The sequence below is a fragment of the Amblyomma americanum genome, chromosome 1 (genome assembly GCF_052857255.1).
Source record: "Amblyomma americanum isolate KBUSLIRL-KWMA chromosome 1, ASM5285725v1, whole genome shotgun sequence".
Taxonomy (NCBI): domain Eukaryota; kingdom Metazoa; phylum Arthropoda; class Arachnida; order Ixodida; family Ixodidae; genus Amblyomma; species Amblyomma americanum.
The window spans coordinates 435,098,500-435,165,623 of NC_135497.1; the positions used below are offsets into that span (position 1 = coordinate 435,098,500).

The 67,124-nt window shown below is 47.2% G+C and overlaps 2 protein-coding genes across 2 annotated transcripts; both read right to left on the minus strand.

Moving 5' to 3' along the window:
• Positions 1-15,280: 15,280 nt before the first annotated feature.
• On the minus strand, positions 15,281-19,720 carry LOC144125209 (uncharacterized). The gene is made up of 4 exons (XM_077658422.1): positions 19,651-19,720; positions 18,680-18,877; positions 17,055-17,276; positions 15,281-15,300 (listed from the first exon to the last, which is right to left on the minus strand). The coding sequence occupies exons 1-4, from the start codon at positions 19,718-19,720 to the stop codon at positions 15,281-15,283; spliced, it is 510 nt and encodes a 169-aa protein (XP_077514548.1).
• A 10,585-nt stretch (positions 19,721-30,305) lies between these two features.
• On the minus strand, positions 30,306-38,497 carry LOC144125219 (uncharacterized). Its single transcript, XM_077658433.1, has 4 exons — positions 37,747-38,497; positions 33,977-37,071; positions 30,804-30,986; positions 30,306-30,368 (listed from the first exon to the last, which is right to left on the minus strand). The coding sequence occupies exons 1-4, from the start codon at positions 38,495-38,497 to the stop codon at positions 30,306-30,308; spliced, it is 4,092 nt and encodes a 1,363-aa protein (XP_077514559.1).
• Between the last annotated feature and the right edge of the window lie 28,627 nt (positions 38,498-67,124).

Consider the following 67,124-nt stretch of genomic DNA (forward strand, 5'->3'; position numbering starts at 1 on the left):
TGGCCACATGTCAGTCCAGGTTTTTGTCTTTTTGCCTGAAGAAGAAACTCGTTCCTCTGCAAGTCCTTCATCTTTTTGGTTACATCGGTCCGTCGTGGGCACATGCCAGGAGGGTTTGCAAGCTCATGAAGTCTGAAGCTTGGCGACAAGTGCGGCTCTTGCGAGACTGGATGAAGTGTCTTCTTGAAGAAGAAAGCGATCCCCCGACGCTGTCCGTGCGGTACTTTGAACACCTCAAAATGGCAGCACGGTCCACAGAATTCCTGTGGAGGCAGGTTATGTTGAAGCTGACCGCCACTCCTCGTCCGGCAGATACGTCAAGCTCGGTCACAGTTTTAGGAGGAGCCAGCATCCCAAAGGATATCGAGACCATCCTGGACAAAGGCCCCAAGTACTGCTTCGAACCACCCTGCTCCAGGCCAAGCCTTCTCGGGTTAGTCCACGGTATCGGCGAGAGAGTGACCGAACAAGAAAAGGAGAGACTCATCGGAGAGGGTGTGGAGTGCGCCTACCGCCATGCGAGTAACAGGACAACTTCTAAGCCACCTGTCAAGAAGGTTGTCAATTTTCTTAAAGAAAATGGCTTAACGGTCATCCAGTCGGACAAGGAAGGGGGTTTTGTAGTCTTACCGCAAGGCTTGTTCCAGAGCAAGGCGATTGATGCAGTTACAAAGAACTTCACGCCAGTCAAGCACGATCCGAAGAAAAGAAAGCGAGAAGCCGTGAGACTTTTAAAGGATTTGAAGTTGGAGCATTTGATGAAGGCCGTGAAAAACGAGGATGCCGGAACCCATGAAGTGTTTTTCACTGGAAAAACGCATAAAATTGGTTGCCCCTTTCGACTAATCGTGTCGGACAGGAACTGCTGGCAGAGGAAGCTTGGGAACTTCCTGCAGATACATTTGAATGTGTTATTAGGCAATGACCCGTTCCTCGTTAGAAGCTCCAAAGAAGTCGTTGAGCTGATGAGAAAAGGGCTACCAACTTCCACGACGGCTTTTTCCGTCGACATCGAGGACATGTATTATTCCATTCCGCACGAAGGACTGTTCGCTGCCATCAGAGAATGCGTGGAGCTTCACGGAGAGACGAAGTTCCGGAACTCAGTTGGCCTCAACACTGGCAACTTCTTGGAACTTATAGATTTCTATCTAAAGTCTTCCGTCATCCACTTCAATGAGAGTTATCATATTCAAAAAGCAGGCATTTGTATAGGTTCGAGCATAGCTCCAGCCTTAAGCGACATTTTTCTGTCATCCTTTGACCGACGTCTTCAAGAAAAACTGCGAGGGATGGCTGTCACCCGCGTGTGCAGGTACGTCGATGACTACCTGGTCTTCCTGACCCCACCGGAGGACGGCAATCTTCAGGATTTGGCCTCAAAGATCCTCTCGGCATTTTCATCTGAATCTTTTGGGCTCCGGTTTACAAGTGAGCTACCGCTTGATGGTCATCTTCAGTTCCTGGATTTAGATCTGCACTTTGAGAAACAGCGTTTGTGCTGGTCCTTCAAACCCAGGTCCAAAAAGGCTTTGCTTCCCTACACTAGTGCCCATTCGAAGTTGGTCAAGCGAGGCATCATTTCCCTATGTGTTGAGTCGGCCCTGAAAAAGACTTGTGACCACAAAGTCCAAGAGAGCTTCCAATACCAGCTTCAGCGTTTGCAAGCAGCTAGATACCCTCCGCACGTCATTTCGAGTGTGTGTGAAAATGTGCTTCAAAAAATTAAGAGAAAACGCAAAGATAAAGAAGACGCCGAGCAAAAGAAGGCCCATGTGATTCCATACATCCACAAATTCTCGCACAACATCAAGAAAGTGGCGAGAAAAGGAGGCGTCAACGTTGTCTTCTCGGCTCCATGCAGACTGTCCAAGGTGTGCGTGATGATGAAGAACACTAAGAAGACCCCTTGCAAAATCAAACATCTAAGGAAGTTCAAAGATTGCGTTTCCGGCGTTGTTTACCGCATTCCCCTTAGTTGCGGAAAAGTCTACATAGGCCAAACCGGCAGATGCTTTAATGAAAGAGCAAGGGAGCACCGGTTGAGCGTGGCAAACAACGATGGAGGGTTTTTGGCTAAGCATTGTGCGGACTGCACAAAAATGAAGCAACGGGACTGTGTACCATGGTTCGAAAAGACGGATTTTCTGGCCAGATTGAATGACAAATGGGAGCGTCTCGTCGTCGAAACATTTTACATCGGCACTACGGACAACTGCGTTAGCAAGGCTTCCATTTCCTTATCATCCAAAGAATTTTCTTTTTTGCGGGGGCATGTGTAGCCTAGTGGCCTGTTTGTGCCCTGGTGATTGAGCAGTGCCTCCTGATTGCGTTGATGCTTTCGTTGTTCATTTGATTAGCGATCTCAGTTTTGTTTCGGTTCTGTCATGGTTTGAGATGTTTTCCTACGCTTTGGATTTCATTCACCCCCCTTTTTTAAAACCGTTGTTGTCTTAAACTGTTGTCCCGTCGTTCATCTTTTTGTTTTTTTAAATGACTCGGTGCCTATTTTCACTGTTTTTGTGACGTAGCTACTAGAGCTGATTCATGAATTTTTGTTTTTTACCTTTTTGACCTGGTGCCTTTTTTCACTGTTTTTTTGTTTTTGACGATGACCGATGTGGTTGTTTTTGTTTCCCGTTTCGTTTGCTTTCAAAAGGGGGAGTGCTTCGTCTCTTGGTTTTGGTGTCAGCCCCTGCGCTTGTAAGCGGTTCGAGCTTCAGTGGTATCAGTTGGCTACAATGGTGTGGTTTTTGTTATGAATTTCCTTACTTTGCAGAACGCGTAATTCTCAAGCGTGCACTGTCGCTAAGCGTTCCTTTGCTTTTTGTTTTCATAGAAAGGGCCGGCCCGGTATAAGATTATCTTGTAAGCGGTTGGTTCTTGTGTGGTCTGTTTATCGCCTGGGCAGATTGTCACGAGCCATATTGATCAGATTTGAAGTGCGTTGGGGATCGCTATATATATTTGCCCTGTATTTCTTCCTTTAGTAAAGTTGTAAGTCTGCGTTAGTGTGTGTCTGCCTCCCTTTCGTCCGTGTTCTTGTTGCGCAGTTCGTCTTTTTTGCATTCTGTGCTCGGTCCGCTTCTTTTCGTTATTTACATTAACGACCTACCCTCCTGCATTTCATCTCACATTCACCTATTTGCCGACGACTGCGTAATATTCAGGGAAATAAAATGCGATAGCGACATACTAATGCTACAATCCGACCTCGATTCCATCTCAACCTGGTGCAAATCTTGGCTGATGGACCTTAATGTTAACAAGTGCAAATTCATGCGTGTTTCTCGAGTAACAAATAACTTGTCCTCTTATTACCTTAACGGTTTGCCTCTAGACTCGGTACACTGTTATAAATACCTCGGTGTTCACATTACTAATGACCTTACCTGGACTGCTCATGTCACACATGTCACACGGCCAACAAAAAGCTTGGATACCTTCGTCGTAACTTTGCTAAAGCACCATAATCACTGAAGCTTTTACTATACAAAACACTAGTGTTACTTAAACTCGAATACGCAGCATGGATACGGGGTCCTTATCACCAGAACTTAACGCACTCACTTGAGATGGTCCAAAATACAGCTGCTCGATTAATTCTAATTACAACAGAACTGCAAGCATAACCAGCATGAAATCTAGTCCCGGTCTGCCATTCCTTGCGTCCCGTCGTCGAGCACTTCGTCTTCGCCTTTTTCATAAACTTTTTACCTACGCGAAGAACTTATTTCACCCCCACAGTACGTGTCATCACGCATGGATCACGCCCACAAGGTTGGAATACCATTCTGCAGAAAGAAAACCTACTTTCATTCATTTTTACCCCGGACATCCGACGAGTGGAATCACCTTCCCGCACCACTGGCACTAATCGACGGTCATCGTTTATTTCTGGATGCATTAGCTAACACTGTATAACTAGCAACCTTCTGTAGTATTGTGCTCACATTTCTGTATTGTTACATTGTATAACCACTCCCCTCTATAATGCTGTATGGCCCTGAGGGTATTTCAAATAAATATTAATAAATAAAGATATGATATGACTGCAAAGAAGAATATCTCAAGCGCGAAGCTCGAAATTTTCACTACAAAAAGTGTAATTGCCAACCAGCTTCTTAACATTCCTGTATGTGCACAGTGGAAGCCAAAGCAATCCAGCGTGATGTTAGCATTTGTACATGTTAAGATGCCATTGAGCTTTTTTGAACTAAGAAGTTTACTGAAAGGGAAACCCTGAAACTGCCTGAGAAGTACACAATTTTTTTTAAGTGTTATTGGTTTATTCGGTGTAATGTCCCAAATCTACTCAAGCTGTGAGGGATGCTTTTTCGAAAAGTAAATGAATTTTCACACTCCTCACCATGCATGAAGAAATTTCTTTTATAATTGATCTACGACTTGTATCACATAGTAGCCGCCGAAGCATTCTAGGACTTTCAGGATGCAATAAAGATTGCTTTGCTTTCATTATGCTCAGCAGAAACAGCATGTGAGAGCCCGTGGTGGTTGAATGTTGTTTTTCCTGTGAATTTCTTTCTTCCGTGGAGAACTGTGCCATGCCGGATAATTGTAGGGCGGCTGTTCTTTTTTAAAACCTTTTTGTATTGCCTTTCAGTCATCAATTTCTCTGCAAACTGCTCGTTCCATTACCAACTGAAAACGCGACTGCAGCCTTCTGTAAAATCTAAACCAGCATAAACCTCATCTTAGTAGTTTTTCTTCAGTAAATCAACATCAACCCTTTAAACATTTTTTGATTTCATTGTGTTGCACGGGACTCCATCGATGGCACTTTTTTGAAAGATTTCCTGTTTTCTGTGATTGAAAAGTGCGAAGCGGCTGGGTGTCACGTGGATACTGTGATTTTTTACAAGGGGCCCAGCAACAAGGCACTCTGGAAGAGATGTGGGATCTCTGCAACTCGCTCAGTCAAGCCCGTGGTGTCGTACAGGCATCCGTGTGCGGCAAACAGTGGTCGACAGCTGTACTTCTTGGCTGATGCTCCACATGTTCTAAAAAAACAAAAGAGGTCACCTATTGAGGGGCCAGTCATTCTTTCTGCCCACTGCCATCGTGACCAAGTACGAGCTTCCAACTGACGAGGTGGGTGCCAGCACAGATTCCATACATTGTATGCCCATACGGTCAGGGTAGTCAGGCATGCACTCTGTTTTGAGGAACCTACTTCTGTAATGCTGGACTTAGTGGGCATGATTGAATGCCACATTAACTTGCATTTTACTTCAAACGTCAGTTTTATTCAAATCACACTTAACAGTGCAGTGTAAAAGGGATATTGCGACATTGCTTGAGAGAGGTCTTTTAAAATACTGTAAGGTTTAAACCATTTTCAAATCTGTTTTGTGCTTCTCGCAGTTGTCTATGAAGCACATCAGGGAACTTTATTTAATTGACGCAGAACGGGACCTTAAGTTGCCCCCTCACCTGAAGCCTGTAAACCTGGACCCTGACCATTTTGCCAAAATGAATGTGGCATCTGCGATTGCAGTTCTAAACCACAGTGTTGGTGCTGCTATGCGTACTCTGGTGAGGCTTCGGCTCCTGCAATCTCAGGCTCTAACCACAGCTTGGCTTCTAGAACGTGTGTTCAGGTGGTTTACACTAATGACATCATGGTATATCGACACTGCAATGACCCTTTTCAAGCAGGATGCGCATGATGAGGCAGTGGCTTTTCTCAAGGAATTCATGGAAATTTTCGCACATGATTCCATAAAATCCAGCAACGCGAAGGAAATGTTCAAGCCTGTCCAAGCTGGTGTGCTCATCACAACGTCTGGTGCACTCCACATTCTAAGTGTGCGCATGTTTAAGTTTGTGTTCTGCAGGCTGACACAGGATGCCCTGGAGAACCTCTTCTTCTTCATTCGCTTGAGACACCCAGTGCCGAGGCCACTAGAGTTTAAACTGATGCTGAGGCTCATAATGTTGAGCCAGTTCTTTAAACCAAGCACCAAGGGAAACTATGACACCGATGACTCAGTATACCTTATTGAGTTTGTTGAAATAAAAAGGCAGCTTTGAAGACCGGTGTGAAAGCAGCAGGAGATGAGCTCTTGAACGACAGCCTTCTTGATGATTATGCTCCCCCCCCCTTGATGAGGTGCAAATGGAGTTGCTGGTCTATGTGTCCGAGTACATCACCCATAGCGTGACAAAGAAGTACAAGCTATGCAACACATGCAAGGGGAGTCTTGAAGAAGAGCGTGTAGAGCAAAACGACCAGCTTTTAAAGCTGAAGTCGTATCTGTCGCAGTTGCAACCAAGCCCCCTCACTCGTCCTTCACGTCACGTTGTGAGCCTGCTGCAGCATGCCGATAAGGTCTTCCGTGACCACGAGCATGAGGCCTTAACTGTTTCTCTCTCCTCGCTTACGAATGTTACCTTGCACACGTGCAAACTCGCATACAGCTTTCCACATTGCCATGATCTCCAAAGGCGCCTATTCCAAGCTTTCTTCATGCTGCGGCTACGAATTGCACTACGGAAGCTCAGCAGCAAGGCAAAGACCGCAAAGACGAAATGTGGATACAAAAGTGTCGGGGTGAGAGCGGCTTTGTCTCAAATTCGTTAAAATGTTAAATGACTGCAGTGCACAGAAGTAAGAGCAAACAAAAGGCATTCCACAATGAGCGGCCTGAGATTAATTTAGGCCGCCTTGAGACGTTTAACATATGCCGAAATTTCGTCCACGTGGGTGCTTATGTTTCTTGCCTCCATCTGAATGTGAGCGTGAGCTGGTTCCCTGGAGCAGCGCTCATGCAGAAGAGAGCGATGAAGGAGTACACGTAGGATCGGCAGATAAAGAATATTTTAGGCTTCATTTTTGTCGGCCTCACATCTTCAAACATGGCGCAGCCATTTAGGGACGTGGAACGAAGCCCCGTTTATGACCTCCGGAACAAAATAAAGGACGAGCACCGCAGCGGTGGCCAAGCGGTTGAGCATCCGCCTCGTATGCGGGAGGTGCGGGGTTCGATCCCCAGTGTCGCCGGGTACCCACCGGTGATACAATGGGTACAAGCTTTCCCCTGGTCTGGTGCTCGGCTTATTTAGGGTGAAATGCTTGGGAACTGGGTCTCTGACCCCACCTTGAGAAGAAGAAAAAATACCTTGTGACATCGCGCTCTTTGGCCATAGCTGCCCTTGCGCCATAAAAATCCATAATCATCATCATCAAAATAAAGGACATCAGGGTGCAGCTGCACACGTTACTGCAGGCATTGAACGTGAGCAACGATCACAGACGAGATCAACAAGCAGATGGAGCACTACATGTCCCACGACTACTGCTTTAAGAGTCCGGCAAGAAAACAAGCGGCGACTGCGGCCCTAGCTGCACACGTAAGGCTTGACTCCTCCCATGTAGAGACGAAGACAGCGGGACACGTCCCTATTCTTCAACTGGCATCATCGGTGCGATTGCAGAAATGCCATGCCAACTCGCCAAAGCTCAAGCTCTGCAACAGAACACACATCCACTTCAAATGCATTCGTCTGGAGACACGGCAACAGCAATTCGCACCTTTGAAGGTACCATGCAAGAGAGCCTGGCGTTTCCTCCCTCGCGAACTGGATGGAACGTATCACGATGCTGAACGCCATCACTTGACTTCGCGGTGCAGCACTTGACTGGCACAAGTCCTAGAGAACTCACATACATGATTGGAGCGCCTCGATACAAGCAATCGCTAAGCGATTCAATTGCAAGACGACCTAGTGACGCAAGGTGACAAAGTGGATGTTATTGAAAAGGCCGTATTTGTGAGGCTGTTTGCGACGATTGTGTTTTCAAAAAGGAAGTAAGTGACCATGACCTTCCGTGACTACAAAAATCCATGGAACCAATTGCGGACTAGTGCGAGCGCTGGAGTATGGACACTAGGCAAGAGAAAACTGAATTGTTACAAATCACAAAGAAAGGGCCCAGGCTTCATAGTTACACACTTCGCAACTGTCCTATTTTGTAGGTAGAGAGCTATAAATACCTCGGAGTAACCCTCACTAACAAAGTTACTTGGTCCTTTCATATCGATGACTTCAGCACATCAGCATGAAGAAAATTATGGTTTATTAAAAAACTTTGAAACTCTCCATCAGCATCATAATCACTGCGTACCTGACTTGTGTGAGGTCTCGACGAAAAATTACAGAAGAAACTTTGTCGAGACTAAAGTGTGAAACGGCGGAGGCATGACACCATTGTCAATGGCAATTTGTTGCGTCGGAAACACTATGGAGGCACAAAACTCGGACGCGCGTTGCCGCCCTGATGCATGCGACCGTATAAGCTCAGCCTCTCTTGAGCGCTGCTTTCGTTCAGCGGCTGCCGCACATCGCGTGTTGGGAGGCACTGGTTTGGCGAGACGAGGCATCCTTCCCCCACGATACCGCAAAGTAAGCTGGCGCCACCGCCGCCGCCACACCACACCCAAGCAGACGGTCGCCACGCGCGCCTCGCGACAGTGACGTCAGGCCACACAGTGCCCAGTCGGGAGGCCACCTCAAGCAGTGACGTCACGATACAGAGGAGACCAATCAGGAGGCCGGAAAGCTGTGACAATTTCTGCTAACAGCAGATGACCTTGACAATGAGCCATAAATGCTTCCGCCTTAATATGCCGCAGCAGTGTGGGATGCCCATAATAAACAGGACATGGCACAAGTGGAGTGCACACAGCAAAAAATATTGGACAGATTCTCCTAGTGCATTAATTGAAAAGAGTAATTGACAGCCTCTAGCAATAGGAAGAAAAGTTAGCTTTCCCATACAGCTTCACAGTTACATCTCTAGCAATTTGAAAGCAGATATTTCTAATTGGTATCGAATTGGCCTTTACTAGAAAAACACATGCACGCGAGCATTTATTAGCCCCAATTTTGCATGAGCCAATGGGCTTAAGTGCAGTTCTTTTCTGGAACTGTCACGGAGTGGAATAGCTTTTCTTCGGGTTTATGCTGGTCTGAATATTTTGTGAAGATGTTGGAGGATTTGTTTTGCGCCACCTATAATTGTTCTGAAGTCGGTTGACCTGGTCTATATTATGACTTGGCTGTTGTGGCTGATTGTTTTTATGGATTTTACATTTTAGTTGAATGGCACTCTTTTTCGTTGCAGTCATATTCTTGAAAGGCCTGTTTTAATAGATCAGCAGCATGATGTGACTTCAGCCATGTGTTTACATATTTTCAAATGTAACATGGGCTTTTTAATGTGTATATGTGCCCGCACAAAATTTTTCCGTGTGTTACCTTGGCAGTGCATGTACTGATATGCTCCCAAACGCCTGGTCATTTTGTGTGTGCGTGCGTGTGCGTGTGTGTGTGTGCGTGCGTGTACACGCACACAAGTCATATCGCAAAGATGTCTTCCAATCATTTTTTTCTTTTGTCATGCAAAAGTATAAAATTGCTTTTGTCTTTCCATGCAGAAGTTTGATTACATTTGCTGCCATTTTAGCTTCTGTTGTCTCGAGGCATATGAAGCATTTGTGGCGTAGCAGCTGCAGTGTTCTTTAAAGGCTTGCACTTAGAGTTCATACTGTCATTTGTCCATATTATTTATAACACGGTTTCATCTGCCGCCATTTTAGTTCCTCTTATCTCCACGCATATGAGGCATTTCTTGTGTAGCAGCTGCAGTTTTCTCAAAAGACTTGCACTTTGCTAATGCTGTCATTTGTCCACATTGTTTTTAACACTGACTGAATTTGCATTTAATATAAGGTGGTATCTCGTGAATAAAATTATTATTCTGTTGAGATGGTGACTTGGTAGCACTGCTTTCACGTGTTGAGTGCTTTTGGCTCCTGATAATGATTATTTCTTATAGAGTCGAGTCTCAGTAAATGAAAACTGCTTAATTAAATGCAGTGAACAGTGTCTTGGGTTTTTGGTCATGTTACAAACCATGTTTGGCGTTACAAACCAGAAAAAGTATCCAAGCTAGACTCAAACTAAATAGAACATCATAGCTTACATCGTTATTATGAAATAGTATAAAGCACTTTATTTACAGTATTCCTAAGTGGAATAGAGGTACTCCAGCCACTAGATGTTAGGGTTTCCCATAATTTCCTTGCGGTTCTTTTAATCAATGTGGAATGAAATACGTGCATGGATACTGCCCAGAACCACTATCAGTGAAGCATGCACTTTAAAATTCGCTGTCTCTTTCTCCCTAAAAATAAAATCCAAAGCATGTGACTGGTCCAGCCCATGCTGAGCTGTGTTCCTTTTCGTGTTTTCAATAAGCAATTTTTCACCAAATTTGAAAGCATTTGCGGTCGGGTGGCAAGGTTTTTTTCAAGTTATGACAAGCAGAAGCGGCTGTGGGCTTCCCGAATATCAGCCGACGAGCAGCTGCGTGCACGAAGACCTACGCTGAAACTCGAATGCCTGCGTTAGTGTATCGCAAGATTATGCTATTCCCTGTAACCAGCCCCCCTCCCTCCCCAGTTTCACGGAATTATAATGATTACTGTACTCCGGAAGCGTGCTGACCATCGAGTTACACCGGCTACAAGTTGCGAAAACGCGTGCAGACGACTCGCTGCCGCTCGCTAGCAGATTAAGCCGCTGTTTGAAGCAGTGGCCAGTGCACCGAGCGTTATTTTACCTCCAGCGGGGCTACCCTTTTCTTAATCACCGTGAATTGCTCAGCCGGAGCGCTCGTATATTTCTGCTGTAAAAGTTTGGAGTAACCGCGAAGATACCCGTAGTAGCATTGTACTCGACCGCTGCCTACAATGAGCCATTAGCAATACTCCCGCGGTGTTGACACATTAGCTCGTACAAAATAAAAGCAAGTTTAAAAGGCAATGCATGACTGTTATAGGAACAGCCTCTACTGAGGATTCGATCGCCTAACGCAATATATAATAAAGCATACCAAAAGCGCAACGCCGACTGTGCAGAGTCAAGGAAAATTTGCCCAGAATAATCAAAAACAACCTGGAATATTTAAGTTCATAATTCAAGGAGTGTCCCCCACGACGAAAGCATACACTGATGGTGACGGCTGTACCCTTTGCATCTGAGCGGTTCCAAGCCGCACGATTCCCGCCGCAGCGTCAGGGTGGCTAGCAGCGTTGTTTACGAAATGGTCGGGCCAAAGTTAGCGGCGAGGTCGCAGAAGCGGCAACCTGACAACAATGATAAACACCAAAATGGCCGCCCCTGCTTACCGCCGAGCTACAGTGTCGGTTTTTCTTTAGTGACCAGTCGCCGCCATGTTTGTCACCGCGGAATTTTTCCGGCGGCGCAAATCGGTTCCGCACCAATCGACCTCCCAGTGCCGCTTTCCGCCTTCGTCGGCATCAGAAGCGGCCGAATCTGGCGGAATCCGCATGGCTCGCCAGATTTTTGGAAAAGTGTGAACGCGCCTTACGGCAGAAACTTGATTAAGAATAGGACAGATGTTGAACGACGTCTGCTTGAAGCTGTCTGCGCAAGACTGCGTGGCGACAACAGCCGATACCGGTTCGACTCATCCCCGAAACGCCACGGGGGTTACAGCTCACGGGGTAAGTAAGCCCTCTTTGCACTCAAAGCAAACAGTTGCGAAAACACGCCGTAACTCTCGAAAAACAATCGTGGCGGGTATTTCTTTTTAGATCGATCCCAACTCACTCTTTCGGCAGTCAGATGTGCTGGCCTGCAGAAGGTTTCCTGGGAGCCACAATTACGACCGAGTCGTAGAAATGCTTGAAGTCATCAGAAACACTTTTTTTGCCATTTCTACTCAGAAAATTGTAGGCATGGCCACCAACAACGCTTGCAATTCTGTTAATGCCTCAAGGAGTTTGACTAGTGCTCAAATATCAACAACGAGGGCAAGGGGTGCCAAGAAAACCCTTTCGTTTTTTTTCTTTTATTGTACTTATCCTCAAAGCCGTGAGGTGTTACCGAGGATAGGGGCAAAAAATTTCATGAAATAAAAAAATTGCATTGGTACCAAAAACGATTGCTATACAAAAACACGAGAACTTTACGAAAGAAAATACAGAGCGTAGATAGAGAAGTGCTGTAATATTATACGATACAATGTTTGTTAAAACAAGGTGCTGCTTGTACAGGGTAGGATAGCGCGTCGCAGAACCGGTGGTGAAGTTGAATATCTGCTCTATGGCCAGGAAGCTGCGCCCAGTCTAACGAAATCCTTGGCTTAAATGGCTAAAATCAAGCCTTTGTACGACGTGAAAGCACGCCTACTTCAAGACGATAGTTTGTGCGCGTGCAAACGCATGATGGCGGAAGAATTAGTTAAGGGAACACAAGGAGTGTAAAAATAATACTTTATGAAAGAAGCATAGGCGAAAAAAATGGCCACGAGCAGCAATAGTAGGTATCTGAGGAATACTTCATAGATGTTATGCAGCGATGTGGTCATAATAAAGAAAATAAATAAATAAATAAATTTTTTTAAGAAGAATTGAAAGTGATTTGATGGAGGATGTTATTGCTTGAATTCGAACCTGAGGTAGCGTACTCGATCTGAGTTCAGTATGCACAGTAGTTTTATACATTCCCATAAACACTGCATCATCACATCTTAGCCCCGAACGCAGAAATGTAACTTGGCTCGAACTTAACTTCCATTGGTCTCAAATGAGCTCCATCGTGTTTCATAAAACAAACTCGGCTTGAAGTGCGACTTGCAACCGGCTTGGCTCGATCCTAGTTCGGTCCAACTTCAAGTCGGCTGAGGAGCTTGCTTGAAGCTGACTTCGTTGTATTTTCCAACATGGCCACCTACCGATCGGACGCCGCGCGGAGGGTAGCTGCGTTCGAGTTCGCTTGCCACGCCATGGACGTAGTATTTTCTGAGGCCCATTCGTTGCCGAATATTCCACGGCCAGCTTGCTGATTGCCAAGAACCTGCGCGCGATGCTGGTGCAGTTTCCAGCCGTCTCGCAGTTTGAAAAGCTGATGCGGGACTTTTATGAGATCGGTGAATTCCCTGGTGTGACCGGCTGCATAGATTGCACGCATGTCCGCATCAACAGCCCGGGTGGTGCAGATGCAGAAGTCTACCGAAACCGCAAAGGCTATTTCTCCATCAATGTGCAGGTGAGCAATGAAAATTGAAATTCTCTGAACAGTTACCACTGTTCAGCTCATTCGTATTCGTTCGCGTCGTGTACGTGCTGTCATTTTATTTATTTCCCCGCGGTGCTACGAACGTACAGTCACAAGATTACTTGCCCGAAAGACGCGGGTTCGATCCCAGCCGCGGCGTTCACATTTCGATGGAGGCGAAATGCTGGAGGCCTGTGTACTGTGCGACGTTGTTGCACGCTGAAGAACGCCAGGTGGTAGAAATTTCCGGAGCCTTTCACTACGGCGTCCCACATAGCGAAATGTTTCTATTCGGAATATGCGATCGAGGCCCAGCATTTTGTTTTAGTACTGCTTTATAATGTAGCTTTGTACTCCATGAAGAGTGTAGCTTCGTTCTCCATGCTCCATGAAGAGTAGCACTACATTCTAGGCGCTATATTACCACGCAATCACTGTGCAAATTCACCGCAAGGAAGGTTAGTTAATGTTTCCAATGACAGTGCATGACAAAGTTGACAAAGCTTGACCACACTTTCGAGCTGTGGCATTAAATCAACGCAGTATTCCTTTATACGTGCAGGTACCAAAAAGCCCACATAAAGACACGGAATGTGGTCGAAAGGACATTCGGTGTCTGGAAGCGCCGCTTCCCTTGTCTGGATATGGGGCTCCAGCACAAGCCGAAACAAGCTGCAGTGATCATCACAGCGTGTGCAGCCCTGCAGAACTTTGCATGTTTGATGAAGGAGCCACAGCCTCCTATTGAAAGCGCTCCCATCCAGGACGCTCCATCGGCTCGCACCAGCACGACAGCAGCGAGGTGGCCAGAGCACCTGCCACCTGTTGATGCTGTCAGCGACAGCTTGTCGGGAATGCAGGCACGACGGGTGCTCATCCAGAAGAGCTTCACATAGGTAAGAAATGCACAGTCCTCAACACTGTCCCATGCATTTTTAATAAAGCATGTTTATAATGCGCACTTGCTCATGCTACCCGCATCCCAACTTTTGTGCAGGAACTAAAGAAATGTTAGAGCAATGGGAACGACTAGCAGCAGTTCAAGCGGCGGGACGAAGAGGTCGACGAAGTGCAGCTGGGGATCCTGAGTGACTCCTGAGAGTGTGCTCATCATGACGCTCTCTGATCTACGACCGCAGACCTTCACTGCGAATGCACCCCTTTACACTAGAATTTTTTCTCAGCTTCGGAAGCTTTTAAGTTGCGAGCTTGTTGCATTAACAAACTGCTACTCTTCCACTTCTAGGTTTTGCATTTCTTGCTGTAGTGTTCTATTTCAAATGCTATTTTTCAAGAACGCTGTATTGATCTTGCAGGAGGCGAATACCAGAAAAGCTCTTGTTGACCCTGCTGCTGAGGGTCTAATTGGCGCTCAGTTCATTTGTTTAAGAGCTGCTGCCTTGGCGGTTTTGCTTACACGTATGTGAAAAATTACCAGATTTGGTAAAGTACAACAGTTAGGCCTTAGGTGGAGCAGTCGCAGGGCTTGTGCACCTTTCCACAGAGCAAACATTTGTGTGGCTGCTTTGGTAGCGGCATGGAATTCAGGTTCCTCACAGCAAGTAGTTCTGCTACTTCGTCTTTTCTACTTTCACCCGGCTTGCACTTCAAGCTTGGGCTCTTGCATGTCTTCCATGTGTTGAGTATAAATTTGTTTTTATGTCACAATTGTAATGACAAAGAAGTGCCCATGTGGCAGCGGGACTGCTCTCGGCAAGCGCGTGCTTCGGGTTGGTGCTGCTGGAACCGTTGACTGTCTGTGAACGCTGTTCTGCGCTTTCTACTTTCTGCCCGGAAAACCCATTGCACAATCATTAATTTCAAATATCCCTTTTACAACAAAACGAGACGTTCCCAATTGCCTACAATGATGAAATTCCAGATCACTGCGAAGTTTTGTTTTCTGGCTTGCCAACAGAGGTGTGTTATGAATCAGTTATTAAATTTTTCACTTTTTTTGGCTGTATTGAGGTAAAAAAAAACGTGAGTATTCTTTTGATTTGGTTTGCTTTCAAGATGGTGTAGAACGGTCGAACCTTCAGCTGTCACACTGGAGCCTTCTTTTCAAGGAACGATGCTCGAGTGGTTTGTTGTGCATTGTCGCTCTCTCTCGTCTCTGTTCAAAGTGGGAGTTGGTTATTGTCATAGTATGGGGCAAAAGGTCGATTCTTTAGGTCTGAAATGGGTTTCCTGACATGATCCACATGCCTCGTCCAGCTCAATCTCTTACAACAAAGTTGCATAACGGGCAGTAACTGGCACAGAGAAAGAAGCGAAAGAAGCAGCATATGTGCGGAGAGGATTCCAGGCATTGTTGTGTCATGGTGAAACATACCAACCTACAGTGTGTGACCTGTGAGCATTTTTAATTTCCAAGTGTAAAGGTCATGGTCGTACATAGAACTCCTGTAACTGTTGCTAAGGCTACACAATCTGTCTGCGAGCAGTTGCACTCAATATTCATTGTTCTCGAGCCAAATGCACCTGGTGTTTGTTAGGTGCCTTGCTTTGCATGGCTGAATACAAACCCTAGATCATAAAGTGAGTCGTCATGAGCCAACACCAACAGTTAGTCGAGATCATTGTGTGCGGGCACTACTGATGTTTGGGAACGCCTTGCTGCCGCAGTCATGGTGGACCACTGAAAGATAATTTATGACCCCAGTAGTGTTTGCAACTTTTTGTTTTGTGGGTTCAATGAATAGTTTGTGATATGACTAGGTAGCTACTTCTAGCTCGCAAGTGTTGTAGTGAAATCTTTTACATGCAAACACTTGGACTAGCGGTTCTTTTGATTTGTACATGCAGGTACTGGTTGGCTGTCACAGCTTAAATCTGGCTTTGCATTTGAGCCGGCCTTCTTGGAACTGTGCTGATTCCACTCATCGAGAACTGGCATGTTTTGAAATTGTTACATGGTTTGGCAGGGTTCGAAATAGCAGAACGTGGGTGCCATCAGCAAGTGTTTTTTTGATGCATGCTTCTTTAGTCTTTTTTTGTCATGCCTAGTGCGGCTTGTCACAGGAATGTGGTGGCCATATTTTTGAAGCAATAGATTACTTCAGCAAAGCGGGAGGCTGTGGCATTGTATTGACTCAAGCTATGGGCCCACCTTGTAGACAGCATAGGAGGAATCGCATTCTTTAAGGGTTTCGGTTCTTGAGTAGGAGGCACTAGCTGCGAGGGTTTAGGTTAGATGAGACAGCAAAGATAATGGAAGGAGTAGAGAGCGGTGTTGGCCTTTGAGCATTTATGTGGTGTTGACTTGCGTGAGCCAATATTGTTGACTTTTTATACATGGAAACTTTAACAATGTGGCCTGCAATTTTCTCTACTGGTTGGTTTTGCAAGCAATGCCAGGGGAGGTTTTTCCTTCCTAGAGCAGCCATATTTGTAGCATACAGCAATGCGCATTTCTATGAGTAAATTGCTGTTTGCATCCAAAGATCCATATAGCCATAGCAGCATAAGTACCACGCAACCATCCTACCTGCCTCCTGCTATGCGATAGCTTGTCAGACTTGCATGCAAGGTGGTGACGGGGCTGTATGTCTGTTCCCACCGAGTCATGTGCTTAAAACAGTACATGTGCAAATGAAGTGTAGTTATGTGGATTTGCCACATAATATTTGTGCAAGCATTCACACAGCATTCCAGTTTCATTCAGTCATAGGCACCGTTTATTCTGGTGCCTCTCGCAGCCTACGAAGCTGTTCAGTTTGATTTGTTTTTCAATTTCTAAGATTTCCAATTTCAATTTTTTTTCTGGATATCAAGGAGTTTTTTCTCCTGCCGCTCTTGCAGAATACTGTTGTGGTCCTCTCGCATCAGCTGCAGACGCAGTCCATGCTCTTCGCGCAGTAAGGCCGCTCTATAGTCGTTCTCATCTGCCAGAGACCTTTCTAAAAGGGCCATCCGCCCTCTTGGAGCCCTGCCAGCGTCACCGGTGGCCACTGCTTCAGCAGTAGTGGGACCAGCGGCAGCTCCAGAAGCAACTGTAGCATTGCTGCAGCCTGCTGCAGCTGTGCTGGAAGCATCAGCAGGTTGCACAGCAGGAAAAAAGAGATTGCTCTCCTGCTCAATTGCTTCTGGAGTTGCCCCACTCTTACCAACAGCAGCCGCTGGTGACTGCGGCTCATCCACGAGCGGAGGTTCCCAGTCGTCTTCTGTAATAAAGAAAAGGTAAAAATTAGTTGGGCAAATCTAAGCTTACAACACATTAGCTGTCTGCCTCAACAGCAAAGATTGTTGGGTCAATTGGTGAAGAGACATTATAACGAAAGCTTTATAATGTTCTTATATAAGGCACCACTTGCCCTTCTCTACGCCAAATAGCTGCCGTTGTTTCTGGGGGCCCCAGTTTAGTCATTCTGTTTTGTTCTGCCATATTCCTCACCTTTCACTCTGAATTATGCCTGATGACCTCACTTTATTTTTTTTCTGCTGATACAGTAGTGATAGTCACGCAGGCCCCGAGTTTTTCACATGTGGTTATCCTCTAACTCTGCACCTGCAGCTTTTTTGCTCATTCAATGGGTTTCTTTTCAATTTTAGTATATTTGCTAGTTTGTACTCATGCGTGTCCTCTGGCCCAGGGAGCCAGTTATACGCCCTTCCTTTCTTCAAAATCATCAGTGTCTAGAACTTTGTCAATGCCAATGAACGCCGACAGCTTTCACTTTGTATATCCTGGAGTAGCTGAGCTAATCAACTTTCATTTTTTTTTGCAAAGGTTTCCTTGTAATGCCTGCCTGCTTGCTTCGCCGCATATATGCGACACCAATGCCAAGGTGAGGCATACAAGAAAGGTGACAAATACTGCAGCCTGAGCCTGAGAGCTACAGAAAACATGCGCTTCGAGTGAAACCTCTGCATTGCAAAACTAACAATTTCCTTGAAACTAGCAGCCAAATTCGAAAAGGCTTTGAGCATTACACATAGGCAAGCTGCACCATTATTCACAACAAGAATGTTGTTACCTTATCCCTGGAGCACCATCATGTACAAGTACACAGAAATATGAAAATTTATGTGAAGGAGTGCATGCATAATGAAACTGCATTAAAGTTGGCATTCGTTTAAAGTGAGGCAGGAATGGCAAACAAGACTCAAAAACATCATCAGGAGAGAATGTCATAATGAATGCAGTTCAGGTTGCAGCACTGAATGCTTGCTCCCTCTGTGTCCGACGGTTAACCAACTCCTCGCCTTCCGCTACAGGAACACAGCATACCACTCACATGAATATAAGCCGTCAAGTCAAAATGCCTTCAGAGTGCTGTCCAACAACATGCAGCTTGGAGCACGTCATCCTTTCGCACTGTCAACCAATGCAGCCTTTATCTGCACAAACATTCAGCCAACGACATGTAGAACAGCTTTCCACAGTGTTGTATTAAATGAGATTTTTATGATTTGTTGTAGATGAACTGTACAGTCCCCATAGCAGGCTCAAGGCAATAAAAAACATTGAAACAGCGTCAATTGACAGTACACGCTGCCGTTGTCATAAAAGGAATATAAAGAGAGGAGTGCTGTTTTTCTACAACATGCAAAGTGCTTTCTTTACCTGCATAATGGAATTCTTCATTGCCTGCTCCATCCACCATTGGCTGCAACAATCTTATAACAGGCAAACTTGCCACTGGTGGCAGGTCGATGCCTCCATCAGAGTCAGTCTGGTTGCCTACCCTGGTCATTATGTGGCTGGCAACAGCAATGACTTGCTCACTTTGAGCGCTCACAGTGCATTGAGCTGACCCTCCTCCTGAAAAGAAAAAAGACACCGCACACAGTGAAGCTACTCTTAATTTATAGACAATGCGCCATTAAAATATTTTGTTCATGAAGTGCCACACAAAAGCAACCAAAGGCACACCAATGCATGCAACTGTGTGTTGTTTTCGCTACGTTTTTGTGCCACCCGTCCCAGCAGTGCCAGGAATGAGTAAAGGTAAGTAGCTGTATGTACAGCCTTCCGGATATTCAATAGTACCAAGCAACTGTCAATAGCGCGGCAAGTTTCCTCATAAACATGAAGGTCGCCAGTGTAGACACCGTCTGGTCTATGGTGCACCCAATTTGGCTTCGCGGCGCGATAGTATGCGAATGGTACCAACTCCGAGCAAAATCGTCCGTTGTCAGTTCGCTGCTGGCCAGGCGCGAGCCCTCCGTCCCACTGCACTGCCCGCTCATCATAGTCTTCTAGGCAGCAGAAATCGGATGCCTTCGTACTGACTTGAATGTAGCAAACATTCTCTGTAGCTTTTAAAAATTACGGAGGCTGTACAGGATACTGCTTGGGCATTATTTACACGATTAACGCAGGCTGCATTCATCTGCGTTTGTAAATAAAGCAGAGTACACTGCACCGAAACGTTATTACGTGCCCATTTACGTGTTATCACACTGTTCCTAAAAAACTATGCATTCCAGTACACGTTGCTTACGCCGACTGAAGTAGAATAATCATGCCCTTATCCATGGCATACAAAGCATGCAGGAACAAACATTTGTAAACGGCCTGCAAGCCGCGCTCACCTGTCTTGTGGCGATCTCTCTTTTTCCTCGCGTCCACTTCCTTGGACTTTTGTTTAGGTTGGCCCAGCATTTCTTGAGCTGATTGGGGTCACGTCGGGTCACCCCGTGATTGCTGTTAAACAGCCCGGCAATTTCCTTCCAAGTGGCGTTTTTTTTTTTGCCAGCGACGACAAATCGGTTTTTTTTGCACTCTAATATATGCCGACGTGCGTTAACAAAACACAATAACAATTCCTTTTCCTCGAACGTGAACTGAGGCGCTGGTCTCCGCTGGGAGCAGGAAAAGCATGGGAAAAACTGTCTATGGCTCAACTAGGATTGGCTCAATGTGGAGCACGTTGCCAGCCAAAAACGCCAATCAAGTGGAAGCAGCGGGTAGCACTGAAATGTAGTTTTTATTGTTAGCAATTTTATGCAGGTCACTCACACCTAGTGCCTGTTTATGACTGCTGAACGAGATGCGTTGTTTTATAGGAGCAAAATGGGCATTATTATAATAGATTGTTCAATACTCTCATCCCCAGACGAGCAATGCGCCCTCGCTTTCAAGCACGCGCTTAACTTGATTAAGCAAGTCAGGTTGAGCATCTATGAAACACGAAACCCAACTTGGCCGTTCTGAAGCCGCCTTGGTGCTTCGACTCGACTTGCCGAAGTTGAGTCGAAGCGCGAGCAAGTTACATTTCTGCATTCGGGGGTTAGTGTAGATGACCTAGACGAAATGTTGAAAACCTATAACAAATATACGCCGAGTCGTTCCTCAGTCTTGAGGGATGGTACGAGAACACCACAAGGTTTTGTATGGCAAAAGTTGCAGAGAAGCCGAAGGAAGCTGAATAAAGCCTAGGGAAATTTTCGCAGGTACCCAACGGCCGATACGCTATAAGCTTTAAAAAGACGCAAGCAGCAGCACGAGATACCCGTCGTAATGCGGAGAAAATTTCAAAGCAAAGCTTTGTATCATCCATGAAGAGCTCCATTAGATCCCACCAAAAAAAAAAGAAACTGTTGGAGCAAGTCCATAAATTGAATGGCAGCTTATCCCCTTTAACAATTACAATTCTTTTACTTACAGACACTGCTACACAAACAAGAGCACAGGAACAGACATCTTAGGTGAACATTTCTCAAGTGTTTTCAGTTCTTCGCACTAGACAAAATCATTTTTAAAATAGAAAACACAGCTGAGAAACATGGACTCCCAACAAGTGGTCGAACGAACGAACCATGCAATAGCTTAATGACAATTCTTGAAATAAACAGAGTTCTATATGCTGGCAAGCGGACTGCACCCGGCCCTGATCAGATACTTTATGAAATTCTGGCACATCTTTCTGAGCTCTCTGTAGAAACACTTTTAATGTTTCTTTAGAAAAAAACTGATGTCAGGAAAAATTCCTGAACACTGGAACCCATTATTGTACCATGCTTGAAACAGGAAAATCCACTAACTTCCCATAGCAGTTATAGGCCCATAGCCCTTGCAAGCTGTCTCGCTAAATATACCTAAATTGTGTTGCAAATTAGACTAAGGTTTGCTCTTGAGGCTCGTGAACATCTGGATATCTACCGATGTGGACTCTAGAAAGCATGTTCACCAACTGACCATCTCGTCCGCCTTGAAAACACAGTACCAGAAGCGTTCATACTCAAACAACACAATCTGGCAGTCTTCTTTGATGTGGAGTAGGCTTAAGGTACCACCTGGAGGTTTGGGATTCTCTGCGACCTAGCAGACCAAGGTATCCGTGGCAGGATGCGGAACTGCTTCAAAGATTTTCTGTCTGCTGGGTTCAACACTGTCCAAAAAAATCGCACAGCAGAATGAGTACCTCAGTATTGTATTTTAAGTACTACGCGGTCTGCTGGAAAAATAAAATCCGTAACAAAATAATTCCAAATTCTATGATGTATCCAATACATGTGGACGACCTTCAAATCGCATGCACAACATCCAATTTATCGACCTTTGCGAGACAGATACAACTCACATTAAAAAGACTAGCGATTTTGGCAGAAAGAAATGGGTTTACGCTTCCCTTACAAAACACTGTAGCAGCTCTTTTCTCGCTCAAAAAACTTGCAGAATGACATCACTTGACAATTAAAAGAAACCATGCTATTATTGGTACTATGGTTTAAACAACAAGAGCATAAATATTAAAGGCGTGGAATTCGATAAAAACCCACAATCCTACTACACTTAAACGCACTAAAAAAAGAAAGCCTCGCTATCTCTAAACATACTCACTATGCTCTCAAAGAAGCATTGGGCGCATGAGAGAACATATTTTCTACGCATCTATCGCTCTTTGGTACGTTCCTCCTTATATTAAGAGCCGCCGCGGTGGCTGAGTGGTTACGGCGCTCGGCTGCTGTCCCGAAAGACGCGCGTTCGATCCTGGCCGCGGCGGTCGAATTTCGATGGAGGCTAAATTCTAGAGGCCCGTGTACTGTGCGATGTCTGTGCACGTTAAGAACCCCAGGCGGTCGAAATTTCCGGAGCCCTCCAGTACGGCGTCCCTCATAGCCTGAGTCGCTTTGGGACGTTAAACCTTCATAAACCAAACCATATATTAAGGGTGCATTGTGTACGGTTTAGCGAGAACGTCATGCCTAAAAAAACTGGATTTCGTACACAACTCAGGCCTGCGCCTATCGTGTGGCGCATACAGGACATCTCCCGTAGTCAGCCCCTACGCAGAAACAAATGAACCTGCACTTGAAATCAAAAGAACTGCTCTAACTTGTGCCTATGTCCTTAAATTAAGATCTCTACCAAAACACACCTGCTGTCCACTTGTAACGAAGTGTCCTTCTAGAATGACATTCACCAACAAACCTTAAGCAAAAAGGACTTTTTCTTGCGGTTTGAAGAGATGTGCCAGCACCTTGGCCTAATGGACACATTACCTGGCATTGCGTGAAGACGACATTCTTTACTTCCATGATGCAGTTTTCCTGGAATCTGCGATTTCGCCCTTGCACATTTCTACAAAAAACAAACTCCACAACATCATGTCATACAAGGATTTCTTGCGCTGAAGGAAACATACGGTGGCTTTACGGATTTTTATACTGATGCTTCGAAAACGAATGATTACATTTGGAGTGCAGTGACACGAAAGAACTGGGAGGAAGCAGTGCGACTTCTACAGTGTCCATCCATTTTCACTGCCAAATCTTACACCATTTGTGTGTGTGTAGATAATATAGTAAACGAGCGCGTCGCTAACGCTATCATGTACATGAACTCACTAAGTGTGCTAGCCACCGCGGTGGCTCGATGGTTATGGCGCTCCGCTGGTGACCCGGAAGACGCTGCTTTGATCCCGGCCACGGCGGTCGAATTTCGATTGAGGCGCAATTCTAGAGGCCCGTGTACTGTGCGACGTCAGTGCAAGTTAAATAACTCCAGGTGGTCGAAATTTCCGGAGCCTTTCACTACGGCGTCCTTCCTAGCCTGAGTCGCTTTGGACGTTAAACCTTCATAACCATAAACCATCACTTAGCCTCCTCACAGCCCTTCACGCTTTAAACGCAATCACTTCGGTACTTGGCGTCATACATATAACAACAGCTATAGGTCAGGGGCACAACATAAAACTCTGCTGTGTAACGAGTCATGTCGAAATAAATGGGAATGAAAGCGCGGATTTGTGCGCTGCTCAAGCTTGTGGCAAGCAAATTAAAAAGTAAACATCCCCTAAAAATGGCATGAACTTACTGCATCGTAAATTAAGAAAAAGAAGGCCGTTCGCTTGAAACAACAAAGCAAATAACAAACTACGCTTAGTAAAGCCAGTTTTAGGTGAATGAAAGTCATGTGTGCACCAGGAACGTTTCAAGGAACTCACTGTCTGCCGTGTCTGCATAGGCCACGCAGAACTTTCTGCTGACGAAACGAAAGAAACCAGTTGTTGAAAAAGATATGCAGATGGACTTCCAGTAACTAAAATTTTATTTTGATACTCGGAACACGAAAAGCTAAGAAAAAAGTGCCTTTCTTCATTTTATAACCAATGCATTCCTTTTCAGCCAACGCTGCTCTTATGTGATAATGCAATTGTGGACACGTCTTGTGCTTTCGGATTTTTAAGCGAAGCAGGATTTCCTCGAAAAATATAAATCGTGACCCAGTGCTTCGCCTGATACACCTCATCCATTTCTCATTGCTGAAGAAAGGTCTGAGCACAAGGCAAAGATCCAGCCCTAGGGGAGGAAGTGCAGGTGATCGCCACCTTGAGGTCCCTTATGAACGCCATGCGTGTGATGCTGTCTAGTCTTCACTTGCCAGCAGCACGGAATGCATTGCAGGTACTGGACGCGCTAAATCCAGTCCTTGCAGCTCTCCAGTAGCAGACAGGATGGCTCTCCTAGCATTACCATTTGAAACCCAAGTCAGAGAAGCATCATTTTTTCAGTGGTGTGTCAGTGGACTCAATTACCGCTTTTCGAACATTCGCGAATACGGCTATAAATACAGATTTCCAATCCTTCTGATTTCGGAGCGCTGTTTACAAAAGCCCATCTGAATTTCTGGCTATGAAGCGTTTGCATCCTCCGCGCACAGGGGCAACAGCAAGGTCATCGTCTACATTCGAAAGGAGCTTACTTATGTGCACCATACGATTCTCCCTCACAATCGTAACCAGTACGTCTGTATAACGGTGAGAACACGCTCCCTTACGTTAACGCTTGTGGGCGCGTACTTATCTCCAACCACACGATTCCACGCCGACAGACTGACGGACATGCTGGCTGCAACACTACGGCCTTGGATCGTCTATGGTGGCTTTAATGTGCGCCACTCCATGTGGGGAGGAATCCGCATGAATTCCAAGAGACGTCTTGTGTGATTTGGCTCTGACCACGACCTACGATGCCTTAACGACGGTTCTTCAACGTACATTCGTGGCCATTCTTACAGCAGCTGTCTGGGCTTGGCGTTTGTGTCTCTGTGCCTTGCGAGACGGGTCCGGTAGTTTGTCGACGTAGAAACGCATGTAAATGACCACATCTCCACATATATTATTGTTCCTCGTCTCGCTGGATGCAGCTATGCCAAAGGTTTGCAATGCATAGACTGGTCTATGTTTAAAAACCCTTAATAATATGCCTGCTGAGGAGACATTACAACACGCGTGGAAGAGCCCAACAAGGAGGCTATCGAAAATGCGAGATGCTTCTTCACTCCAATGCCAAAGTTCACACATTTCGATGTGGAGAGACAGCGCCCCTGATCACTTCGAGAAAGAGCAGAGAGAAGATACAGGCACACAAAGTCGCTGCGACGCAAGGCGCACGCAAAAGAAGATCCAGCGCAGAATTCAAATCTTGCAGGCTGAACGTTGGAAGGCATTCTGTGAATCGCTGAATCCTCGAAAGCCTCTCTCACGCATCTGGAGTGCGGTGCGTGGTCTACGAACATCTCCTTAGCAGCTCCAACCATTCAAGTCTCTCGTACTTCACCAAGGACGTAGCGAAGCAGAGAGTGGTGAATACTTTTTCGCAAGAATAGGAGGTCCCAGGAACCGATCTACGACTCTGAATTGCTGTGGCGTGCCTAGAGCTAGAGATTTGCGAATAGACCTTCTTTTCTGCATTGAAGTACTAGACGCCGCCATGGCCGGTTGCAGACGCTCTTCATCGCCGGGGCCCGATAGAATAGCATACTCTGCACTTGCAGCCCTTGGTCAGGAGGCTCGACTTGTTCTTTTAGACCACTTCAACACATCATGGTGTGCAGGTACAGTTCCGGACGAGTGGAAAGCAAGTCTTCTGGTTCCAGTCCTTAAACCCGCATAATCACCGCTTGACTTAGCATTGTACCGTCCAATCGCATTGGCTAGTTGCGTGGGCAAACTCATGGAAAGGATGGCACTTGCAGGAATCGAGCGGTATCTGGAGCACTACCAAATATACGCAGATGTAATGTCCGGGTTTTGGAGTGGACGTTCGTCTATTGATAGCCTGACTGGCCTGGTGTCATCAGTTCAACATGAGAATCATCTGAAGCGCTTTATTGCGGCGTTGTTTCTGGATGTTAAACGGGCGTATCATAACGTCACTCACCAAGCTATTTTGGACTCTTTGGAAGCTGCAGAACTTGGTGGTTGCATGTTCTGCTGGATACGCAGTTATCTATTCAACAGATCACTATTTATGCAGACTGAGGACGGAGGACCAACACCTTCACATTTCACTTCCAGTGGGGTCCAACAAGGTGGAATACTTATCGCAGCGCTTTTCAATCTTGCGCTTGTCATCCTTATAGATGTACTACTAAAGTCGGCACGAGTCTCAGTTTATGCGGACAATATTTGTATCTGGGCATCAGGAGTTACGCGACGAAAATTTCGAGCAATGCTTCAAAAGTCGGCAAGCATTCTTACGGGCTTCCTCCTCCGCGTGCAAGGCCTAGAGATTTCTACTGAAAAATGTTTTCTGTTGCCTTTACACGCAAGAGCATGTCCCATTACGCCGTAAGCATAAATGGATCAACAATACCCTTCGATAGGAGCCATCGCTTCCTTGGAGTAATCATCGATTGAAATCTAACATAGAGTCCACATGTCTCGTACATGAAAAGGCGACTGACATTGATCGTTCACCTTCTCTCCTTTCTCGGAGGAAAGTCGTGGGGAGCATCAGTGCAGTCGATGCTCCAACTGTACACTGCATTATTCATGGGATTCCTTCGATACAGTATCCTTGCGCTAGAAAACTTGAGGAAAACAAACCTACGGTGTCTACAAAGTGTTCAGGCTCGAGCTCTCCGGACGTCCCTGGGACTGCTAAAATGTGCGTCTACAGTTGCAATATTACTCATCGCTCAGGACGATCCAGTGACTGCCTATGCAACAATCGAAGCCTTGAGAGAGCCTATTCGTCACCTCTCTTGAATTTCTGCACAACATCTGGCCAGTCTTCCTGCTAACCGGCCGAGTATATCGTTTCTGAAAATTATTGATGCCCATCGCGACTTTCTACCAGCCCATTTACACCAGTCTCCAGACCGTCTTCTTCATCATGGAGTCTGCCCCGACCTCGTGTGCTTCTTTCCGTACCAGGGATCAAAAAAGGCTCATTTATCGTGGAGAGCATTAAAACAGACCAATGTACGATATATACATAAGAAACACGGACACCGACTGCACGTATACACCGACATCTCAGTGGCCCCTTCCAGTTCCTCGGGCTCCGTGGTCATCCCCGTAGCGACCGTAGTTAAGAAAGTGAAAACATCACACCGGACTTCGACTGGTAAAGAACTTACTGCTATTTATGTCGCCATTAAGCATATCGGTGAAAAAACACCCACACAATTGTCTCTTTTCAAAGGCAAACGAGTTCAAAGGCAGCTCTCCAAGCTTTACAATCCGCTCTTCGTAATGGGTTTCATGAACAACTGGTCGCGGAAATTCGAGAGCTCCACCACACCTCCATCAATAAAGGGCACGATATTATTTACCAATGGCTGCCAGGACACATCGGCATTGCAGGCAACCACCGCACGGACAGGGCAGCCCGAACTGCTCACCATGAGGGTGATTGTGCGCCCATCCCTATCTCGAGAGCCGACGCAGCGGGTACACTTAGACCACTGGCGCGGGACATCACGCTTGCCGCGTGAATTCAGGCCAATTTCCCAGTTCACGTTTAAAAACCTTGGGCCCAGATCTGAGGCTTTGGCTTCCATCCGGCCTACCACGACGTGAAGGAACTTTGCTGTGTCGCCTGTGGCTTGGTGTAGCTTTCACCAAGCATTCATCATCATCATCATCATCATCATCATCATCAGCCTTTCTACACCCACTGCAGGACAAAGGCCTCTCCCATGTCTCCAATTAACCCTATTCTTTGCCAGCTGCATCCACCCTTTGCCTGCAAACTTCTTAATCTCATCCGCCCACCTAACCTTCTGCCGCCCCCTGCTACGCTTACTTTCTCTTGGAATCCACTCCGTTACCCTTAAGGACCAGCGGTTATCTTGCCTTCGCATTACATGCCCTGCCCAAGCCCATTTCTTTCTCTTGATTTCGACTAGGATGTCATTAACCCGTGTTTGTTCCCTCACCCACTCTGCCCGCTTCCGATCTTCTAACGTTACACCTATCATTTTTCTTTCCATGGCTCGCTGCGTTGTCCTTAACTTAAGCTGAACTCTTCGTTAGCCTCCACGTTTCTGCCCCGTAGGTGAGTACCGGTAAGATTATGCTGTTGTACACTTTCCTCTTGAGGGAAATTGGTAAACTGCCACTCATGATATGCGAGAATTTGCCATATGCGCTCCACCCCATTCTTATCCTTCTAGTTATCTCCCTCTCATGATCCGGATCAGCTGTCACTACCTGCCCTAAGTAGCCGTATTCCGTCACAATTTCTAGGCTCTCGCTGCCAATTGTGAACTGTTGTTCCCTTGCTAGGCTGTTGGACATTACCTTGGTTTTCTGCATGTTAATTTTTAGACCCATCGATCTGCTCTGCCTGTCTAACTCATTGATCATGATTTGCAGTTCACCTCCTGAGTGACTCAGCAAGGCAATGTTATCAGCAAATCGCAGATTATTTAGGTATTCTCCATTTATTCTTATTCCCAACTGTTCCCAATTCAGGCCTCGAAATACCTCCTGTAAACATGCGGTGAACAGCATTGGCGAGATCGTGTCTCCTTGCCTGACGCCCTTCCTAATTGGAATTTTATTGCTGACTTTTTGGAAGACTATAGTAGCTGTGCAGTTGCTATATATATCTTCCAGTATTTTGACATAAGGCTCTTCTACCCCCTGATTACGCAATGCCTGTATGACTGCTGAGGTTTCCACTGAGTCGAATGCTTTCTCGTAATCAATGAAAGCTATATATAGAGGTTGGTTATATTCTGCGCATTTCTCTATCACCTGATTGATAGTGTGAATATGATCTATTGTGGAATATCCTTTACGAAAGCCTGCCTGATCATTTGGTTGATTAAAGTCTAACGTTGCCCTCACTCTATTAGCGATTACCTTAGTAAATACTCTGTAGGCAACGGATAATAAGCTGATTGGCCTGTAATTTTTCAAGTCCTTGGCGTCTCCCTTCTTATGAATTAAGATAATGTTTGCATTCTTCCAAGCTTCTGGTACAGTCGTGGTCATAAGGCATTGCGTATACAGGGTGGCTAGTTTTTCTAGCACGATGTCCTCTCCATCCTTCAAAAGATCTGCTGTTACCTGATCATCCCCCTGATCCTCTTCACCAAGCATTACTCTTTCTTAATTGGTTTGGCTGATAGCCCTGCATGTGCCATATGCGGGTGTGATGAGACTTTAGTCCACATTCTTTGTGACTGCCCTTCCTACAGCGCCGAAGGGCAGTCGCTCTGCCATGCACTGGAGCGTCTAGATCCGCGCCAACTAACGCAAATGGCTGAGGCTTTAAAGGGACACTGAGGAGAAATTGAAGTTGGCTTGTATCGATAGAATAGCAGCTCCTGATCGCAAAAACGTCACTCTTACTGAAAACAAATCTCTTGTAATGTAGAAAATAGCAAGAACCAAAATACAGGTGTCGCCGCCACAGGCCAATCTCGCAGATACAAGCGTGATGACTTCCTAGGACAAGAGGCGCCACCTTGGAGGAATTTTCCTTACTTCATGGAAGCCACGATTCTCTGAGGCTGGCAAAGGAAGGTTGCGCACCGCACCGCTAGCCGTCAGAAATCACGGAGTCTGCGTTTACGTCACGTATCACGTCACTCCGTTCTGTGACGTCATAAGAGTTCTCCGTGTCGTCATAAGAGTTCTCGAGTTTGAATCAGAGCGGCGGGAAAAACTTTCTCAACTTCGAATCCAAATTTCTTTGAAATAAATGAATCTTTCGCGCCCGGACAAGCGGCAACAAATCCATGAAAAGCCGAAGTATCAGATTTTGCTAACAAAAAAAATGATAGAGTTCTCCTCAGTGTCCCTTTAAGAAACGCTGTGACTTTGCATAGTGACTTCAAGTTCCTGCTACTCTTTACTCCTTCATCTTTTCATCCCATCACCCCTTTCCTCTGTCCAGAGTAGCAAACCGGCTATTCGTCCGGTCAACCTCCCTGCCTTTCCTCCTCCTCCTCCCAGAGGTCTGTGAAAAGTTGACCTCTGGGACTTGGAATGTTGGTGAAGCCAGAGGATACTTGGTGAGGGGTCGATGTGGGCGCGCATCAGCGATGCTGTATTGTATGCCCACGGCGACGATAAGCCGCCCGGCCCCCCGGCGCGCTGGGTCAGTGTAGGATCTTTCGATGAGAATCGAGAGCTTCTTTCTGGCTTCCGAGAATTTGATGTTTTCTGTGACTTTCATTTTTGTTGTTTTTTTTTCATTCTGAAAAGACTGACATGTTCGCGAATAAGCGGCATGTGGTCCGTGGCAGTTTGGACATTATACTTGAGCAGCACTGAAGTTATAAGTTGGGTGCCCATGGGCACCGCACTTTGCATATGTGAGTTTTCCGCGACCCGTTTTCGATCCATGTCCATACTTATGACACTTCAAACATCTTCTTGGGTTGGGGATATATGGATGGACTTTGCAATGGATAAATTCTGCTTTCACAGCATTTGCAAGACGGGAGCGTTCAAATGTCAAGACGATGTGGGGTGTCACCCCCTCTTCATCGTTCCGCCTTATGGTGATGCGGCGAAGGGCAATGACACCTTGATCTCTGAAGCCTTCAAGGAGGTCTGAATCTGTTTCACGGATGAGGTCACATTCTGATATAACATCTTGTACTGTTTTTAGACTGCGGTGAGGAGAGATGGTTACCAGGAGGTCAGCGAACTTTTTTTGCTTGAGAAGGGTGTCCGAGCGATCTTTCTGCGACACTTCGACAAGAAGGTCACCGGATGAGAGTTTTTTTTGCTTTGTAGATTTTACCTATCATTTTGTCGAGACTCCTACCAATGACAAAGACAGAGGTTGCAGAAACTCGGTCATCATCTATAAGCGAGTGGATGATCCAGAAGCGAGAAAAGTGAACTGAATCGATTAGGTTCTGTTGAAGTTTTCATTGGAGCGGTTCCTTTTCAACGACCGATCAGGTTTTCTGGAGGAAGAATTACTCATACGATATGGGTGTGCTGACGGTTCCTAAAATGTCGACTGTGGTTCACCCTCTTACTCACAGGAAAGTCCCGGAGCCCCCCGACTGGTAAACAGGCGGGGAGCCCGTCGGCCGCAGCTTGACCATTGCTACCACCGCCACCGTTCATAGTTTCTACCTTTCCGTTTAAAACGTATCGCCACGGTGCGGATGACAGCTTTGGTATGAGGGCGTCATGCACCATCTCCTTGAGACTCAAGGTGCCCTTGCGGGATATAAACAATTCACAAAATCGCAATTCATGTGCCTTGACGCAGTTCCTCTTTCGTTTTAGCGCATAATGGGGACTAGTTACGTTAACATGAGGTGGCCTAATTGTGGGAACGGTGTCAGGGAAACAGCAACGTTCTTTGCTTTAAAAAGTACCAAAGCATGCGAGTAAAAATCACTTGCAAATGCTACAAACCGACTTGATCGCACTGTTGCAAGCAGTATCCAACCCGCTGGAAGAAAAGCGCGATTATTTCACTGGACTCGCCGTGAAGCCATCAAAATCCAAAGGACCGGAAACTCTCCATTATCTCTTCAACCGAAAACTCGCCCACGTCGGCGTTGCTAACGTTGTAGCTCGCATCATCGCAGACGATTCAAGCGCATGAAACCACGCCACACGTGTGTCATCAGCACGAAATATGGCATCACAAAAGCTGGAAAGGCGTAATGCATAGGGCGGATCCCTCGATACAACTCCCGCGACGCCACCCATCTGTTTTCTTTGGACGGGGATGGACTCCATAGCTTCGCGCTGCATCATGGAACGTAGCGGAAATCTTCAGAAGGCATGAACGTCCAGCGCTCAATTCGATGCCCACTGGAAAAAAAAATAGGACGCGGTCTAGGAACATAACGGACAAGAATAGGCACAACGACAGCAGCCGGATCTCCAGAAGACGGGTGCAGCCTAGCGGAGCCGTGGTGACGGATCGCCGTAGAGCAATGCGCGCGTCCGGTGTCTTTGTCCAAAGCCACAGAGGCGGGGTGCTCACAAAGAACCAACTGCAGTTTCCCTGCTGCCAACGCAGCGAAGCCGTCGCGCTTTCTGGGCAGGCCACAATGAATGCAGGTCGCCATTTCCGCACTCGCACGTGGTGTGAGCGCCACAAAACACTGTCCGGATGCTTCCAGGGCGAGCTCTGCACCGCGTTCGTAGGAAACGACGTGGAGTTTATTCGTTGGCGGTCACGAACGGGCGTCGCCTGCGCATGCCGATTCGTGTGGAAGGGTTAGCGGGCTGAGCTGGTGCCCGCCACTTGTCACTTCATGCTCGGAAAGCGCTCATCCTAGGAGCGCAACTAGCGAGCAGTCAATATGTGGCTTGTGTGTGCGGCGTCAAAATGGCCGTTCCTAGCTGATGTAAAAAGTAAACCTTCCCCTTGACAATTCTTCACATTAGAACGGTGAGAAAACGAGGGAATGGGCCTGTCTGCCGTTTGCCCTTGCAGTGGACGTCGGAATGCATTCACGCACGTTCCGGCGTGCACGCGGTTTCCAGCCTTCTTTGTCGGACGAACGAGCGGAGCAGCTTTAGGGGTTGTTCTAGGGGACTCGCTCGTGACGATGTTCCCTGAGATACAGCAGCGCCGCGCCGTTCGAGACGACCGATGCTTCCTGTTTCGTCACTAATGGTTTAGCTGCTGCTCGGGCGTGTGCCACGGGGGGGGGGGGGGCTCGCTTTGGAGCACGCGGCGGTGTTCTGCGCCACTTCCGCGGAGCCAGCGAGCCCTGACCAGCATAGCTTAAAGGAGCGCGATGTGACCCGTATACTCCATAGAAAAAGTTCCGCGCTCCGAAAACTGCGGCAGGTTGCACCCGAAGGGGCTCGAACCGACCTGACCGGACAGCGTCGTCGGACCGCCATCACCTGCGTAGTGGACAGTAATCCAGTTATCTGCAATTTGTTCAACTTCCTATCCTATAGCGTTTGTTTTGTTGTGGCAGAAAGAACTTCAAATTGTCTACCGCTTAAGCAGGATAGCATTTTAGAGTAGCCGGCAAACCTTCAAAAGGGAGCTGTGATCGCCATCTGGTGCTTGCTCTAGCTGTCTGTGTTTCGTTTGCGGCAGCCCATTTGTGAAACTGAAAAGTATCAACCGCCTGTCTTGAGCTGGCTCTCTTGGAAGCATAATCACTAGTCTGGAAACTTTCCACTTTTTATTTTTTGCAAGAGCGTACTTACATTAAAAGTGCCTCGCTGAAAGTCTTTTCCCTCCAATAAAGAGACCGATGAAACTGATGAAAATAGATTATCTCTATTGGTGCAAAGGCGTTCGAGGCGAAAGAAAACCAAACATGCGACCAGTGCAAGACTACTTGCCCTTCGGCTAAAAACTGAGGAGCAACTCGGTAGCCCTTGTTTAGGTACTCTTTTTAACGGGCTCAGAGGTGCAGTCATGCTATTCCGTGCCCGCCAAGTCCGATATGGTGCTAAGCAAGGCTCCCACGATAGGCATTGTTTTTCTGTTCGGGTGAAAGCGCATAAAACCGCGTATGAGTGTCGCGTTTTCGATGACAATTTTTGCCGTCACCGCCACCATATTTGAAGAGATGAGGCGGCTGCACCGTTGAGTGCCAAAAGCAAGAAAGCAGGTTCATTCCCTAGGGCGAGCGAAAGGAAGTATATACAGAAAGGAAAACAATAATCTGCGAAGTGCTGCACGTGCGTTTGATGGCTCAGCCGCACCACCCATAAGCTACATTCAGTCCACAAAATAACTGTTGCCTCTCGCACTGATATCCTATTACGTCTGTCTAGAGCCATAGTATAGACCACCCTATCCCCAAACGCAGTTCCCGATTTAATCTCACAACCTACCTCCTACGGTATCCTGCTGCGTTTCTCTTCCCTTGGCACATACTTTGTTGGCCTAAAACGCCGCCAGCTAACCTATTTTGCGCATTATCTTGGACGAGTCCGTTTCGTTCTCGCGACTGCAGATGTGATGTTAAACTCGCGTTTTTCCGGTAAGAAACAGCAGGGCAAAGGTGCTCCGGTTCATTTGGCTCTGTGTAAACGTGTGTAAGTGGGCGGGAATTCAGTACAGCTTCCACTTCGGTCAGCGTAGTTGTCATTTCCTCAAGTGTAAGGTAGCCTCTTCCGAGAGTCTTCTTCTTCGTCAGTCCGACAAGACGCTCGTAGAAGCCACCCCACCAGGGTCCGCGTTCTACAATAAATTTCCACTGAACCCGAGCGCTTACAATGTACTCTTGCACCTGGCCACTTCGCATCACATCCCAGAGACGTCCCAAATCCTTGTTCACTTTCTTGAATGTGAGAGCATTATCACTGTAGATGGTGCTCGGAAGTCCTCGTCTGGCGGTGAATCTTCGAAATGCGAGAAGGAATGAGCCCGCTGACATATCGCTGACCAGTTCCAGATGGATGGCTCGAGTGACTGCGCAGGTGAACAGCGCTATATAGCACTTGGTTGGAGAGGTCCCCTTGACAACGAGTGGCCCGGCAAAATCAACACCGGTCACCTGAAAGGGTTGGGCCTCGGTTATGCGGTCTTTAGGCAGTGGAGCAGTCACTTGATTTGCTGGTTGTGCGTTGAACCGTTGGCATGTTACACATTCTTTTAGAGTCCTCTTCACCAGCTGCCTCGCTCCGATCACCCAATACCTTTCCCTGAGCTGCGTTAAGGTGCAACGTATCCCTCCGTGCAGCACTTTGCGGTGACAGTAAAGAGCAAGCAGCTTCGATAGGTGGCTCTGCTTAGGTATCACGACGGGATGCTTAGCGTCATAGTCCAGGTGACTACGTTGTAGCCGTCCATCAATTCTCAGGATTCCCTTGTCGTCCACCATAAGAGAAGCATTTCTGAGTGGAGAGTCGACGGGGAAAGCTTGCTGGTTATGAACGCTTTTTAGCTCTCTGTGAAAGCCTTCCCTCTGCTCGTTGCGGATCCAAAATATTTCAGCCTGATTGAGTTCTTCGGCGGTAAGAGCTCCGACTTCATCGTTGCGTCGTCTCATCCTTGAGACGAATCGAAGCACCCAAGCTGTGACTCTGATCAGTCTGATGAAGGAGCTGTAGCGCTGAATGTCCATTAATGAAGGGGGTGGCACTTGGGAAGACATGGCCGGCAGCGCCTTCGTTGGCTGTTTTAGCTCCAGTTCCGCATCAGAGAACGCGTTCTGCACTAGACCCTGTGGCCACTCGCCATCAGGTTTGCGGAGCCACTGGGGCCCTGTCCACCACACGTCGCTGGCCGCAAGGTGAGAAACGGAAACGCCGCGCGTCAGGAGGTCCGCAGGATTTTTTTTTCCTGGGCAGTGCCTCCATTCATAGCCGCCGGTGACGTGCTGAATCTCGCATACACGGTTTCGCACAAACTGCTGCCAGCGTCTCGCATCTCCTCGTATCCAGTGGAGCGCGATCGCAGAGTCGGTCCACAAAATAACTCGACCAGGGTGCAGTCCGATAGTGCTTAGGATGTAGCTGCATAGTCGAGCAGCGAGCAAACATGCCATGAGTTCCAGCCTCGCGAGAATGAGTTCTTTCAGGGGGGCCACTCTCGATTTGCTCATCACGACCGTCGAATTCAGGCCGTCCTCCGAGGCGATGGTAAGGTATGCGACCGCCCCATAAGCCACGGGACTGGCGTCTGCAAAGATGTGTAGATCCGTCTTTGTTGCCTGCCTGCTTACGTCCGCCCCATAGTACAGCGGCACCTGTACTTCAGAGAGGTGTTTTAATTCACCGTGCCATGTAAGCCAGCTTTCGGCTACATCACTTGGTAGGGGATCATCCCACTCCACGTTTCGTCGCCACAGATTCTGAAACAAGATCTTGGCCCGCACGATAATGGGTGACAGCCATCCCAGCGGGTCGTAAATCCGTGCCGTAGTTTGTAGCATGGATCGTTTGGTGTCTGGTTTACCAGTGTCGTCTGTGACGCAAGAAGCAAAGGTCAGGCGATCTGTAGTGGGGTCCCATGCCAGTCCTAATACCTTGAGTACACCAGACACAAATCCTAGAGGCTTGGTTTCGTTACAGTCTTGCCCAAATAGCTGGCGCAGCCTCTCGTTGTTCGACGACCACTTGTGCAGCATCATCGAGGCGGCGTGCAAGATTGCATTGGCCTCGGTGTATAGCTTCACTGCCTCCTCTTCGTCATCTGCACCAGTTAGTAGCTCATCTACATAAAGGCCTTGCTGCAGCTGGCTCGCGGTGTGGGGAAAACCTTCCACGCACGATTTCAGGTGGTGCTGAAGAGTAGCGGAGAGTAAGAATGAGCTCGCGGTGGTTCCAAACGAAACTCGCTTCATGCGCCACGTTTCAATGGGAGGCAACGGAGAACCGGGCTGAGGGGTCTCTCGGAACCAAAAAAATCGAAAGGCGTCTCTGTCTGGTTCTCGGATTCCGATTTGCAGAAAGGCCTGTTGGATGTCAGCGACAAGTGCAACTCGGTACTTGCGGAAATTAAGAAGGAGCCCCACGAGGTCCGCAGTTAGATTGGGTCCAGTCTCTAAGTTATCATTGAGACTCTTGGAATTCTTTTCGCGGGAGGAAGCATCAAATACGACCCTCAGTTTTCGGGAATCGCGAATGACTGCTTGATGAGCCATGTGATAAATGCAGTGGTTGCGGCTGGTCTCGTCTTCTACCCGTTCTGCAATGTCGGAGACGCCGTACTGCCTAATGGTCGTGTCATACTCTTGGAGCAGGTCAGGAGCCCTCCTGAGCCGGTTGGCCAGCTGATTGAGTCGCTTCAGCGCAATTTCCGTGTTGTCCTCGAGTGAAATCTCGGATTTCCAGGGCAACGCAACTTCATAACGATTACCGTCTCGCTTGATGTTGTCCTCAAAAAACTCCAAGGCCTCACATGGTTTTTCGTTGTCTTCGCTCTCATTCACCCCAATTGATTCTAAGGTCCAAACTTTGGTCAGAATATCAGTTGTTTCTTTTTCAATTACTGAAGTTCGCAGTGTCACGGTGTGGAGGCAGTTTGTCTGCTCGATATCGCTCTCAATAGGCCCTTGAACAGTCCACCCAATTGATGTTTCCACTGCCCTCAGTCGTTTTCCTAATTTGACGCATCTGCCCGTCGTAAAGTCCCATAAATGATCTGACCCGATGAGCAGCTCAACCTTTTCTGCACCGCTGTCTGTTGAGAAGTCAGCTGCTTCGTACCCGAGGGATATCAACTTTTGCAGTACATTTCTCGGTGTCGAGGGTATCGGTTGGTCACAAATTACATCTGTTTCCAGCACTTCGAGCTCGCGTTCACATCCGCGCCTCGTCTTTAGCGTAACTCTGACTATTCGGAACTCGCGTTCCTCTTGGTGGCCTGCGAGCACACCGACAGTCAGCCTTTCATGCCCGAGAAGCGTGCATCCCATTTTCCGTGAGGTGTCAGAGGTGATGTAGGAGCGCTGACTTCCTCCGTCGAACAAGACTCGCACCTGCGCGTTGGAAGTTTCTCCACTACATAACGCAGTCGCGGTCTGTAACAAAACTGTTCTTTTGAGAGCGGAGCTGTCTCCCGTGGTCGTAGCTTCGAGGCTTATCTGTGCATTAGTCACTGTTCGGTTCGCTTCGGGTGGCCTGTTACTTGAGTACGTCGGGTCGCACATCGTGCTGGTATGCTTCTTGCGGCATTTGTTGCACTGCAGGTTTACGCGGCATGCTCGTGACCGATGTCCAGTTCTCGTGCACCTAAAGCAACGGCCGGACGACTGCAAAAGTCGTTTCTTCTCTTCTAGACCTTTTGAGGCGTCGCAGTTGCGCGTTTGGTGATCGTTAGAGTCACAGAAGAAGCAGGTCAGCGGGCTCGAGCTCTGATGCAACATCGCTGCGGATCGGACATGCTTGTCATGCGTTTTACGAAGCTGCTTGTGACTCTCTTTAGTGCCTTCTTTAGGTTGTTGACAGAGGTCCATGCCTTGCAGTGCAGCCAAGTTCTCTCTGCTTTCGACCTCTACTCTCATAAAGGAGAGTAACTTAGAAAATGAAGAGACGGTACCTTTTCCAGTCTCGTCCGTAGTGTGCGGTGAGGCATCGGAGACGGAGCCTTGTTGCTCGCTGGCGAGACGGTCGGTGTCGACAACGCACCTTCGGTTGAAGTCTAGCAGAATGTCCCGTGGCATTGCTCGTTGTGCAATCGGAAGTAGCATCGAACTGAAGGTGTCCAACTTCCGTCCGAGCGCTTCGAGTCCTCTGATGTGCGCCGCCAAGGTGTCGTAGAGACGGCGAAGACCACGGACATCTTCTGAAGAACGCACCGGCTTCAAATCAATTAGACTCTTGAGGTATTCTTGCACAAGAAGTTCTTCGTTTCCAAACCGCTTCCTCAAGAGTTGGATAGCGTCGTTGTAACATCGTGACGTCGATGGAAGGCCCGCCAGCGCAGCAGCCGCATCGCCTGTCACCGATGCCCGCAGGTAGTGAAACCTGTCTGTGTCAGTCAAGTCTTCGTTTTTATCCACTACCTGCTCAAACACTTCCCAAAAGGCTTGCCAGTCAGAGCGCCGCCCGGTGAATCTGATCAGTTCAATTTTCGGCAGCTTTACTCTCGTCTTCACCGACGTGGTCGTTATGGGGGCTGGCGTGGTCGTTTGGATGGCAGTGCCACTGCCCGCCGAATTCACGGCAGCCTGCGTTGTTGACGAACCACTGTCGACTCGAAGTTGCAGTCCAGCAAGGCACGATGCAATACGGTCTTGATAATCGTACACTTGCTGATATTCGTTTTCAGCATCTTCTTCCGGTACCATGGTTCAATTTCTTCGTTGACGTGCTCTAGCTGTTGCTGCAGCTTGATGAGTCGAGCGTGGAACGATACAGCTTCTGTAATTGTGAGGGACGCTTGTCGCTCCTCAGTTTCGTTGGTAAGCTTCGTAATTTTCGAGCGTAATACTCTTCGTTTCTTTAAAAGGCGCTTTATTCTCTTCTACAGTTCGTTTAGCCAATTAGTTTACCGGATTGATGACATCGATATTCGTCGTTGCCGAGACTTACGTGAAGTGGATGCGTTGCGTTGATCGTGAGCGTTGGAGCGATGTAGCGATGATCTCACAAATCCACAGCAGAAGTCCCGGGTTTCGGCACCAAACTTGTTGTACGTGAAAGAATACGTGCTCCACGTACGCGTTCGATATTTCCGGTCAAAAGGAAGAAAGATAATCCGGTAAAACTTAACTTGTTTAATTGGCCGAATGGTAAAAGAGAACTTTACAGAAGAGGTGATAAACACGGCCTTTCCGTTCAGCGTCCCGCACAACCACTGTCCCGATGCCGGGCCGAGTCCTCCTTTTTCTCCTTTCCGGCGCCGCTCCTGGAAAGCGGCGACAGGCAAACGAGCCGCTTGATGACCCCGCAGACCGCCGCCCGGTTCAGGGCCGTTCTGAGAACGCCGTGGGATCCCCATCCGGGCGCCCGCCGCCTGGTCCGCCCGCGCGCACGCACACACACACACACACACACACACACACACACACACACACACACACACACACACACACACACACACACACACACACACACACACACACACACACACACACACACACACACACACACACACACACAGCACTCCCGCCGTCCTGGGTTCGTTCGCCGATAACATCGCGCACCGCACGGCGCCGTCTCAACTCTTTTGTCTCCTACACGCGTTTGTTCTCAACAGTAGACTTGCTGCCTATTAAACCTTATTTCATAAAGTTTCGTTCAGTTGGACGCTGCGATGTTCTTGTTCTCATTATCGCTATTACAGGTCTCCTTTAAAAAATGCATACGTAACAAACTCTGCGTTTTCGATGAACAAGTTGATTGATAGAGCGGTCGATCAATCGCCGCCGTTCCTTCCCTGCTGGCACGATGGTATTGGTACTGCAATACTGAAGATGTTCAGAAATGCTGTCACGTGGTTGTGACGACGGGCACGCTTGCGGTCAACAGGCCTTCTGTTTGGCGCAGAGTTCAACCGCGTACTACGCAAGGCACGCCCGTGCTTTGGCAGAGGCGCGCGCGGGTAGGTGGTGTCGTGAAAGCGCTGCGGGTAACTACGAGTGCCACTGAAAATAGCTTCGTCCTCTCACTAGGTCGTGCGTTAGGGCTTTGATCGGCACGGGACCCCCATTGCAGGTTCCATGTCTCCACCAAGTCCAGGTCTCTTTTTTTTTTGAGCCGCAGAAGGAGCCAGCCACCGCTCTTTTCGATGCCACAGTGAGTGTCGGCATCGCGGTCGTTGAAAAACCAACGATATTGCGCGGCGCTTGAGCCATAACACCAATGCCATCATCACGCTCTTCGTCTGGCCAATGTTCCCACATACGTGAGGCCGGCAGTGTGACCGGGAGCCCGACCACACTGCCTCTCCCGTTATACGCCCTTTGCAGGCAGCAGTTAACGCTAGGCGCAAAAGGTGGCGCCACTAGTGCAGTCACCGTCTTTTCGCATTCGGAGCCGCCTTTCTCAGCACACAGGGAGAAAAGTGCGAACCGCTCCTTCGCAGCTTGGATACGCATGTCCAGTGGGTCAGCGATTGTGTACATTTTTATTTTCAAAGCAATGAGCATTGAAGTAGAATAACATGGTCCGTTTAGCGGTAGTATGACTGGTTTGCTTATATGTACCGAACAAAAATGGTCGTTCCTCGCGCGAAATCGTTTTGTGACATCTGTCGTGCGAAGGAGTGTTTGAGGTCAACCGAACAAAAGGACCCTGTGCAGCAGCTGCGGGCAGGAGCCCGCAACCTTCCTTGAGCAATTTATATTCCTATGTGTGTGTCAGAATTCCCATTTTCTTAGTTTGTTAGAGCCTGTTTTCTCATAGTACATTGTGCAAATACATTTATAATCAAGTCTTGACGTGAGCGTGAAAATTCTACGGACGTCCTATGCCTTGTTCCCGGCGATGTTTCCAGTGCATCAAGGCATTCGTTAGAACGATGCACATGCATCGGAGATAGAAATTTCGCATGACATGATTGCGCATGATTCTATATGAATCCTAAACCCTTTAATAACATTTTCTCGCTTATTTTCTACCAGATGTTATGTAGCCGAACGTCGAAAAGCGCTGATGCCCACTTTGGGCAATGCTCATAGCTTCTTTTTTGTAGCCAGAGTATTAGCAGTACGAAAACATGCCTTAGTAAAAGAAGCCCAAATTTAGCAAGAAAATTGTAAATTGCATGCTTCAACGTCCCGTAGCGACACATTGGCTTATGTTAGACGCCGTAGTGGACGGCTCTGGGACATGCTGCTGTTCTTCACCGCACGCAGACAATGTACAGCACGCAGGCATTTTTGTATTTCTCCTCCATCGAAACTCGGCTGGTGCGGCTGGGATTGAATCCGCGACCCTGGGGTCAATTAGCGGACTTCCAAAGCCATCGAACCACCGCGGTAAATCTTATCCAAGGAAATGATGTATGCGTAAGGGAGCGGGCTAATGGCTAAGAAGCAGAATTTTTCATCGCCGATTAGCCGTGTAGTCACGAAAGGAGGAAGCCCCCCACCGACCACTCGAACGAGATCAATAATCTCGTTGTTCTTAAAAAGTATTTCTCCTTCTCCTTATGGAACAAGCACCCGAGAGCAGACTTACGAATCCATCAATGAATGAATGAATGAATGAATGAATGAATGAATGAATGAATGAATGAATGAATTTGTACACAGAGGGGGCCTGAAACCTGTGAAAAGGGTAGAGGTGCACGGTGTTAGGGTAATAATTCAGTGGTCGCGGCGTGATTTGTAGCGGCGCATGTCGTCACTGAGTTGGAGCAGCTTGCTGTGCACATCACTTCATATTACTGCTGTTTACGCGCGCGTTCGCACGCACGTACGCACGCGCGGATAAACAGTTTCCAAATTCACAAAAACAGCAGGCACTTTTGGCCACCTTGATGCAGACTAAAAAATGAAGATTAGAACAAAATATATTACCTATGTAAAAAAAACATACTCTCGATGGCGTAAATTCCACGACCGGATGCTGAGGCAATCACCCCTTCTGAAACGCTTCATCAGCTTCCACGCTACAATATCATTGCTCCTTCCAAGAACGCGCGTCTTCTTTTAACAATGCTCAGCGCACGCCGGTCGATGTGTTAACTTGCGATAAACTGACAGGTCCAATCGAGATGCCCTTTATGGATATTTCAAGCTTATGATGGAGTTCAGTAAGACAGTGTCAGTACTGGCCAATATACACTTTCCCACGAGGATGTAATATCTCAAACACAATCTGAACCTTGAATTCGATACATCAGTTCTGGTGCTTCGTTTCCCAGCGGTGCTTTCAATTTCCATCATTTGTCCTTGGACAGAGGTAGTTCAGGTTACAAAGCGCCGAAACCACTACGGCAACTTTCCATATACGTGCCACTTCATTCTCTGATAATGTGAATCACACGATGGTAATATGGTACTGACTTCGGCCTTTCTTTTATTGTTTTCATTCAGTTTTGTTTCTTTCATTCTTCTAAGCTTTATTTCGGGATTTGTCCTAGATTTTTTTGCAGGCATGCATTTGCGTTCGTAGACAAAATAAATGGGGAAACCCGCCAAAGCAGTTTTGAAATCTGGGCTTCGTAACTTTACTGCTAATACCTGCAGCAGCATTTCGTGTCGTGAGCTCGGATGATTCGAACGGAATTAATTCTTTGCTGGCCTGAGGCTTAGAGCCCCAATAAACGTTTATCTCGGAAGCGTAAGTTTTAGGGCCTAACAATTGTAATTGATTATATTTCGTAAGCTGATGTGCAGAATAAGGCACCCTTCTAGATTGTCTTCCACCAGTGTCGTGGTAGATCGACAGGTTTCTGGTTTCGTAAAAAACATTAATCAATCAGCTAGGTATCTACAACTGCAGCTATCTTTTTCCTGCTTCTAAAACGCCATCTAAAACTCCGCCAATGCACGATACCGAGATCTTGCGCAAAACTAGCCACACACGGGACCTATAAAAATGCCGTTTATTGCACGCAGACCCCAGGTTGAAAAGCGGCAATAGCTGCGCGCTCGTAAATTTCAAGAAGAAACTAGTTAACCGCAGCGGTGGCCAAGTGGTTGAGCATCCGCCTCGCATGCGGGAGGTGCGGGGTCCGCTCCCCAGTGCCGCCGGGTACCCACCGGTGATAAAATGGGTACAAGCTTTCCCCTGCCTGGTGCTCGGCCAATTTAGGGTGAAATGCTTGGGAAATGGGTCTTTGACCCAACCTCGAGAAATCGAAAATACCTTGTGCCATGGCGCTCCTTGGCCATAGATGCCCTTGAGCCATAAAAACCCATCATCATCATCATCATCATCATCATCATCATCATCATCAGAAAATAGTTGCTTGTGGGGGATTTATAAGAAAAATACTCTTCTGTGCGAATAAATGCAGAGAATGCTTACTACATTCAAAACTGTGCGAAAGCACGTATTTTTGCCACGCAGAAGACGACGAAGAGCGGGCAAAGCTGCGGGACGGAGCGCTCGCGTTTAAACAGGCAACGTGACAATGGGCAATTATGCTCGAGGTTGGTACCCATCGGATCAGTGCTTACGCACTAATGATTTGGGGATAAGTTGACTATAAATTCATGACGTACGTTTTCATAATGTATACTAGGACGGCACAGTTGGCTGTTGGCTATCACACTTTCTTCCCAGAACACCTCGGGCTGCTAAATATTATTCTGCTAAGCTGCAGTAAAATATATTTGAATCTGCTGTGGCTGAGTAGGCGCACAGTGCGCAGCTTTAATTTTGACGCGCTGTCGGACCATTATATTTATGCACCGGTGCGGTGTAATGCGGGTAGTTCACTCACACTAGAAAACCGAAGAGCCGCAGCATTCAAGCATGCCGCTACCATTTATGAGCTTGACCAGCGCAGTTACAAAATACGCCCATGTCCTTGTGCCAGGAAAGACAACTGAAGAACTTCGGTCAAATATTCTTTTTCGTTGCCAAGGTAGCCATGTCCGCGAGAAGACTGTCAAGGATTTCGAGTAGCTGCTGGCTGAGATTTATTTTCAAGGAATGCATGCTGTTGCGATGGATGAACCATCTAGAAATCCCGCATTTTAAGCACATATTTCATTGCCATCTAGCTATACCAGTTTTTAATCGTGAACGTGCATATTTAGGTCGCTGCCATGCTACCAGTCCTTCAACCGTTCCTTACTGACGCCTACCGCATATGACCTCACCTAGCACCTCTGAACACTAGGGCTTTGGGGATAGCGACTGTGCCTGCGTCGACATCCTTGTGGATACTGCTACATTGTTGCACAGTGTGTTTAAATGATCATTCACATTTACCACACACTGCACATGTGCCATGTACATGTGGCAGATGGCACAAGCACATGCGACATGCGATTGGTGCATGGTAATGTTTTAGCGATCATAGTCCTGAAAAATATGCACCTCGGATTACCATGAAAATCTTCAGTGATAGAAGCGGATCGTTTCTAGAAGTTATTGCGCTGTCCAACGCTCGTTTTCCTGTTTTACTTTTTTCCCCTCTTCTCTCCTTGTTGTCACCACCGTGCTGTCGCGCTGCCTTTGTTTTCCCTAGAAAATATATAAATACAGGCACAGCTCTGCGAAACCCCGTCTTCGCTATCGCACGCCCCCGAGAAACGCTCCACGGCGCGTACGTGCAAGCGTTTCATTGAAGTCGCGCCTTCCGCAGAAAGATCGCTATCGCTGGAGGTCAGGACGTGCGAACAAAATATAGGAAATGCGGACCTTGTTTCTCTCAGCCTAGCGAGCTCGTTTCAGAGGAACCAGCGACTGTCGGCGACGGAGCTAAATGTGTGCTGCAGGCTGGATGGCGCACGTCTCGCGCCCCGCTCAGGCGAAAATGCCAGGGTGGGGTGAAAGTAACGCTGATCGAACCAAGATACGGGCTCAGAAACATCGGGGCAATAAGTGCAAGTGTTAGCACCCGAGTCGCCGCTGTCAGGTTTTTAAGTTGAAATAGTTAATGTCCCCTGCGAATGGGTCCCTCGAAATAACAGTGCTTCTCGAAATACTGTTGACATACAATCAAAAAAAGGGAAATCTTCGAAATGAATAACAAGAACTTAAAAACCACTCATTGGTTTAATTAAGAGGTTTGAGCAATGGTGTCTATCTCTCTCTCTCTCTCACATGCACGCACACAAGCGCGCGCGCACAAACACACTACAAATTCTGCTCGGCCCGCTGGCAGCAAAGATCTTAAACAACGAGTGTCGAGCATTTCAGAGGAGTATCTAACCAACAGCTGGCCTCAAAGAAGAAGGACCCGCCTCGGGGGCTCAGCGGCTTTGGCGTTAATTGCTAAAGTAGCGGGATAAAATACGGGGCACGGCTACCGTGTTTCGATGGAGACGAAATGCAAAATTGCTCCAGTCAGCTGTTTGCTGCTTAGTGCTCCGTAATGAACCTCAGGTGTTTTAAACTAATCCGTTGTCCTTCACTGCGGCGTCTCTGATAACCCACTTGCAGCTTTGGAGAGTTAAGTCGGGTATTTCTCAAATAGCAGGAGCGATGATGTTAACAGTGCTCCATTTTGTAAACACTATGATCTATTTGAGCAGCACTGCTAAGAGATGCAAGAAAATCGGTTTCTTGTATAATTGTAGATGCGTTGCAGTGTGGGCGGAAGAAACACAGAGGAGGCTTAAATGTAGAAGTACTGTATGCGCTAGTTGTTAAATGAGAATTACAAAAGAAGATGGCGCGACAGACGAAGAAAAAGTAGGTACACAAAACGTCAGGACCGGCGCCACTAGCAACTGACTTTTAATTCGCCGCATGAAAATTTCTGCACACTTTGCAGTGGTCCACTACGAGGCTGCCTTCATTATAGCGTAGATTTCGCCAGTGTTCGCTTGCGCGCTGATTGAAACAACGACCAATGTAAAAGATACCGCAGCTTAAAGGAATCTGGTAAACAACACGAGTCCTACACTGGGTGAACTTTTTTTGGTGTTGCATTGTACAAGCCGGTTGTTTTTCTCGGTTGCTCATGACACTAAGTTTAGAAAGCTTGCAACGGGCTTAGAATACGACCAGAAAGTTATGTCTGCTGGCAAATCCCTGAATGTTGTGCGAAACCTTGTGGATAAACGGTATTACTGCCACACGGTTGTGCGAAATCGGATCTCTGATATGAAGACGTTTCTTAAATTTTTTGCAGCAAGGTTTCGCACACAGAAGAAATCTTACATGGCGGGTATCCTGCTTCTTTTACCCGCTAAACTTGAGCGCTAAAACTTGGCGGCACCATAAGGGGGCAAGATTTGTTAAAAGCCGCTACCAGGGAATTCGAAACCACTCGTCTAGATTGCAACGAGCGCTGTCAGATGGCAGCAATCCTTTCTTTAAACAGGGATTATACATCCAGCACAGCCTTTCTTTAGGAAACCGCAGATTAATATCCAAGAACTTGAGCTTCCTATTATTTGGGACCTCTTTGGGGAAACTGAGACCCTGACTCTGGTTTGCGAACACGGACGTAGGCCTCGCTACTGCAGCGTCTATGTCATACTCAGAAATTGTCTTTAGAATTGCCAAGCGATCATCGACATACCTGTATATAGAAACTACCTGAGGATATACAAGATGGCACCTGATGTCGTTCATGTGTGTTTACCAAAAAGAAAAAAATTCTTCTGATTCTTGGTGTATGGTCAGTAAATATCCAATGCGTAAAGAAGCTGGTGGTTTCACTTAGATGTTCTGCAGTTTTTAGAGATGGGCTTTTTGAGCTAGAAGAGCCCTTTTTCGCATAGCTTCGTCAGTGGTGTAGAGCCCCAGCGCACAGCTTAGACGTGCTAACTAGTAGGCTTGTTAACTAATAGTGAGTAGTTAACTTTTTAACTACTACTGTTAGTCTCCTTATTGTAGAGGCGTGTAGCGCACCGAAAGTAATATTCATATCAGTTATTAGGATTTCGAAAACGAAGTTAGCCTCGGAGCTGTGGCCCAACATAATTATCCTATTTCGACGAATTACACGCACTGGGGGGATTGCTTTGCCGGCAACCTTTTCGAAAGCGGATGAATCTTGGCGCAATGTAGGCAAAATTTGTTGGCCCAGCTCCAAGGGTGACTGCGTTTTTGCAATTCTAAAAACTGATATGGATATTACGTTCGGTGGGAAACATGCATCTAAATATATGATGAGACAAGCAGCAATAGGTAAAATGTTTACTCAATATTGTCACCGAAAATGTAGCATTTAGCAGGAGAGCACAGCCGTTTACTGAGACGAAGATCGCCGAGCAACCGCGCTCATTCGAGACGAACTAGACACACGGCCACGCGCTATACACTAAGTTCGGCCGCAAGGTGGCGCCAGCAGAGTGGAAGCAGTGTGGCATTGCCCCATCCCTTCAAAGAGGACTCGACTCGATACCGCACATGCGGGGAAAAGAATTGGTATAAGCGGCAAGTTAGTGGCGCGAGTGTCTTCGTGGGTGGAGCCTGGAAAAGGCTAACGGGTGTAATATGGCTTCATTCTCGCCACATGGACCACTTCGGGCGTCGGCTGTCTAGAGGGGCGGACGGTTCCTTGAGGGAGCACCTCATAGTTCACCTCGCTGAGGTGACGTGGCGCCTCGTAGGGCCAAAAGTAAAGGCGAAGAAGCTTCTAAGAGTGCCCTCGCAAACAAACAGGGGACCACGACCAGACTTGGTCGCCGGACGTGTAAATTACCTCCCTGTGGCCGAGTTTGTAGCGCCGGGTGTTGTGTTCTTGTTGGCGCCGAATTTGCTGTCGAGCAAGGTGGCGACCGGCTTCTGCGTCACGAACAAATTGGTCAGCGCCCACCACAGAAACAGAAGAGGGAGTAGGAATCAGAAGAAGCGTGGCGTCTAACATTGTCAGGTTGTGGCGGCCATGCACCAAATGAAACGGAGTTAAACGCTTCGTTTCGTGGAGTGCAGAGATGTACGCGAACGTAAAGTAAGGCAGTATGCGATCCCAGTTTGCATGGTCCACGTCCACATGCATCGAAATCACATCGGCAATGGTCTTGTCACTCAGTCCGTTTGTTTGAGGATGGTAAGCTGTTGTCTTCCGATGGTTGGTGCCTCAGAGTCGAAGTACCTCGCTCGTAAGTGCCGATGTATAAACGCAGTTCCCCTGCCTGTTAATACGACTGTGGGGACACCGTGACGAAGCACAATGTGGTAAACAAAGAAATGGGCAACTTCGGCTGCGGTGCCACGGGGAAGGGCCTTGGTCTCACAGTAGCGGCTGAGATAGTCAGTGGCAACCACAATATACCGCTTACCCATGGCATGGAGGACGCCGAAATTGGGCCGAGTAAGTCCATGCGGAAATGTTGAAATGGGAGTTGCGGGGGATTATAGGCTGCAGCAGCCCGGCCGGTTTAGTCGGCGGTGTCCTCCGGCACTGGCACTCACGGCATGCTCGTACGTAGCGTAGGGCATCAGCCGCAAGCCTAGGCCAGAAGTACTTTTGACTTATCCGCGCCAACGTGCGGGAAAACTATAGGTCGCCGGAAGAAAGGCCGTCGCGGCACGCATGCAGAACTTCGTCATGAAGGGCTGTAGGTACTGCTAGCAGATAGTTTCAGTGGGGCCGTATAGTTCTTCTTGTAGAGGACACAATCGCGCGCACAAAATGACGACAGTCTGCGCTAGAAGAGTCGAGGTGGACTTGGAGTGGTTCCTTAGAGGTTCTCAATGAGGGTCAGCAGTTCGTAGTCGGTCCTTCGTTGGCTGGCGAAAGTTCACGTGGTGACGGCACCTAGAAAAGCAGAATTGTCGTCGAACTATTCCGTGGGGAACGGAAAAGGAGCGCGGGATAGACACCATCACTGTGTTTCTGGACGGACTTGTGCACGATAGTAACATCAAATTCTTGTAACCGAAGGCTCCATCGAGAAAGCCGAATGCATCGAGCGCCGGCAGAGTGTCAGCAGTGTGGCAATATTAGTTAGCCAGCGTACTAGTCAGCACGTCTTAGCTGTATTCTGATCCGCTACATCGCTGACAATGCTGTGCCGAAAAAAACCTTCTTCTAACACAAAAAAGCCTGCTTTTGAAAATGGCAGAACACTTTAGCTGGAATGCCTAGTGTTATTATTTTGGTGCAACACCGTCATCTGATTTGTTCTTGTGACGCACGCAAGATTTTAGAACGCTGTTGATGTTATTGTCGAACTAAATGAAGAAAACTATTTCATGAGCAAGTGTCATTTGCATGAGCTTCTATGACCTGCACGCTAGAAGACAGGAGGGTATTTCTTGGACCAGGAATCGCTTGGGCAGATGCCGTCGATGCGAGGCGCCTCATTTTTTTTTCATATATTTCTAACAACTACCTTCTCTGTACTCCCAACAGTGATAGTGACGCAGTTAGAGATATTTTCTACAGGTGTGAATGGACGGACACCAGACGGACGGACAAATATTTGTGGACTGAAAAGGCGAAATATAGCCGTTAATTGTGATTCAGTATTAGTACTGCTTATTTTAGCTGCGTTAGACCAATTTTGAAATATGGCTGTGCGATTTGCGATCCTACTCATTTGCATAGAGTCGTAGGGCAAGGCATTTATATAGGTTCACTTTTGTTCGCCAAGCAGCAAAGTGGTTTTGCGACCTAAGGGTTGCGTGCTCGCCTCGCAGTCTGAATTGCGGGTTTAATTCCCCGCACCTTCGGAAAAAAATGTTGTTTTCTTTGTCACTACGGTGACGTCTTCTGCGATTTTTTGTGACCACTTTTGCGGTCAACGACGCCGGGTTCTGTTGCCGATGAGGCCTATTTCTGCAATAAGACTTCAAAGCCGTGCAGCCAGATTCGTCTTGGGACGATTAAGAAGGATGGACAGAGTAAGTGACATGAAAGGCTAGCCCAACTGGGAACTACTTGCCTCCCGCCGAAGAAAATTAAGGTTTAAACTTTTATATTCAATACTCCACAATGAAACTGGTATTCTCCTATCTCAGAAGACCTCACAATGTATTCAGGCACACAGACCGCAGTCCCAAAATTTGCAAGCACCATGCCAGGACTGGCACTGTAAAATCGATTGGAGATTCCCTGTGAAATCGAGCGGTGATTGCAATCATTTGACTGAAACGCAACTCTTCTGCGTTAATGAAGATCTATCTTTTGATGCTGTAAACCCCTGCTGTAACGCCTTCGGGCGCTGCGGGCTAATGTTTTAATGAATTAAGAAATACGTGCCGAGGTCATTGATGGTTAATGGGGGTTTAACGTCCCAAACCAACTCAGGCTATGAGGGACGTCGTAGTGAAGGGTTCCAGAAATTTCCACCACCTGGTGTTCTTTAACGTGTACTGACATCGCACAGTACATGGGGCTCTAGAATTTCGCCTCCGTCGAAATTCGACCGCCTCGGCCGGTATCGAAACCGCGTTTTCCGTATCAGCAATCGAGTGCCATAACCACTGAGCCACCGCGGCGGCCTCGCGGCCATTGAATCCAAGCAACAAATGCTCGTTGGAAACGTATGTAGGAATGTACAGTCTTTGTCAAAAGTATACAGCCCAAGGGATCTGCCTCTGAGCCCTGCAGAGTGGCTCCTCTTGCACATTCAGGCATCCTAATCTTACGAAGGCGAGAGGAACTTATATCCTCAACTCTCCCAAGCTTAGGATTGTCAAATGTGCTAAAGAGCCCCGCTACAGGGCTTCCAAGCAAACTCTTTGGGCTGGATATATTTTAAAAATACTGTACAGTCGGGAACAAAAGTCCCTGGACGACGCGTTTCGGCGGCTGGAGACCACACTTGTGGAGGTGAAAGTCAAAATCCTGTTCCTTCATCTCCGGAAGTTTGGTCTCCAGACGGCGGCTAGTCACAGAGCTGTCGGCTTCGTTTACGCAGTATGTCGTCCAGAGACATTTGTCCCCTACCGTATGTCACATGGGGTAACCGTCCTCAGAGTTTCTTTTTATGTTCCATTTAGCTTTGCCTTTTAGGTTCTTCTTCGGGCATTCTTTTCCGTTTTCATTTAATTTAACCGCTTTAAGCCGGTCATAGGTATTCAGGGCTGGGCTTCAGCTCACATTTATGTCTGATTTTGTTCTGGCTTCTTAGAACAAGAGAAAGCTTGGGAGATGGATACAGTCCATAATACAACATCGTAGAAGACAAGGACGGATGAAAAACCGAACAGCACGTGCGCTGACTTTTCATTAACATTTATTAGAATCTTGGACACATTTACTCCATCCCTGCCAAGAAAACCTAAAAACAACCCATCTTGTGACAACTGACCATGACCTATATTTTTGAAAAGGCGCCCTAAAAAAATTCATATTCCTGGCTCAAGTGATAATGGCGGTTTTCTGACGCATGAGGCACAACCCTTACCATTATGGTAAGCATCGACTACCTCTCTTACCGTTATGAGTGAAAATGACATTTTCGATGAAATAAAGGGTTACACGTGGGATTGCATGGCTGACAATGAATAGGCAGATTTGAACTTGTACCGCTGTCCAGTGATTTACTTCGTTGCATAAGGCGGATATTTAGACAGCGACCTGTCTGTCCAACATAGTAGCTATCGCAAGAAAGAGTGATCCGGTAGATGGCATCTTTCGCACAATCTACCACTCTGTAACCGCGTTTCATCGAGCTTCTTCCCTCTACCACAGCGATGACCTAGTCATTTGTGCATCCACCTCGCATGCAGCAGGTGAGGGGTTCGATCCTCATTGCCGCCGCGTGCCCACCGGTGATACAAATTGTACTAGCTTCCCCTGCCTGGTGCTCAGCTTGTTGATGGTGAAATATTTGGGAACTGGGTCTTTGACCCCACCTTGAGAAAAAAACGTACCTTGTGCCATGACATTTTTTAGCCACAGATGCCCTTGTGCCATAAAAATTCGTCATCATCATCAGATTCTTCCCTCTCTCTTTCTTGCATCCTGCGGCCGACTCTGTTGTACTGCCGGGCAAATATTTACCAATTTTCTACGTGAGGACAAAATATCAACGTCGGATTTCCTGCCCACTTTTCAAATTCGGCGTGACATAGCGTGTACCATCGGGGGTAAAAGTAACAGACCCCCTCTTTCCAAGTTGCGACCCATGCCACTCTGCGTAGGGGCGCCATCTGACAAAGCATTTCTGGTGTCGAAACGGGCACACTGCGCCGGTTCGACGCCAAAAGTATTTTGTCAGGTGGCGCCCCCATGCAGAGTGGCACGGGCCGGATCTTGGAGGGGGGGGGGGGGGGGCGTAGGGGTCTGTTACTTTTATCCCCGATGATAAGTACGGAATTCCGCCAACTTTCTTGCCATTGTGTACATCACTCTGCCTAGGCACGTGACTCTGTTCAGACTTAAGCTTGGCAATCAGTGTTTCGCAAAATCTTTCAATCAAAGCTTTAGGGTAAACTAATAGCCTAATAAGAGAGAGGCCAAACTGCCGAATAAGGGGGCATCCGAGTGGAACCGTCTGCTTTGGTTTCGTTGGGCTTCACTCGAGGTGTGACCCGCACGATCAATCAAGAACGACCTGGACATCTTTCTTGAGTTCTCAGCAGCTCATAAAATACGGTCCCAGGAGGCCTCTTTGCACCCTGGCCATATTGCTAAGGCCGCAGCAGCTGGTCCAGGAAGAAGTATTTTTATCTAAAATGGGGGATCAGAAGGAAGTCAACGCAGGGATTCACGGGTTTAAGGCATCTCGCAACATGCTGGCGGTAGAAAAACGCAGGGCTTGACAATAAACCTCACTTGGTAGCTGACATCAGTCTTGCTTATGTGCGTTTCCAATAGGTTGTTTTTCATGTTAAAAATGTAATAATTTAAGAATTCCCGTGCTCTTTATAGCATTCCAGCCCGCACCGAACGATACGAAGTTCGCTACACAAAGCCCGTTGGCGTGAGGTTCAATGGAATTTTGTGGGCTTGGTTGGAAACGATGCAGGAATGCAATCCCTTCAATTTGAGTGCACGTTTTCGTTCGCCCTGTCTTCCCGGCCTCCTCAAGCTTAAGGAACTAAGGCCTCATGCGATAACCCAGTTGTTTCAAATGTGCAAAACCCCTTGCCGTGACCGACAACTACATGTTACGGATGCCACGATTCGAGAGCAAGCTAGCGGATCCATAATACTGAAAACACTGCATACTGACCTCTCAGTGCGGCTCCCTTCTGCGTGCAACTCTTCTTAGTGACTTCACTGTATAATCTGTGTGCCAAAGAGTGCGTTCCTCCTTTCTTTTGCATGTAAAAGGTGGCACCGTGTAACCAGAGAAGCTGTGTCTGTGTGCGCGGGTCATTCGCTACTGGTGCACCAACGCTTGCCTTCTCTCCCCTCAGAATAACGCGCCCTTAGCGAACAAAGCTTTTCCTGCGTATTATTAAAGTAGGAGTCTTAGTCTTCTCTTTTTCATTTTTTGTAACTTCAGAAATGCGGAACATGGCTGGACTTGCACTGCACCACCTTACAAAGTTAAATGTTTGAACCTAGCAACGACACCCAAGAAAATTTGAAAAAGCTCTAGCCAAGCTTTTTCGATTCAGAGCAGATGCAAAAATGTGACGGGATTTCGCTTCAAGTTAGAAAGCTACAGGTGGGCAGAATTTTTCCAAATAACCTCCTTTAAGCAGCTATTGTAACGGACAGCTTTATTTGGGATCGTAAAATTTTATTAACCCTCAACCGTGCGAATTGCACAGTTAATTCCTTGCTGTTTGCCGTAGCGTATACAAATAGAGCTTTCGTCACCATCAAGGCTGGGCTCGTGACACGAGATTAACCCAGTCTAGCGCCCGGCAGTGGAAGACGGCGAACGCAGGCTTCGGTGGTGTCCTTAGTGGCGCAACCCAAGCGTTCCAGCGTGCAAAGGCGCGCCACCAGCTCAGTCCTCGAATTCCAGGCTCTGCGTAGGACACTGTAGGGGGGCGATCTTTTTCCTTAGCGGCGTTTTACATTCAAGGTTAATTTCAAGGTGAGAATCAAGGCTTCGCTTTGCCGCCACTTGTTATCTGGATTGGGAGACGCTACGAGGACGCCGTTTTCGGCGCTTATCGATCTGGCGCGAAAGGTGCCAGCAGACGCCCGGAATCTTCCCCCATGAGTCACACGCTGCGACGGCCAAGAGCTGCGCCCGCAGGGTTGTGTACCAGTCAGTGCTCAGCACAGCTTTCGCTTTTATTGCTCCAGTTCGGGGGGGCGTAAACAGATTTGCGCCTCGTTCGTCGTCACGCAACGGTCACAATGCTTGCGTGCAGCTATTTACGAGCAGCCAGTTGCGACATCGCCCAGTATTGAGTAGGAAAAAAGGCTGATGGCGAAGAGATTGCACTCACATCCTCGTTCTGCTTAGTGCATGCAGCAAGTGTAGCGGACCCGGAGTGATCGCCCTCAGGAGCGGCTGTCGGCACGTGGCGAGGAGCCATTGCGCCCTGCACAGTGGGCGACCGCTTTTTGAGTGGTTGTGGCTAGCCGTTCCCTTGAGCGACGACGTACACGAAGGTTCACATCGCACGAGGGACGTTAACCTACGCGAACCAGCTATCGCAGAAACACAGATTAACGCGCGTTTGATCATGAATATTGGCCTTTTGTATACGATATACCAGCAGGAGGCACAACACTATAGTCACCCGCCGTTTCCAGAGGCTGCTGTTGGACTGCTGCCTTTGTCAGGAAGAACCTACGAAGGGAGCGAATAGTCGCTCAAACCATGGGGAAGGGAGCTTTTTATTTGTGCAGTTGATCAATAGGACATTAATGAGTTAACATTTTTTTCAACTAGAAAATATTTTATGAGAACGCAAAAGAAAGAGCACCCACGTGCTACCAGCTGGATCCGAACTCACTACCTTCGTTTGGAGGTCCGAAGGAAACGAAGGCATGTTCGAAAAATGCACTGTTGAAGAAGAAGTGATTTTCCTAATCCCAACGCAGCTTAAAGCTCAGTCTGCGCTCACGAAACTAGTTGCCTGTGGGCCTCATAGAAGCATTACGCGCGTTTAGCGCATATCACGTCGTATCTAATCGTAGCAGGCCTCGTATTGTCCCACGTCACTCATATCGTATGTGGCTAAGGAGATGGAAACGCTGAGAAGCTCCTGTCTAATCGTGCTTAGAATAAAGCCAAGCGCTTCCATCATGCGTGACCATTTTCCGCCCACATTTAAGGGTGTAAGATAGCGTATTCGACCTGGTAAGGATCACTGAACATCAGAGAGCTTTTAGCCTTTCTACACTAGCCCTTTTCCATGTCACAAAAGCATATGACAGCGCCCTTCACGGCTCTATGCTAAGTATTTTGCAAAGCATGCGTGTACATGGTCACCTTCTACGCATTATTCACTCGTTTATCTCGGATCCTTTAACACGAGTGCGGTTAGTGAACACTTTCAGCTCTGCAACGGCTCGGTCGGCAGGTGTGCTTCAAGGAAGTGTCCTTTCCCCAGGCTCTTTAACTTTGTAATTCCTGGTGTCCCCGAGGTCTTGAAGAAAAATCGTAGGCTGGCCGGGATGTCAATATATGCAAACGACATGTGCATATTGTCTGCCGGCTATCAACACAAGCGACTAGAGTAGGTAGCTCACCAGGCGCTCATTTCGCAAGAAGATTATTTTCAATGTCAGGGATTGACTATATCATCCGAAGGCTTTGTCCTGTTCTCAAGTAGAGGCAGACGTTGTGCGTGGCGGCAGATGGACATTGGCAGCTTCTGCATCCTCCAATTTAGTCACGTGCACTTTCAAGGCGTTATTCGTGGCTCTCGTCTCCAGTAGCGACCAGTTGTGGACTCGATCTTTACTTCCAAGCCTCACGAAGCCCTGGTAGTGAGGACGAATAATGTACCAAGTACCTTTAATTTTCCCTTCTGTATCGGAGTTTCAACATGTTAAAGTTTTTCATTGGAAGAGCCTGAGGAGAGCCGTTGGAGTACTTTAGGCGGCGGCGAATAATCAAGTTCTTCACGAGCCCCTATCGAAGCCCCTAAGCCATTTGGCTTCTCAAAATTTATTATTGCAACTTGGTCTACTCGGAGAGACGGTAGCTATACGAGCTCTTCTAAAGCGTCTTCGAAACTGGTCTGAACCACGAACAATTATTTGTCACTTAACGCTCTAATACCTCTGTCGCACGGGAAATCTCTATGGCCAGTGAGTCAGTGACCATCGATATTTTCGAGGCTCATCCAGATGCACCGCTGCCACACGGCCAATTTTAATGATCATTGTTCGAGTGGTGAGCGTGTGATCAGACTGATGGCTCTAGGGGTAGCAAGATAGGAAAAAAAAAAATGAATTGAAGCTAAGTAAAACGAGCCGAATCTGGAAGTGGTATTTTGATTGAAACTTTTTTCATTAAAAGCTATTTAAATACTTCACAGTTCGGCACAATCTAGAGAAAGCGATGCGTGCTTCGTTTCAAAAGCATTTACTTTTCGCCGGCGAAGCAGCCGCAGATCGGTGACCATCGTTCTCGTGTTCATAGCTGCTATCCTTGCAGCATCTGCGGGACACTTCTTGGTCTCGGTTGTCGCATAGTGCGCTAAGAGGCAAACAAACAGAACAAGAGAGACGAAGCGGAACGCCGCGATGCCGCACATCGAGAACAGCTTCGCTTATTTTACATATGACAGCCGGACGTTCTGCGGAGCTGTCATTTTGACCACCTGATAAAGATTAGCTTGTTAAGTGGCTATTATAGTGTAAAATTTTCCCATATCGTCGAAAAGATATTTTTCTTTATTTCGAGTTTTAGTTGTTGTTTTTTCCACGTATGATGAGAGCCCAGTTTTTCTCAGTGATTCTTGAGATTACTATGGTCATTTGGCCTACGGCCACTGGTCATACCCCATTCAGTTCGATGTCCATTGACACAATGGGCGCAGAAACTGCCCGTGCGACAGGGGTATAAGAAGCCGAGTTCCTTACTTTTATAGACAGAGGCAACATTTCAACCCGCCTCGGTCATTTGAGAGTTTCGACTGCACTTTGACCATTCCTCGCGTTCGCGCTATTCGGAGTATAGCTAAGGTGGACTTTGATTCGTATTTGAGAATTTGGAAAGAGAATTCTGCCCTTATCTCTGAGTTCTCACTGATGCTTCCGTGGGCAAGGTGAGCGGAGCTTGCGCAGCAGTGTTCCATATTTCATCTATGAGCACAGCTTGGTCTGCCCGCCTTCCCCTGGTCGTGCCTTCCCCTGACGCTGAAAGCGTTGGTTGTCATTGAGGCGGCCTGACGAAAGCAAAGGACTTTTCAGGCAAAACCTGTTGTTATCCCGATATATTCGAAATCTGGCCTTCAAAGGTTAGAGCGTGAGTTTCTCACTGCAAGGTGAACCCTTAGTTCTGTGCACTTTGTACAGCAACTGCGCAGCAGAAGCTTCTCTATACGTTCCCAGTGGGTACTTTAAACATGCCTCGCCCATGAGTCCCTCTTTTCGGAGCTGTCAAGAAGGGCCCCTCAGGATTCAAAGAGATTCTTCAAAGAAACGGTTCTCAGCCATCTGAGATCGCTGTGGTGCCCACCCAACCAACAGTGTGTGTGACCAAGGGACCAAAGAGACCTCAACCCATTTTGCTGCACCTAATTCGCACTGGCTCTGCTTGTGCCCCATTGTGGATGCATAAGACTGTTCAGACATCGTGGGCGCTGTGTACATCATGCGTTGTGCGCGGGGATCTGGAACATTACCGTATGAGCTGCCCAGATTACAATACGGAGAGGTGTGTCTTGCTCGCTTCACTCAAGAGGTCAGGAGCGCAACAGGGTTCACTTCAAGACATTGTTTTTACGTGCGGAACCTGGTCATGCAGGAAGAAGGCTTCCCGCTTCCTTCTAAAATTTGTTCAAGACATTTATGTCGACAATAAATTATGCAGCAACAGTTGACGACTACTGCGGGTGTTTGTATGCGCGGCGGCATAGCTCTGCTAGCGCACTATTGCATTTAATTAATACAAATTGCCTACAGAACGGTTGGAAGGTTAAACTCACCAGTAGCTTACACAACATCAACTCATTTAGCGCGGGCTTTAACATACTGCCCAATAAATGTTTGTAGGCTACATTTTTTTACGCTTCTTATGTCGCCTTGTCCGTTTGCAGACTGCCAGTCTACTCCCACAGGTTGTGTAGAGATCTATTCAGCATCATTATATATTCTACAATATTATACGCCTTTGTAGTGATCCTAAGGGATTAAAAATTACAGGATTGCACTTAAGTTCGCTTAACAGCGGAAATTCGAAAGCCTTTCCCTTTGCTTTCTTTCTCCCTTTATAGGACATTTTTTTATTGTTCGAATTTTTGGTATGTTTTTCTTTTTATTATTTTCTCTTCTGTTATTTTTGCTTTTAATTTATTTGTTTCTTATTTATTTTTGTTTTTATTTAACTTCCACACTCATACTGAGTAAGCATTGTCACGCATTTACATCGTTTTTCATCGAATCAGCCACACAAAACCTGCTTCAAACAGCGTTTATTTGCATTAATTCCTTTTTATTAATTAACTAATTTCAATTTATCAACCAAACTTTTCCCATTTTAAGGTATGCTCACGCACAACCTAACACAATCAAACTTTCGCACATTTATTCCCACAGAAGGATATAATCGTGCAAACAAAATTTCCGGACACTTTTTGCTGACGCGACATAACCATATAATGCTTTCCCAATAATACTAATGCAAAAGAGTGAACTTCAGTAAGCTTTTATCGACCCCAACCGACGTACTCACTCGTGAAGGACAGAAAAATGCGATCACACAGTTTTTGTGTTTACTTCCGTTTGTGAATGGGTTTTTATGCACTATTGTTAGGTGTCGAGAATGAAACCATCTTACCCAAATGCTCGTTTTACTGAAGAAAATGGAAGGCCATCACACAGCGGAGCCCCGCGTTCACTTACCATATTTAGCCTTGACGCTGTTCCTGGCAACATGACAACTTTTATACCGGGATATATCGGTCTGCGCTGTCTGCACCTTACCTGACAGCAGCTTACCTGGAATAATTATGTCCTACATGTTTTCGGTAAACTCAAGGCTGTCACAACCATGATGTATAGTTTGCGAAGGAAATCCCTTGTCCCCTTGAAGGGGCTGTAAAGGGGGCTCTAATAAAGTGGTGGCATACCTGGGATATTGAAGCACGCCGCTGCACGAATAGTGTCAAGCAAAATTTTTTTAAATGCGCTTTGTAGAAGCTGAGTTATCTGTAGTTAAAATTTGAATTTGAGCCTCTTCGCGCCTTTCCTTCTCCTCTGGTCACTTTTTGCACGCTGGAAGGTAGGCGCTGCTTCGCCGACCCCCCTCTGGGAGCGGAGCTTCCCGACCCACCGGAGATGAGCGGCCTATTGGCCGCGGCCACAGTAGTTGCCTGACGTCTGAAAGAATCTAACCAATGGCCACCATTCACCTTGTCTACGCAGATGCGAGGGATGGAGGAGGGTGCGAGCATGAAAAAGTCGCTGGGAAGGGCTCGCCAACTTTGACGCTTGATTGTGGGTCGTCTGCTGCGTGTAGAAGAGTATTATTTGGCTCCGGTTTTCATGGCAACGCAGTGCAGCGATTAAGCCAGTTAGTGTGCTCTCCTCGGAAGGCGTTCCAGAGCCCTTTAAGAATAACTACATGCAGGGCGTTTCATACAACTTGAAGCACGGATTAAAAAAACCCGCGCACACGAGCTTGGTGTGAGCAAGGAGACATTGTTTCGCGTTTTGTGGTGATCCTCAGAGTATTTAAAAAATTTCGCTCAAGAAGTTCACCATTTAGGATTAATGACCCAAAATGTTTTATATTCATTTTAGGGTCTCGAGCATTTCGTTAGGATGTAGAAGGGATTATGAAACAACCGATCGAATTTTTTTTCTTCAACCATTTCAAGAAAACCCGCAAAATGTGAAAAAAAGACATGATTAAGCTTTTCCGCTATCTTATTGTAGCGCTGTCAAACGCGTCCTGAATTTAAAAAGCATGAAAGTGCGTCTCGAAAGTGCGTCACCTCATTCTTCCGGAATATGGAAAGCGCGCGCCGTGATCAGCGATAATTGATTGGCAGGCCACCGACAGCCAATGGAGTGAGAGCTTTTTTTAAAGCGAAAGCTTTACTGGCCTAACAGGAGCGAATAAACTCGGCCCCGAGAAACGTGACGTCACAGCCACGTGACGCCACGTTACTTGGCGCCGCTGCCATAGCAACGCATCACGTGACTTCGGCGCGCCGCAGAGCCGAGTCTTCGCCTCGGCTGTGCCGGGGATCCACAGCCACGGAGCGGCTGCTGCCTGACCACGTGATCTAGCAGAGCCTCGGCTAATTAAAAAAAAACATTAGCTGCGGTTTAACTACTGCTGAACCTGGTTAGAGAGCGAAACCTGTGCTGTATTGAGCAAGTAGACGTGGCTTGGCGACAATAAATGAGTGCGTTCCGCACACAGGATAGGCAGCGCGCCCACCCTGCCACCCTGGCAGGTGGAAAATAAATTAATGGTTGATCGGAAGTATACTTCTGAAAGAACAACATTGGAGGCGACCGTGAAAAACCTGGACTCTCGCCCTCTCTCTGAGGAAACTCTTCTGGGCGCAAGGACGAGACGTTCTGATTGGTGGCGTGTGACAAAAGCCCTGCTCAACTTTTTGTGTGAAACAGGCCTGGATACTCGTTTGTGACCGCCTGTGCACAACCTACATGGTTAATGACATGTGTCGGTGTTGTGTTGCAGACACCAGTTTTGAGTTTTATGTGTGTCCAGTAACCGCGATGCGAGCGCCAGCCACTGTTGTGTGTGTGTGTGTGCGTGTGCATAGACATCACCCGTGAAACTCATTGTATTATGCCATCATCAGCCTTCATTCACACTTTCCTTTTCCTCCTCTTCCCTTTCCCCTGTGTGGGGTAGCAGGCCAGGGCCCTGTTACCACCGGCCGACCTCTCCGCCTTTCTTTCATTAAAATTCCCTTTCTCTCTTCTAATGGTTGATCGCGAAAGGTTAGCCACCTAGTGAACGCTTCGGCCTATTGCTGCAGTGCCGCGTGTCTGCCACAACGTTGTCAGCGCTAATGTATGCAGCCAACATCTCTCTCTCACCACTGCAACGTATCTCAAAGCACGATTCAGGAGTCCGCTGACCTAGGAAGCCAGTTAAGCGCCCTTCCTTTCCTCGAAATCATCGGAGTCTAGAACGTTGTCAACGCCAACGCCAATGAAGACAATGAACGCCGACAGGGCTGGCTTTGTATATCGTGAATTAGCTGAGCAAGTCCACAGCCAAACCCTTTGCCATAACTAGAGTCAACAAGAATATACTGCCTAGTGTGCCGAGCGCCAGCGCTGCGACATGGGCGATGGTGGCGCCGTTTGCAATGACAGCCCACCGATGGCGACAGAGGGCGCTGCTTGGCCGAAGGATGCTGCCGCAGCAGACGATGCGGTTTTCTGGGTTCGGAAGGCAGCTACCTGGTCATGTGCGTGCGTGATTAACGTGCTTGTGCACGTGTTTGTTGTCCTGCGTGCCTGCTTGCACATGCAAGTCATCGCGTCCGCTCCTCCGAGTCGTTCTGTGGTGATTTCGTCGGTTTTGTGCGTGCGTAATACGTTCTGCGTGCTTTCACTGTGTAGTCAAATCATATGAACTGAGCTCTCGATTTTTCTTTTCCCGTGCCCATCACTAAACGAGCCATGTGTGACTGCACAAAAGGACGTCAAAGTCAAAGCGACAGTGCAAAGAGAAAACTTGCTTTGTGCCACAGTGTAAAAGCGGTATACAGCTCGAACAAGTAGAGCGTTTCCATGTTTACTGCGCCACCTGATGCTACTTGCAGAATGGGAAAGAAACTTCAAAAGAGAAGAAGGAAGGCTGACACCAGCTGCATGGTTTGGGAAAAACATTTTAGAGAGCAGTTTTATCGAGCGCATGTTCAATATCACGGTAGTAACCACAGCGAGCTTCCCGAGATAAACCGCGTCTGGAACCCGACACCCCCCCCCCCCCCCCTTGATGCCTACGATATTCTCGCATTATCTAAAACACATTGTGCTTAAAATATATCAGCAAAGAGGAAAACTAGACATCTGTGCGAGCAAAAGCCTATAGCAAAGCGTCACAGGGGATCAGCGTCGGAAGCCTCCGAGTTGTGCTCAGCCATTGAGAGTGCCGAATCGGTGAGCCTGGAACGATCTGGTGCCGACAACGGAGCTTTAGTAATTGAAAAGTGCACCACACACTGTAGTTCTAAAGAAGCAAGCGCTGGTGAATTGATGAATCACAAAATAATTGTGAACCTATCTGTCTAGAGCCAGAGCGAGAGCTATTCTGCAACGTCTCTATTTCAGTGACATGGATGGAAGTGCCACCTCTGCCAGTGGATTAATTAACTTGCGCCTATTGTGAAGCTGAAGAAAGCAGCTTTGCTCGATGGGCAATCAGCGGTAGCCGCGCTGTATCTGAGGGGAAGAGAAAAGTCGAAACATACCATCACAATGAGCTTGCAAAGAGGCCGAATCCTTGATCAAAAAGGTTTCCTTGACAAATCTTTGTGGTTGATGCGGCATAAACCCGGCCTCAGGAAAGCACACTTCCAACAAAGACATGTTTTTTTGCTGAGAAGTGTTACCTACGCGGTCCGATGGAGAGTCCTATGCTTTCTGTAAGTACCAAAGAATTCTTCCTGAAAACCAAGCACGCAGAGCATCTAAATAAAAGCCAGTAAAGTGTTAACTTTACTGACGTGTTTCACCTGCATTGTTAGAGAAAATGTTGCCGAAAAAGTGCCCTAGAAATAAAGCTTATGTTCTATCGGCTCTAGAACACATATTCGCTGTTCCCTTCTTAAGCACCGGATGTTCGAAGCTCGAAGATGTGCTGAAATGCATCGAAGCTTTCGCGCATGTGACAAGTCCTAAATTTGTAACTTCTAGTCAGAGACTCAAACCAAATACTGTAACCTGCCTCCATGACAGCTATGGTCGCTAACGGCTTAACTAAAGCAAAGATGCAGCACTCATTTTGCTGATGAAGCGAGAGCGATACGGCACGGTCCGCACCCTCTAGACTTGCAGCGCTCCATACGGCGGCCGTCGGCATTCATCGTTCTCGGTGCCACCAGGGAGGCCACGGTCGGCTCACTAGCGTGTATTTTCTAGGCACTATACCATAACACAGACAAAACAAAAAAAGGAATAGATTGGAGCGAAGCTCCATTGTTCAGGGCAACGATTTTAGAAAATGGCAGTTGTAAAACAGCGCTGTGTCGCCAGGGAACGGAGCGGACCCCGCGATCGCCGCCCAGGAGGTGGCGCTGCGGTCGCTATAAGTTGGGCGCGTCGTCTGCTACTCCAAGCTCGAGCAGCGTCAACAGACGTATAAAATCATATTCAAGGAATGCGAATGTAGTTTTCGCCTTGATCTCTTTTGTATTAATGAAACAAGACGGTTTAATTCAATTTATAATCATAACTTTAGCCGGGCACGTTAAAGAAGCGTTGACAAAAGGCTGCTCCTATTGTCACTTCCTAGCTCGCAAACTTTCGGGAGCCGATATAGTGAGGGAATGCTGTCTTCCGTCAGGAAGCTTAAAAGCTCGTTGTTCGGGCTTCTTTAAGCGTATCTCAATGCATACCGGAGCAAGTTACTTTATTTAGCGTCCTAGAATCCGTTCTTGGCGGCTTCAAAACGTCAGATTTCGTACTTAACCAGGGGATTTTACGAAGTAAATGGAAGTTGGCATTCAGTCCCGCGGCTGCGAAATTCAGTAGGCGTTTAAGTTACTTCTGAAAATGTCAATAAGTCACTCGTTTATTCCTTAAAGTAACTCTTAAAAGAAGCCAAGGAAGAACCACCTGTACACGGCCCCTTTCTGCTGCAGTCGGTGTCGCGAGACGAGCACTTAGGGGACCAAACTTCGTAAAATTTACAGCTGTTACTGCGCCTCCAGCCGCAGTTTTAGAGGTGTTCTACGCGACGTCTAAGAGCTGTTGCGCTCCACATCGACATTAAGACAAGGAAGGTAAGCATTAAGGGCCAGAAGAGATGCGGCCTGCACACAGCTGACGAAGCGGACCTATACTTTGCACAGCCGCATGTTACCCGCGCGAAGAATTTTGTCAAGCCAAACTACGAGAGGCCAAGAGGCACATCGTGTTTCTTGCATTTTACCGTGTGGAACCATGGGAAGAAGGGCTTTCAGTTTCGATCAAGATCTACTCCCTAAAACATCCTGTCCTCTCGTACCCCACGCGTAGAGCTCACGCGAACTATAGCAATACGGAGACAAAATCCAACCAGTGAGCATCAATAGCGACGCGCGGCAAGAAGCAGTCGCACCCGACACAGGCGTTGCGCGGAGCGGACCAGCGTGTACCAGTTATGCAGCAAACTGACCACATGACCGAGCTCAGCCAATAGGCGTCGCGGCGGCGTCGAAGATAAAACCAAGAAAACTATCGCGGTACTGTCACGACCTTAGAGATGGGCTCGCGTATCTTTGAGATTAAAGCGGAGAGAGAATGGGGCCGCAATCTCCGGAGCAAGTGTTCCAACTGTCTTTATCTAAAAACGTTGGTTAAGGGTAGCCCACGTTTTCTTGATTTGTATAGTTGTGCAGCCCGCCGAACTGGGCACTGTCAGCGCGCGTGTTGCGTTCGTTAAATACTCGGTTGGGAACGCTGGAATGTGGTAGCGCATGAGCTCAGTCACGTGATTTTTTTTCATGATTTGCGGGTTTACCTTAAATGCCAAAAAAAGAGCCACGTAGGAGATACATTGCGCATCAAAACGGATCGCTTGTTTCTTATCATCCACTGCAACTTAGCGAAACGCATGCGACCCTAAATTGAATAACTAAAATTTGACATAAGTTATCTCAGCTAATGAACTGATTAAGCGGAATTTAACAACAGTCTGACGAAACTACACAACGGGAAACAATATATCGTTGGTTTCGCCCAGCTTCTATGCGCCGCTTTTTTCTTTTAAATCCTTGGTTCAAGTTACATGAAACACCTTGGATGAGGCAGTAGTGGAATATGTAATTACATAAGTGATCTCGCTACCCAGTACATGTCCCGACCATAAGAAGTAAGCTGTTGAATTTTTACTCAGTGCTTCGATGCGCTTTTTTTGCAGTAGAATTCTGAGCAGAATAACATACGGCACAGATCCTGAACAGAGAAATAGACAAGTACCCTCGGAACACTTCCAGTACTTGAGTATTTAGGTATAATGTACATGAGTACATAAGCATTTAGGTATACTGTGCTGGCGCGCTGTCATAAATAAGATGCTGTTAAACTACTGGTAAAAAATGTAGCATTACAGAAAATAGTACATATGTTAAACCGCGAGTGTTTACAAACTGTAGCCACAAACCGTAAGTGATTGCATAGAGACCCCGTCAAAAGAATACAGCCCAACGGGTTTGCTTCTAGGGTGTTTCGCGGGGCTCCGTAGCACAACTAGCAGTCCGAACCTTGTGCGGATTGAGGACGCAAAACCATTTCTATTTCGAGACCTTACGGTTGCTGAGAATGCATAACGAGGCATGCTCCATTCCTCACAACCAAACCCCTTGGGCTGTATGTTTTTGACGGGGGCAGTAGCTGACATTTTTAACGAACTTAGGGAAACACTGTAGCATAAAGGCACGTTGTAAAAGGGTGAAGTAAAGGAAGCTGTGTTCAAGTTTGCTCTGTAATATGCGAGTTCTCATTTTTCTTCACTTGCTAAGTGGGAAATTTACTGTTTCTTCTATACTCGATTTCTTTCCTTGAAACTGCATGGTTTTTATGATTGTATAATGCTTCATTATCCTCTGAAAGAGGTTTTACGTGCTGCCTGGTCTACTAAGAAGCACTATACGCCTAGATTGTCTCAGCACTGTGTCCTTTGATAGCGTCAGCGCCAGTTTGGGACGTGATCGCGGGGCTGCGCTTTGTGATATGCTTCCCTTTTCTTACTTCATTATTTCCTTAGTACTCCCGTTGTAGCCGGTAAGAGCTTACATAACGGTCACTCTTCTGCCTCCATTACTGTAGAGCCCAAGAGATTATAACCAAAGCTGAAAGCAGCTGTGCACAAATTGCGGGAGAGAATATCGGCAGTTGTAGAAATGCACAGAGCGACGTCAGGAGCGTGAGAAAGATGGAATGCAGCCTACAAACATTTGATGGGCAGCCTCTTGCAAACCGCGCTTAATTCGCACAATGCTCCTATGAGGCCGACGATAAACAAGTTTCATGAGCACAACTGAGAAGACTCTTTTTCAGCACAGTTTTTTGGGAAAAAACATTGATTCATTACCCCTTTTTTTACAACTGTTATTTTTTTATCTATCTCTTACGAAGAAGTTTGCAGTATTTCTGGGGAAAAAAACGACAAAAAACTGGCATGTGTATCTAATGAATAATAGCTCTGGTCCCCAGGAACCTGTTATTTTCTATGAATGGTATGTCTATAGAAAAGAACGTGTGGGCTTTCTGAAAATATTTTATAGTATGATGAATATCGTGTTTTTCTGAAAGACCTAATTTAGTTCGTTAGGAACACTGCAGATAATGTTAAATATTGTAGAGAAATAGATTCTGGCTTACACTCAACTTCGAAATAGCCCACGATTATTATTTGGCACTTCTGGACATCGCAATAATAATAATAATAATAATTGGTTTTGGGGGGAAAGGAAATGACGCAGTATCTGTCTCATATATCGTTGGACACCTGAACCGCGCCGTAAGGGAAGGGTAAAGGAGGGAGTGAAAGAAGAAAGGAAGAGAGATGTGCCGTAGTGGAGGGCTCCGGAATAATTTCGACCACCTGGGGATCTTTAACGTGCACTGACATCGCACAGCACACGGGCGCCTTAGCGTTTTTCCTCCATAAAAACGCAGCCGCCGCGGTCGGGTTCGAACCCGGGAACTCCGGATCAGTAGTCGAGCGCCCTAACCACTGAGCCACCGCGGCGGGGGACATCGCAATCACGTTTAAGAAATACCTTGAATTTTCAAGCTAATGTCGATCAGCAAAACTCGGGATGTCTGTAGCGTCTGTGTTTTGCATTCGAGAAGACGCGTGCATTCATTTACTGAGAGTTACACTGAACAAGCTCGGCGATGTTTCCTAGAGCATGTCCTCTCTCCCCTGCAGTAAACTGCTTAGGAAAGGGGAAGAGGTCAACCGGTTATTACCCACGAATGGGGCAGAACAACAGAAGAAAAAAACAGCTGTGCTACCAGAGGATCGTCAGTTTTCTCTCCAATGGAAAAATGTGGGCAACAGGTCTCGCATTAATTATTTTCAGCTCCAAAACAATGTAAGCAGAATATGCGCCAAGGTTCACAAGGCTGCCTGTGGTGCTGTTCATGAGAGATTCGGTCACTGTTTAATTAAGGATGCCACGCAGTCCTTTCCCTGTGCAAAAGTG

Bases quoted from the DNA above. Each gene is read 5' to 3' on its own strand.
- LOC144125219 (XM_077658433.1), bottom strand. From the start codon at position 38,497: ATGGTACCGGAAGAAGATGCTGAAAACGAATATCAGCAAGTGTACGAT. The intron at 37,072-37,746 runs GTACCGTCTCTT...GTGTGCTCGCAG, and splicing joins TACGGACGAGACTGGAAAAG to GCCACCAAGAGGAACGCGAG. The intron at 30,987-33,976 runs GTAAGCGCTCGG...ATATCCCGCAAG, and splicing joins GCCAGGTGCAAGAGTACATT to GGCACCTTGAGTCTCAAGGA.
- LOC144125209 (XM_077658422.1), bottom strand. From the start codon at position 19,720: ATGCTGGGCCAACCTAAACAAAAGTCCAAGGAAGTGGACGCGAGGAAA. The intron at 17,277-18,679 runs GTAAAGAAAGCA...TCTTTATTACAG, and splicing joins TGAAGAATTCCATTATGCAG to AAGACGACTGGGAACCTCCG. The intron at 15,301-17,054 runs GTGACGCTGGCA...GGATCATGTCAG, and splicing joins TGCTGAAGCAGTGGCCACCG to GAAACCCATTTCAGACCTAA.